The sequence below is a fragment of the Gastrolobium bilobum genome, unplaced genomic scaffold (genome assembly GCF_033153095.1).
Source record: "Gastrolobium bilobum isolate Gb01-03AN ecotype WA unplaced genomic scaffold, APGP_CSIRO_Gbil_v1 utg5188, whole genome shotgun sequence".
NCBI classification, from domain to species: Eukaryota; Viridiplantae; Streptophyta; class Magnoliopsida; order Fabales; family Fabaceae; genus Gastrolobium; species Gastrolobium bilobum.
The window spans coordinates 1,218,962-1,276,726 of record NW_026899969.1 but is presented as its reverse complement, the minus strand read 5'-3'; the positions used below and the strand labels follow the sequence as shown (position 1 = coordinate 1,276,726).

Genomic DNA, 57,765 nt, shown 5'->3' with positions numbered 1-57,765 from the left:
GTTTGTACAAGCACAATCATTTGATTGGTAATGGTACTTTATGTGATGGATTATATAAATTATGTCTTGATAATCTTTATGTTGAAACACTTATGACTCTGCATCATAATGTTGGTACTAAACGTACCTTAATTAATGAGTGTTCCGCTTACTTGTGGCACAAACGTTTGGGACATATTTCCAAAGAAAGGATGAAAAGATTGGTAAATAATGAAATCTTTCCGGATTTAGACTTTACTGATTTGAATGTTTGTGTGGATTGTATTAAAGAAAAACAAACAAAACACACAAAGAAAGGAGCCACAAAGAGCACTCAGCTTCTTGAAATTATACACACTGATGTATGTGGTCCGTTTGATGTTAATGCCTTCAATAAAAAAAAAAAATATTTTATCACTTTCATTGATGATTATTCACATTATGGTTATGTCTATTTGCTGCATGATAAGTCTCAAGCTGCAAATGCTTTGGAGATTTATATTAATGAAGTTGAAAGGTAATTAGACAGAAAGGTGAAGATTGTCAGGTCTGATAGGGGTGGTGAATATTATGGAAGGTATGATGACGTAATAGGACCTTACTAGATATGGTTAGGAGTATGTTAAGTAATTCTTCTTTACCCGTTTCATTGTGGACTTATGCTCTAAAAACTGCCATGTACCTATTGAATAGGGTTCCCAGTAAGTCAGTTCCAAAGACTCCTTTTGAACTTTGGACCGGAAGGAAACCTAGTATAAGACACCTGCATGTTTGGGGTTGTTAGGCAGAAACTAGATACTACAATCCGCAAGAAAAGAAACTGGATGCAAGGACAATCAGTGGTTATTTCATTGGTTATCTAGAAAAATCGAAAGGGTATAGATTTTACTGTCCTTATCATACTACAAGGATTATTGAATCTGGAAATGCAAGGTTCATTGAGAATGGTGAAGTTAGTGGGAGTGAAACACCACGTAAAGTGGATATTCATGAAGCAAGAGTACAAGTTCCATTACCTTGTAGCTCTAGTAAAGTTATTGTTCCTTATGCTATTGAACCAATCAATAATAATGAAGGACAAGTTAATGATCCCACTATTCATGAAAAAATCATTGTTGATGAACCGAATGAACCCATAGTAGAAGAACCACAACAAATAGCATTAAGAAGATCTCAAAGAGAAAGGAGACCTGCTATTTCTAATGATTATGTGGTATATCTACAAGAGTCTGAATTTGACATAGGTATTCAGGATGATCCAGTAACGTTTTCACAAGCCATGAATGGTGAAAATGGTGATAAGTGGTTAGATGCTATGAAAGATGAGTTGAAATCTATGGAACAGAACAAGGTCTGGGATCTTGTTGAGTTACCAGAAGGGTGCAAGAGAGTTGGTTGTAAATGGGTCTTTAAGACCAAACGTGACTCTCATGGTAACTTGGAACGTTACAAGGCCAGACTAGTTGCAAAGGGATTCACTCAGAAAGATGGCATTGACTATAAAGAAACTTTCTCACCAGTTTCAAAGAAGGATTCTTAAAGAATTATTATGGCATTGGTGGCTCATTATGATCTAGAGTTACACCAAATGGATGTGAAAACCTCCTTTTTAAATGGAAATTTAGATGAAGATGTGTACATGGACCAACCAATGGGGTTCATAGAAAAGGGTAAAGAGCACATGGTGTGCAAACTTAAGAAGTCAATATACAGACTTAAACAAGTTTCACGACAATGGTATCTTAAATTTAATGATACTGTTGTTTCCTTTGGATTTAAAGAAAACATCGTTGATCGATGTATATATCTGAAGATCAGTGGGAGCAAGTTCATCTTATTGGTTCTGTATGTTGATGATATTTTGCTTGCAACTAACGATCTTGGTCTTTTAACTGAGACTAAGAAGTTTCTCTCTAGTAACTTTGAAATGAAAGATATGGGTGAGGCAGCTTATGTGATAGGAATAGAAATATTCCGTGATAGATCACAAGGACTGTTAGGTTTGTCTCAGAAAGCATATATTAATAAAGTTCTAGAGAGATTCAGAATGGAAAACTGCTCATCGTCTCCAGTTCCAATTCAGAAAGGAGATAAGTTTAGTCTCTTACAATGTCCTAAAGTGAATTGGAACGAAAAGAAATGGAAGCAATTCCATATGCATCATTAGTTGGGAGCTTAATGTATGCTCAGACTTGTACGAGACCAGATATTAGCTTTGCAGTTGGGATGTTGGGTAGATACCAAAGTAATCCCGGTATGGATCATTGGAAAGCTGCAAAGAAAGTTCTGAGATATTTGCAAGGAACTAAAGGTCACATGCTTACTTATAGAAGGTCTAGCAACCTTGAAGTTATTGGATACACAGATTCGGATTTTGCAGGATGCGTAGACACAAGAAAGTCTACATGTGGTTACCTGTATTTTTTAGCTGAAGGAGCTATATCATGGAAAAGTGCAAAGCAGACTGTAATAGTTGCGTCCACTATGAAAGCTGAATTTGTGGCATGCTTTGAAGCCACGATTCAGGCTAAATGGCTACGGAACTTTATTTCAGGGCTTGGATTGGTCGACAATATTGCAAAGCCGCTGAAAATTTATTGTGATAATTCCGCAGCTGTCTTCTTTTCTAAAAACGACAAATATTCCAAAGGTGCTAAACATATGGAATTAAAGTACTTTGCCGTTAAAGAAGAGGTTCAGAAACAAAGAGTGTCTATAGAGCATATTAGCACCGATCTTATGATAGCTGATCCCTTGACGAAGGGATTACCGCCCAAGACATTTACTGGTCATGTACGTAGAATGGGCATTATGTCAGCTAATGAATGATAAAAATTATAGTTATGTACTAAAGTATTGACACTCTGAGCTCATTGATGAATATATGTTTCTGATATTGTCTTATTTTCAATTTATGAATGCATGCAAGTATATGTGATGATATTGAAAATAATTATGGTTCGTTATGAAGACATTATTGTTGGACATAATGTACACTTCCTATTAAAGTATCATGTTAGGAAGAAGAGTCAATATAGTAGTACATGGAAGGGACTATGTCGACTTGATAGCATACAACCGGCATGACTCATGTTGATTTTATTTCTAATAATGAATTATGATGACGTCAATGTATGGAACCTTTAGCCTAGTAAATGCGCATTAAAGTTAATGTTAATTAAATCATGAAGGGACACCTTATGACATGAGCCAAGTGGGAGAATGTAAAACTATTTGTGTCTCATGTGTGATGTGTGTCAATTGGTTTGATTAATAATAAAAGAGGCTTTAAGGTAATTGACGTTTTGCATTAATGATAATTGACGTTTTAACGTTTTGCATCATGGTAACGCTTCGCATTAATGATAATTGACGTTTTAACATTTTGCATTATGGTAACGTTTTACATTAATGGTAATTGACGTTTTGACGTTTCGCATTAATGGGAAGTTACAGGAAGTTATTTGAAACTCCGTAACTGGTGACATGGTTCAGTTATACACAGAGAAAAATGGTGAGTCTCCGAGATTTTTTTTTTTTATCTCTCAGAATTCTCTCCTTCATGGTCTGCCCATAAAAGTTGTATCAGATCCCTGTCATAGACGATACAAGGAAAGCAGATGGTAAAGACTCTGAGAAACAATCTTCCATAATCAAAGTTCTTCATCAGAGTTCTTCCGCACTAATGGAGAAAGGTACGCTCTTATGTGAAAATCATGAATTCTAAAGATCCTGTATCATGTTCTTGAATGATCATTGTTGAACATGTATTAATGAATTACTGATGAATAGCTTACATTGACATCTCCAATCACTAGGCACCAACCATCACTGTTATCAATCAATCACTATAACTTTCAATTGTCATTACCGTCGACATCACCACCACCCATTGTCACCTACCACCACCAATTCAATCAGTCACCCACCGTACCACCACCAAGTGTCACTAGCCACCGATCAACAATCAGTTTAAAATTTAATTTTTTAAAATTTATTTGGAGAGGATATAATTTTTAATATTTTTAAAAAATTGAAAGTTATTTATATATTTTATTTAAAATTATGACTTTGAAATTTTTTAATAATTATAAATAAGAAATAATATGTAAATAAGTAAAAAAAGTAGTTTAAAAACCAATTTTAAAAAATTATATAAAAATCTATTAAAGGGGTATTTTTATTTATTTATATCATATTATGACACTATATGGTTCACCTCAAACACCGAATAGCATAACATTATTATACCAGACTGCTTATTAGTGCACAGCAGATACAAAATATGATATGAACTTATCAGGGTCATATCTTATCATATTATTATCTAACCCTCCTATCCTATCATCTCTTATCTTATCCACCAAATGAGCCTCTTAACCGCTATATATACTTATTTTTAGCGAAAGAGACAACATTGGTGTCCATAAGAAATTAGGAGTATATTCGTGTAATTATATAAAAAAAATGTTTTTCAAGAGAATTTAGAGTTAGAAAGGGACAACTTGTTTTCCTTTTTTGTAGCTGAAGTTAACTAATTGATTGGCAAATATCTTAATATAGAAATTTAAAATAAATACGATTCAAAATAAAATGTTACTTTTGTATATAAACTATTGTTATATGCAGTAATATTATTTCGAATCTTTATGTGGTAAACTTATGAGAAAATAATCAAACTATTCTATAAAAAAAAATATAGCATGGTCATATTAATTTTTAAAAATTAAAAGCTATTATATAAATCCATGAAATATACATTTTACCAATCAAATTAATCCTTAAATTAATAGTACTAAAAATAATTTGATCCATGAAATGTATATTTTAATTATTTGTATAATAATTTTTTTTTAAAAATAATATAAGTGACTGTATATTTAGGGAAATAAATTCGAATTTTTCATCAAATTTATTAATATATTGTTGTTAGGAACTAGATCGGCTCAGGGGCCTTTGTGCGGAAGTCAATCAACAAGATCCTGATCTCGGATCTCGGCAATACCTCGGCCTGAACTTCACCAGGTCGGGCAGCGCAACGGAAAAACAAAACAAAAACAGGAGAGAGAGAAGAAGAAGAACACAACCAGATTTAACGTGAGAAAACTTTCTTCAATGAAGAACTAAAAATCCACGGGACCTAGTCCATATCAAAAATTCACTACGAAAATAATGGTTACAAAATAATCAGAATACACCAATGTGGTGGTTAACTCAACCTCTTCAACAATGGTGATAATCAAACTACCCTAAAGATGTTTCACTCAAACTCTCTCTAGATATCTCTCAAATGCAAAGTATAAAGCTTTGCTCAAACAATCAAATAATTTTTCTCTCAAATCTGTTCTCTCAATCTGACCTAGCCTCCACCCTCAACTAATGAGTATATAGAAGATGTGAGATATAGGGTTAGGGTTTTTAGGAAACCCCTTAATGGGCTTGGGCTTAGCATTGAAGGAGGAAAGCCCAACAAATCTCCCCCTCTGACTTCAATGCGTCGGCTTCAGCATCAACCCGGCTCCTTCACAGCAGTCTCTAAATTTCCTTGCTGGAACCAACTTTGTCATCATGTCGGACCAATTTTGGTCAGTGTGCACTTTGACGAGTTCGAGTTCTCCACCTTCCACCACATCTCGGATCCAGTGATACCTCACATCAATATGCTTAGTGCGGGAGTGATAGGTTGAATTCTTTGCAAGATGGATTGCACTTTGATTGTCACAACCCAGCTTGTACTTGTCTTGATCATGGCCGAGTTCCATGAGGAACTTCTTCATCCACAACATCTCTTTGCTTGCCTCAATAGCGGCAATGTACTCAGCCTCAGTTGTCGATAGTGCAACACATTTCTGAAGTCTTGATTGCCAATAGACAGCTCCTCCGGCAAATCTCATCAAATATACTGTAGTCGACTTCCTCGAGTCGACGTCTCCCCCTAAATCAGAATCCGAGTAACCTTGCAACTCGGCTTTGCCTTCTCCAAATCGGAGACATAAGTCGGTTGTACCTCGGAGGTACTTGAAGATCCACTTCACTGCTTCCCAGTTCTCTTTGCCGGGGTTTGAAAAATACCGGCTTACCATTCCAACAGCATACGCCAAGTCGGGTCTAGTGCAAACCATTGCATACATCAAGCGTCCGACAGCGGATTGGTACGAGACCTTCATCATCTCATCTTTATCTTCATCATATCTCGGACATTGCTTCTGGTTCAGCTTTATGTGTCCGGCAAGGGGGGAGCTCACTGTTTTGGCTTTGTCCATGCTGAATCTCTTCAGAATCTTCTCAATATATTTCTCTTGACTCAGCCACAGTAGTTTCTTCTGTCTATCTCGGATAATCTTGATTCTGAGTATCTGCTTTGCATGGCCGAGGTCCTTCATTGCGAAGGACGAGCTCAACGCCTTTTTCAGGGCGGCTATCCTCGATGTGTCTTTCCTTACAATAAGCATGTCGTCAACATATAACAACAATATCAGAAAATCTCCGGCCTCATACCTCTTCACAAATACGCAGTGTTCGGCTTCTGTCTTCTCAAACTTATGATCAGTCATGAATGATTCAAACTTCTTGTACCACTGCCGAGGTGCTTGCTTCAAGTCATAGAGACTCTTCTTTAACCGACATACCAAGTCTTCTTGGTCTGGAGCTTGGAATCCTTCAGGTTGCTCCATATATATTTCTTCTTCTAAATCACCGTGAAGAAATGCCGTCTTCACGTCCATTTGTTCTACCTCGAGGTCTATCGAAGCCGCCATGGCTAACATGGTTCAGACCGAGGTCATTTTCACCACAGGAGAAAAAATCTCCTTAAAATCTACTACTTTCTTCTGATTGCAGCCTTTCACTACAATCCGGGCTTTGTATCTCGGCTTTTGCCCGTTCTCTTCATTCTTAATCTTGTAGACCCATTTATTCTTCAAAGCTCGTCTTCCTTTAGGCAACTCAGTCAACTCATAAGTCTGATTCTCGTACAGAGACTTCATCTCGTCTTGCATTGCCTTTTCCCATTCTTCCTTCTCTGAGCTCATCACAGCCTCATCATAACTCTGAGGCTCACCGTCTTCAGCAACAACGGTGTATTCATCAGATGGGTATCTCGTAGAGGGTATTCTTTCTCGAGTTGGATATCTCGGTTGTTCTTCAGCTTGAGGATCCGGTTCATCATTCTCATCCCGGATCTCATCATCAACTCGGACCTCAATGTCTTGGTCATCTTCAGCTTGTTGCTGGTTATCATTTTCTTCATTTTCATGATTTTCTCCCCCTGCTTCAGCTCGGACAGGAGGATTGGGTTCTTCGCGTCTGACAGTAACCCGGACTTTGGGCTTCGAGAAGTCATGAATGTTTTCATGCTCATGAAAGATCATATCTGGACTTCTCACGATCTTCTTATTGATTGGATCCCAAAGTCGGAACCCGAACTCACAACTAGGCGAACCAAGATAGATGCATTTTTTTATCTTCGCATCAAATTTTGCCCTTTCATCTTTAGGGATATGCACGAAAGCTCGGCATCCAAACACTTTCAATTGATTATAGGCCGCTTTCCGACCTGTCCAGACTTCTTCTGGAATTTCTCCTTCAAGTGGCCGTGATGGTGAGAGGTTGATCAAGTCAACAGTTGTTTTGACGGCTTCTCCCTAAAATGATTTCGGTAACCCGGCATTGGATAACATGATTCGTACCTTCTCTTCAATAGTTCTGTTCATCCGCTCAGCCAGTTCATTCAGCTGAGGTGTCTTGGGGGGCGTCTTCTCAAGTCGGATCTTGGCCGCTCTGCAGTATGCATCAAATGGGCCGCAATACTCACTACCATTATCAGATCGGAACACCTTCAATTTCTTGCCAGTCTCCCTTTCAACCATTGCATGGAATTCTTTAAAGGATTAGAGTACCTGGTCTTTAGACTTCAACAAATATACCCACACTTTGCGGGAGTAGTCATCAATAAATGTAACAAAGTACTGAGCTCCTCCAAGGGATCTTTCCGACATGGAGCAGACATCAGTATGGACGAGTTCAAGAATATACCTACGTCGTCTAGGTTGATCCGGTCTCACAAAAGAAACCCGGTGCTACTTTCCAGCTAGGCAGTGCGTGCAACTCTCCAACGCTTAACCTTTCAACCCGGTCAGTAATCCTTTCTTGTTCAGGATCTGAAGCCCTTTCCCGCTCATGTGGCCGAGGCGCTTGTGCCATAGCTCCGAGCTAGGTTCATCTCGAACAGACTTGGCTTCTCCTCCATTGATCTTTCCTTGCATCACGTACAAGGAGCCTTCCTTCTTACCTCGGGCCACGACCAAGTTTCCCTTGGCCAGCTTCCGTCTAACACTACCGAAGTAGTTTACTAACCCGGCATCATCAAGTTTGCCTACTGAGATTAGGTTCAAACGCATGTCAGGAACATGCCTTACATCCTTCAACACAAGTCGGCATCCGACATCTGTGGTCAGGGTCACATCACTGACACCAACAATCTTGCTGGTCACTTGATTTCCCATCTTCACGACTCCAAAATCACCACCTCGGTAAGAGGAGAAAAAACCTTTGTGTGGAGTAACGTGGAAGGAGGCACTGGAGTCAACAATCCAAGCGCAGTCATCATAGGCAACATTCAAATAATTATCCTCACCAAGGAGGAATATCTCGGCATCCGGGTTAGCAGCCACCGCAGTGGTGCTCTTGTCTTCCCTCTTCTTGAGAATAATCTGATCCGGCTTCACAGAGCCGTTCTTCACGTCATTCTGTAAGGTCCAACAGTCTGGCTTCTTATGGCCTGTCTTTCCACAGTAAAAGCACTTCAACTCATATTTCGGCTTTGACCGACTTCTGGACTTTTCTCGTCTGTCACGACCTCTACCCCGACTTTTGCTTCTACCCCGAGAGTCAGATTTCCCTTTGTTTTCAGCAACGTTGGCCTCAGACGTGCTCGAAACACCTCGTTCTCTTCTCCTGACTTCTTCGCTCAGGAGGCTGTCTGTCACGACATCCATCTTCAACTTTCCTTCTGGAGCTGAATTACTCAAAGTCACCACTAGAGTATCCCAACTTCCTGGCAGCGAGCTCAACAGCAGCAAAGCCTGCATCTCATTATCAATTTTCATCTCAGCTTTTGACAGCTGATTCACAATACCTTTACAGGTGTTGAGGTGTTCAATCATGCTCATGTTGTCCTTGTATTCAAGCTTCACAAGTCGGCAAACCAGGTATGCTTTATTCCTGGGAGTCTTCTTCTGAATCATGGACTCTAATTTCGTCCACAACTCATACGCATTCGTGAACTCGAACACATGCTCAAAGAGGCTTTTATCAATATATTTCCTGATCGTGGCTACAACCTTCCAACTCAGGATCTCCCACTCCTTATCTGTCTTGCCTGCCGGTCTCTCATCAAGGGTAATAGGCTCACGTAGATCTTTGCAGTAGAGATGATCTTCCATCATCGGTCTCCAATAAGTGAAGTTGTCTACAGTCAACTTGAACATATCTCCATCATGAGTTATGCCACTGGTCTCCATCTCGTCTCCCTCAGAACCCGTCGAACTCGGGCTCTGATACCACTGTTGAGAAAAATCGGTTCCCTCAGATCGGCTCAGGGGCCTTTGTACGGAAGTCAATCAACAAGATCCTGATCCGGATCTCGGCAATACCTCGGCTTGAACTTCACCAGGTCGGGCAGCGCAGCGGAAAAACAAAACAAAAACAGGAGAGAGAGAGAAGAAGAACACAACCAGATTTAATGTGGGAAAACCTTCTTCAATGAAAAAGTAAAAACCCACGGGACCTAGCCCAGATCAAAAATCCACTATGAAAATCATGGTTACAAAATAATCAGAATACACCAATGTGGTGATTAACTCAACCTCTCCAACAATGGTGATAATCAAACTACCCTAGAGATGTTTCACTCAAACTCTCTCTAGAGATCTCTCAAATGCAAAGCATAAAGCTTTGCTCAAACAATCAAATAAATTTTCCCTCAAATCTGTTCTCTCAATCTGACCTAGCCTCCACCCTCAACTAATGAATATATAGAGGAAGTGAGATCTAGGGTTAGGTTTTTAGGAAATCCCTAAATGGGTTTGGACTTAGCATTGAAGGAGGAAAGCCCAACAATTGTTAGGTTTAGAGTTGGGGTACTTCAAGTTAGTAAAAGGAGTTGAACATCCCACCCTGCTATTATTATTAACCAACAAAAATGGAGTGGAATAAGTTTATTCACCTTTTAAGAATTAGTTGAAAAAATTTAATATATTTCTTTTGGTAGCAGGTAATGTTAAATAAACAAATGAAAAAAGTATACATAAGTTAAAAAAATATTTGTCCTCTAACATAAATCATTTAATAGGATTGCAATATTATTTATAACAATATTTTTTTTGGAATTTAGGAGAAAATATATATGGTGTTTTGAGAGTTTTACTTGTCGCTTCTTGTATTCTAATTTTTTAAAAATGTATTGTATTTTGTTCTTCAATCCAAAATGATGTCATTTATGTTATCAAAAAAAAAATGATGTCATTTTGAGTCTGTAGAAAATAATTTTATCTCGTGTAATAAGAAAAATATAAAACCTATTGATTAATTAACTCATATAAAATCTTGTTTAAATGCCTATTCAGTTTAAAATACGTATAGGGCTCGTTTGGTGGACATGATAGGATAAGGGTAGGATATGATATGAGGCTGATAAGGATATGATATGATATGGGGCTGATAAGCATATATCATGTCCTGTGTTTGATGAGCACATGATTAACAATTTGATAAGATTATGTAGAAGAAGAAAGAAGAAAGAAAGCTAAGCAGGTGGGGATGAGAGCATGTGTTCGAATCTCCCCGGTACAACCTTTGGGAGGGGTTTAAAGCCTTAATCCTGGACCCGCCCCGAATCGGATTAGTTGCAAAGCAATGAACCGATTGGAATATTCCAAAAAAAAAAAAGAAGAAAGAAAAAATAAAATATAATTCAATAAATACAAACAAAAGATAGGATAAGGGTATCCAATATTGATATCATATCATGTTGAATCCTAACCCAGCTCCCCCTATAGGATAAGAAATCATGTATTGAATAGGATAAAATGAGACAATATGATAAGCTAATCATATCCTATTGACCTACCAAACAAAAGATAAAAGTAAGATATGATAAGTTATCATATCTTATCTTCTTTATTATGTGCTCCCAACAAACTCATAGTGTAATATTTCAAATGTAACTTTTCTTTAAACTTGACAAATTATATAGTACGCAAGAAAGAAAATGAAAACAGAATTTTTTACAAGAACTTGAATTCGAGTCATAAATTAATTTAATTTTGATACATTATAAATATAAAAATCGTTCAACTATTTGTTGCTTTTAATCATTAAAATAAAATAAAATGTAAGATTTTTTTTATGACAAATCAACATATTCTTGAATAATAATAATATAACAAAATTTAATACTCAGATTGATTTCTTGTTAAGCTAAAATCAAAACTTGAAAACCAAATAATTTTATGAGCATTGAGGAGCAATTATATCCCCTGTTTGATGGGTGCATTGCATAGGCTTCCACTAATTGACAGAAGAATAAGGCCCCACAAATTATTTCTTTTCATTTCGTGCAATGATTTTTGGGTGTGATGATCCGCAAAACATGAAAAATAAACAAAAGCGGGATGCATCGTGCATGTGCTGTGTGGATTGTTTCACTGACACTTTTCTATCCCCGACTTTATTTTGTTTTTTATGTTGGGGTTTTGGACTTTTATTCCCTCTCCGTGTTTGTGGACACTCATGCTCCCCTGTACATTAGATATATTTTATCAATTCAATTCTCAATAATGTCATATTTAACCAATGAGAACCAAGAAGATGGATGATGTTTGCCCCCTTTTTATTTCTTATTTCAGAGCAGGCTTAGCACCAAGCTCCTATTCGCTCTTTGTGAGATATCATAATGATAGTGCAAATTCAGGGGTCCATTATTTTGTCCCTACTTCATTGGATGAAGCTCCGGACTCGAGATGCCAGACCACATAGCTCCACGCTTAATAAAATTGCCAATCCTAAGTGAGGGATTAAAAGATAAAGCTTAAAAGATAAAACAAGATCCAAGTGCCAATATCATCATGAATGATTTAGTTTATGCCTATAACGGTGACAATCATAAGCATACTCTTCATTCTCATTAAAATCATGGCACCATGTGTATGGCAACAGCCAATAGGGGTTGTGCAGCGAAACAATATAATTTGAAAAGCTAAGTCACTACAAGGCATTATGACGAGCCAGCAAGGTTGCCTCCTTTGTGTGAGACATTAAAAGACACTGAGCACCAAGGAGAAGGGATTACTGCACATCAGAGAAATGATAGATGCACAATAAAATTATGTCTCATTAATAGTAAAATAAATAAATAAGTAATTGGCCGAAGTGGATCTCTCGTGAGTGATTTTATATGATTGGTTTATGTGAAAGGTTTTTCAATTTTAATAGAAAAATCAACCGTGAAAAAAATAAAAGAAAAAAAAAATTGGAATATAAAATGGAAAAAAATAAACCATAGTTGATTTGTCTGACAATAGTCAATAACCTTTCACATGATCTAATTATGTAAAATCAAATATGTGAGGATCTATTCGCTCAATGTGATTTGGTAGTTGTGGTTAGAATTCTTGTGTAAAAGTAATAGGGTTTATTGTGTGTCATTCAAAATGATACAAGTTGTGTTCTTTTAGTGATTTATACAGAGTACGACCGGTCGTACTGTGTATAAAATACCTAAAATAATACAAGCTTGTGTCATTCAAAAGCATACTTTTTTTCTAAAATAATATTGTTATAAATAAGAAGTTGGTTGCAAGGGAATGTGAAGTGGTATGTAGGGAAAAAATCTCGTTTCGGAGAAAGAAGAAGGTTGTTAAACTTATTTTGGTTAGGTTTAGGCCAAGTCAAACCTATTCAACCCCAACGTTTAAGTACTTTTCCACCGAAAGTCAATATATGAAACAGAATAAGGCAGCAACTGGATTTCATAAATGGTAATTACTTCGAAAGACTCTCGTTTTGTCCATCCTCACGAAAAAATTTATTATGCTCCCGTCCCATCATTTATTCAGTAGTCTTTTACCATAAATAGAAATTTTTCTTTCAATTTTACCTCTTCCTTTTTAGTTTTTTTCCTCTCAATTCCTACTTTTTTTTTTCCATTTTTAGAGGAGACTACCGTACTCCCGCCTCACCAAATACTCTCTCCATCCTCACCCTAAAACAAAAGATGACCCACATCATGAGTAATCCTTACCGTGAACTTTATTTATCATAATATTTCGACTTCTTAAATGCGACTAGCTATTATTCTTTATTATTTTATTTTATTTGTCCATACCTCATAACAAATCCAGCCAAAAAGATTTATATCTACTGGCATATATATTAGAAAAAAAGTTTTGTTTCTACTTCATTGCTTCTCTTGCATTAAGTTTTCTTAAAAATATTGTTATTCATTCTTTCTTTCTCTTCTCCTTCTGATTTAGTTGTTCGGTCTCCTAACTCATGATTGAAGAACACCGACTCTTTCTGTCCTCATGTCAAAATCTAGTAGTCTGAGTAGGCATTTCAAATGATCACCTGAACAATTATCAGAACTTTTACAGTGATCATTACATTTAGAGCTTCATTTCGAACACCTTCTCTTAGATATGCAAACGATAGCGATGGTATTAAGAATGTTAATATTACCGATATAAAAAATTTATGTTCATATTCATGATTTTTGTGTAAGAGATTAATAGGTTGGGTAAAGTACTCATTTGACACCCTTTCAAAATGAAAGAAGAAGAAGAAGGAAGCACATGTTTGGTGAAATCAAATCTGCTTCAGGCAACACACCACTGCCACCCATCATATAATAAACCGATTACGAAATAACATACATAAATTGGAATAGCTCTATTTATGGGGTGTATTCATTGTTTGGCGTATTCATTTACTAAATATTGGATTACTCAGCCCTAAGAGTTGACTTCTATTTTTCTTGTTTGGTATTTAGGGCAAAAACTCTTCATAGATTGTGAAAATTGCAGCAACTAATATAATCATAACCGGAACAAATAAACAAAATAAGGGAATAGTGGGTAGACATGCCTGAAACGAGAGGCCTCCACCAAGTTCCAGAAGATTGGAAAAAACATCAAGGAACATTATCTAATAAGACTCTAAGCTGGCAATAAAGTCCCAGGAAGGTGACATTTCAGTGAAGCTGCCCGGAAGATGAATTGCTTACATCAAGATCTATAAATTAGGAGTAGGTTTCATGGTACTGGAGATGGATACAAAATATTTTGGCTAGGGGCCTGGGAGAGACTTCCACTAGGGCCGAAAGCTGTTCAAATGTCAAACATGGACCTACTCTCAGGGCCCAAATTTGGATCACTGGGGCATTCAGAAATCGTGATTCCAGTTTCACCAGGAATTTGATCATAAAACTTAGCACGACGAAACAAAATCATTGCCGTGTGTACATAGTTTCCCATATCTTCCCGCCCCTTCCCCCACCTAAAAATTATACCTCCCAAAACAAGCAACAAGTCAAGGTGGGTAAGCACAGGCCCAAAAGAAATGCGCTTCTGGGTTGGATTGAAATTAAAGACAGCAGAGTCCAAACCATAAAAACAAAACCTCGAGCATCAAGTCGCGTCACCATTAGCCAAGACGTTGCAACCCAGAATCCCCAATTATTGCCACGCACGAACCAAACCAAGCCTCATCAAGTCACGTTGCGGTTGCAACTGGGAAGTGCCTCGTCCCAAAAGCTAATCAATGAAGACGGAGAGTCCAAAGTCTATATAGACCTCGTACCACAATCTTATGTTTCCTAAGTGGGAGTACAAGTCCCAGAGTAGGTTAGTAACACTCAAGTCTCAGTGTCTCACCATTCAAGCCATTCATTAGACACGTACCAGCAAGGATCCACCTAGGGTATGACTCGCATGTTCTCCTTCGCTGTCTCTTGTGCGCTCCTCTCTCGTAACTCCCCCTCTTATTCTGCTTTTGTGGTGCATGTGTCTAAAGGAGAAAGTAACTACCCGAACCAAATCCCGAAAAAAACGTGTGCAACAGGAGAATGAACAGTAAACTATAAAAGTGACAACGACGTCAAAAGATGTGTTGTATTTTCAATTGAGTTGCAAATTTTAACTGCGGAGAGAAGAAAGAGAAAAAGAAATAGGGAAATTGTAAAGCAACCAATTCAACTTATGGTAAGTGAAGGCCATCATTGTGCAATAATTTTGTTGAATTGAAGTGTGGATATTGCACTAAAGGGTTTTGTTGGGTGTTCCGTGGACACATAACAATTCAACTAACACTTAAAAGTTTGTAATTGAAGGTGTATTTTATATTTCTGTAACACAAATGTGATTTCAACCACTTCTAGATTATACAGTGCATAAGAAATTTGCTGACTCTTTAGGTGAAAATGGGCTTTGCTGGGATGATGTCTGAATTTCAGATCTCTTCCCGTCAAGCAATGAAGCTGAGTAGGTTAGTGGTTACATACCATAGAAGAAACTGCTATTTGGCACGTTAGAGATGCAATGCATACAGCTGGAGCTGTTTATGTTCTTTACCCTGGCCTTGTTTTCACTCAAACACCAATGAGCATGTTGTCCTTTATGACAAGGGTTCTTTCTAACAGAGTTGCTTATAATACAAGAAGGCCAACACATTTATAGCTAACTTAACAAGCACAACCTTTACCGTTCACCATCAGAATCTATTATATTTTTGGTAGTTTGTAAAATATCGGAGTATTAACTCTACGGATTGATTTAAGATACAATATCAGGATCACATGACGTAAGGTACCAGATATACATTACCAACTAAAGGCAGTAATAAAGCACAACATCCAAATATTCATACATCTATATCAAGTTCAATCAAACTGCACAAGTTCATGGCACTTAACGGAGCTAGAGTGTAAGTATGACATTGCATTGTCTATGAATTTCAGTTTTCGAAATATATTTACAGAGCCATATAACACAAGATCTAAAGTCTAAACTCTTTTCTTACGGTCTAAATGTATATCAACCTTGGTAGAATGGTTCAAGTTGGAAATCGTCCAGTGGAAGGGCAATGAATGTCTGAAGTGAAGAAAAGTACCGCCAATATACCAAAAAACCAAATGCAGAAACAGGGAAACAACATTCTATTTTTAGCAGAAATCACTTGTGCAGACCGATCGAAGTCCTCTAGCAAGGTATTTATACAGTGATCTTCTATGACATACTCGGTTATTTCATCCATAAGCTTCCTATATTGAGAAGCATTGTGCGAGTTGAAAATCTCAGGTTGAGCATTTCTGAGAGAATTTGCAACAATCTCCGCCTCCATGGAAGTGAACATAGCTCTATCCAACTCATAGGCACCCAAACAATTAGTGGCATTAATTTCTACTTCCTTGGCGATCTTTTTGGACGGCATTATATCATATGAAAGCAGGGTTTTTAACGAAGATTCTTCCAACAACAAGGTCTGATAATCATTTGAATCAGTTGAGGCCTCCACTACACTTGTTATTTCTAATTTATTTTCTCGGAATCCAAACAGTACATATATTATACTAAATAGAGCTTGATTGCTAAGCAATTTGTACCAGAATCGTAGCATGAGGCGTATATTAACTATAAATAAGCAAATTAATAATCGAAGCACTGCTACTTAGCGGATCTAATAATTTTTTCGAATAAATAATTAAAGATAAATAGTACGTCGAAATTCTTGTAAGTTGTAACTTCAATTTGAAAAACGATCAATGTGATTATCTGAATAGTATAAAGAACTTGTAGACAGATGCACCGTGTCAAATTTGACTCAAAATTGAAACATGCAATTCAGATTCAAACTTACTGCAACGTCTTGATTGCGATCAGCATGTGATGATGCCTCACAGATTGGAGAGAAATCAACAGAATCTTCGGAAATGGATGTAAATGCTGAACTCAAGCGCTTGTTTCTGATCTGGCAGAAGATGAAAACAAAAAGGAACGTGAGAAATCAAACACAAAGAAAAGGAAGACGGACAAAAGTAAGGGTTTAGAATTATGCTGTACCTTTTTAAACTTCGGAACATACTTCAATCTGCAATTACGCTTCTCTGCAGGGGAAGAATAGAACTTTTGAGGCGTTTGGTATTCTTTCATTGGCGGGAATTGAGTAGTATTTTGCGTTCAATTTAAGATCTGGAAATGAGAGTTACGAGTTCGGACTAACCAGACCCGTGTATATATATACGACGGATTCTAATATAATTGAACCAAAGCGGTATTCACACGAAGAGAAGTTAGGATTTTATCTTTTCACAAAATCATAATTTTTGTTGGTCGTATATATATATATATATATATATATATATATATAGGCAGATCCTTTGACACCGGTGTCAAATTTGAAGTTTGACACCTCATCTGAGAGCCGTTAGATCAAAAAAGATCAACGACTCTAATTTGTAAGCATGTGACACCATTGATCTTTTTTGATCTAACGGCTCTCAGATGAGGTGTCAAACTTCAAATTTGACACCGGTATCAAAGGACCTGCCTCATATATATATATATATATATATATATATATATATATATATATATAGATAGATAGATAGGATCCTTTGACACCTCATCTGAGAGCTCTTAGATCAAAAAAGATCAATGGTATCAGATGCTTACAAAAAGTCGTTGATCTTTTTTGATCTAATGGCTCTCAGATGAGGTGTCAAATTTGAAATTTGTATATATATATATATATATATATATATATATATGAGTTTACATTTCTGCAGCTGCTGTAGGTGCATCAATCAAATACTTGCCATATATATACTTGAAAGCATTAAACGCAGGAATCATAATCATACAAAAGATGAAAGAATTAAATATGGAGAATCATAACCATACACATGTCGTTGTTGTACGTAAAGTGGCTGCAGAAAAGATTTTACCATATATATATATAGTATCCTTTGACGTCAGTGTCAAATTTGAAATTTGACATTTCATCTTAAAGTCGTTAGATAAAAAAAGATCTACGATTCTGATTTGTAAGAATGTGACATCATCGATCTTTTTTTATCTAACGACTACCATATGAGGTGTCAAATGATCCTACCTTATATATATATATATATATATATATATATATATAGGTAAGATCCTTTGACACCAGTGTCAAATTTGAGTTTTGACACCTCATCTAGGAGCCATTAGATTAAAAAAGATCAATGGTGTCACATGCTTACAAATAAGAGTCGTTGTTATTTTTTTATATAATGGCTCTCAGATGAGGTGTCAAAATTCAAATTTGACACCGGTATCAAAGGATCCTACGGGGAGGGTTCTTTTGACTTCAGAGTAAGACTAAAGTCTTAATCTCTATCTCGGCCGTTGATTGATGAAATCAACGGTATTCATTTATAGTGTAATTAATAATTAACTAATTAATATGATTTCCTAAAGTATAATGGTTGGATAGACGAAAATTAACAGCTAGGATGAGGAGTAAGACTTAAGTCTTACTCTATAGTCAAATGATCTCTCTCTCCATATATATTTCTTCCGTTGTAAAATATAAAATTGATCTATTACGCATACATAAAAATGTGTAAGATTCATATTTTTTCTCTCCTTATATGAGTTCATACACTTTTATGTGTATAAGAAATAAATTTACCTACCAAATAGTAGTAGCTCAGTTGGCGCATGAGAGTTAAACAGGTGGGGGTGATAGCATGTGTTCGAATCTCCCTAGTACCACATTTGGAAGGGGTTTAAAGCCTTAATCCTGAACCCGCCTCGAATCGAATTAGTTGCGAAGTAATGAACCGATTGAAATATTTTCAAAAATAAATAAATTTACCTCCTAAATACATTAAACTCGTATCAATCTATTTAGTGGTAGAGTTAAAAAAAAAAACCCAATTATTGTCAAAAGACTCAACCAGTGTCAATGTTATATTATTTTAAAAACCTAGCCAATGTAAAGCAGGTACCGTAATTTAAAAAGAAAATCTATATCATTTTTAAAAATCAACTGATACCAAGTGGCTCCGCCACTTAATCTATCATGAAATACCCATCTTATTCTGCTCTCACTTCATCACTTATGATAAAGACCCGAAGAACATGTGATTTTTTTTTTTTGGATAGAAACTGTAATTTTTCAACTCGTTGGCAACAACATCTAATTATAGTGTAAATGAGGATCTAGTCGTGCCAAAACATGATCAATATTTAATGCTTAGCTTTATCTTTTGGAAACAATGTGATGTTTATGTTTAGATATTTTATTTAAATAAGTGAAATACAAATTTTGATTTCGACTTATTTAAAAAAATGATGTTTAATTGTAACTTGTTTAGATATTTTATAACTTTGTTATTTTTTTCCCTGTCGAATATCTTATTAAAGTATTTTAAAGTTTATTAATTTAATATTTAATACATATTTTTTTTCTAAAAGATGAAATAAATATAAAAATAAAAAAGTGAAAGAATAATTGAACATGTAAAAGAATTACAATTTTCTGAATAATAAAATATATAAATCATTAGCATCAATAGCTCTCTTCTTATCTAAAATATCATTTTTTGGCATATATATACAAATTCAAATGAAATATTCACAAATTTTTAATGTCAAGCCTATAAAATTTGTACTTTGAATTATCTATATATTGTTTCTTAAATATAAAATTGAACTTATTTATTCAGATAAAAAAAAATTAATGAGTTGAACTTAAATAATGATATAAAATTTTAATTTTAAAAAAAATTAAATGTCGCAAATACAACTTGGAGAACCCAGATGTAATCCATAATAATGGGCTTCATTCATTTATCAACAAGAATCTCACCCTAACGGGCCCAGCCTGAAGAATGAGAGAGAACTGGGTTGGGCAAGCACGTGTCAGCCCAATAAGTGAGAGGATTGGCGCCAAAGTTTTCCCGCCAAATGAAGGGACCGTATAAAGGACGGTTTGATATACCTTCTGTCTCAGAGGAAAGAGAAAGAAGCAGAGAGTGAGAGAGATTAGAGTCAGAGAAGCATGGAATCAGGAAATCCCTCATCAACGCCAGATCCAGATCCTTCATCGCCGACATCTCCTTCTGCTAATTTCAACACAGACCAGCTTCCTCACACTCACACAAGCCGTGCCTCTGAAGACGACGAGGCTTCCGTTGATCCCGAGGTCATACGAGATGAACCTGAAGAAGAACAACCTAACGAAGAAGAAGAAGATGGAGAAGATCTTTATAATGATAACTTCATGGAGTCAGTCCTCTATTTTTTATTTTTCTCAGAAAAACCCTAATTCCTTTTCTTTTTTTGTTGGCTAATAACTTGTTGTTACCCGAATGAATGAACAGTGATTATCGGAGAATGGACGAGGCTGACCAGTTCGAATCAGTTGGGCTGGATGACACTTTGGAGGACGATAGGGATTTCGATCAGATCATGGAGGATCGAAGGGCTGCAGAGAATGAACTCGACGCACGTGAAGGTCGCATTTCTAATCGCAACAAGCTTCCTCAGCTTCTCCACGACCAGGGTAATCTTTTCTCTTTCCTTTCTTTCCATTTATTTTGTCCCTAATTCCTTTATTCTCGAGTAGTAGCTCGCACACAATGAATTCCTATTCGTCTTCAAATTTTCTAGGCAATTGAATTTGGTCCTGCCAAATCCACTGATCTTATTAATTAAATCTGGACCACTGTAAATTTTTTGCAAATCCATGAAAATTGTTTGTGTACTATACATCAAAGAATTCATTGCTCTTTAAAATACAATGTTATTCTGTTGGTGCTTTAAAATAAAACTATTGAATTGATATTGACACCGGGGAAATTGATTGCATTGCCTGTGATGGAATTATTCGATTTTTTTTAGTAGTGGATGGAATATAAGTCTACGTGAAGCATTGATTGATTGCCAGTAAGTATATGATGCATATGATCTACTTACTGCTGCACAAACTTTAAAGGAGCTTGAGAGAGAAAAATTCACTTGAATGTTTGTTACTATTGTTAGCAAAGTTTTTGACATGGAAAACAATTGGTGTTGATCTATGAACTTTCTGTTGCAGATACAGATGATGACAGCTACAGGCCTTCCAAAAGGGCTCGAGCCAGGCCTCCTATACCAAGCGATGATGATGTTGATGGGATGCCAAGTTCCCCTGGAAGGTCACAAGGAGGACACTCAAGAGAGGATGTTCCAATGACTGATCCAACTGAGGATGATCCAGATGATGTACTGTGTGCTTTGAATTTTTTTTCTTTTCTTTTAAAAAAGAAAATAAATTCTTAGCAGCTATTCATTTGATTTTATTTCACAATTAACATGTGTACATGGAATGTAGGATGGATATGATGACGAAGGTGAGTATGAGATGTACCGAGTTCAAGGGACACTTAGAGAGTGGGTTACAAGAGATGAAGTGCGCCGCTTCATAGCCAGGAAATTCAAGGATTTCTTACTGACATATGTTAATCCAAAAAATGAACCCGGCGACTTTGAATATGTGCGGCTGATAAACGAGATGGTGTCAGGTAATATATTTTTTAAACATGGCCTTCAATTCTTGAGAGTTGTGACAATGAACAGCATCAACTTAGTTATTGTGTCTGTTAATTGCAGCTAATAAGTGCAGTTTGGAGATAGATTACAAACAATTTATCTATGTCCATCCCAACATCGCCATTTGGCTGGCTGATGCACCTCAGTCCGTTTTAGAAGTAATGGAAGATGTTGCCAAAAACGTTGTCTTTCAGTTACATCCAAATTATAGAAATATACATCAGAAGATTTATGTTCGCACCACCAACTTACCAGTTTATGATCAGATTCGAAATATAAGGTGACATTAAAAACCAAACTGATGGATTAGTTCATTCTCCTCCCATTTCTTCCATTGGATAAAAAACTAAAAGTTGTTTTCTTTGGAGCAGGCAGATCCACTTGAATACAATGATCCGAATTGGGGGAGTAGTAACTAGGCGCTCCGGAGTTTTCCCCCAGTTACAACAAGTGAAGTATGACTGTAGCAAATGCGGGGCAATTTTGGGACCTTTTTTTCAGAGTTCATATTCAGAGGTGAGAGTTGGATCCTGTCCCGAGTGTCAATCAAAAGGGCCGTTCACTGTCAATATTGAGCAGGTACAGCTTTTCAAATCCTTGTGTTTTACTCCTCTATTTGGCTAAAGAAGTTAATAGTTAGGTTATTGAAATTAAAAACCTTTGGAATTTGGATACACAGATAGGGCTGATTATTGGCCTTCACTTTGCCGAGGCCAAATGACTCCGTAAGGCTAGTTCTATTGAGATGTTGTATTGTTGTTTTGATTCACAAATGATAATACTTTTTGGATCTTCTGTAACAAAATAATTTGACAACCAACATTGCTGAAAAGACAAATAAACTCATTTTCTCCTTCTCTGCTTGCTCTAGACAATTTACAGGAATTTTCAAAAGCTTTCTCTCCAAGAGAGCCCAGGAATAGTTCCTGCAGGTCGACTTCCAAGATACAAAGAAGTGATACTATTGAATGATTTGATTGACTGTGCTCGCCCCGGTGAAGAGATTGTACATCCTCTGCTTGGACTTGTTATTTTTTGGCCTTGGGTGATACAAATGACTTTCATATAAATATTCTGTTAAAATGTTTCAGGAGGTCACAGGTATTTATACTAATAACTTCGACTTATCCCTAAACACAAAGAATGGATTTCCAGTGTTTGCCACTGTTGTTGAGGCAAATTATGTTACGAAGAAGCAAGACCTCTTCTCTTCCTACAAACTTACCCAGGAAGACAAAGAAGAGATTCAAAACCTGGGCAAAGACCCCCGAATTGGAGAAAGGGTTTGTGTCCTAGAAATTTTTTTGGTATATTTATTTTTCCATTTAGTTATTTGTTGTGTAATGTTCGATAAATTGAATTTCAGATTATCAAGTCTATTGCTCCATCAATCTATGGTCATGAGGACATAAAAACTGCAATAGCTTTAGCTATGTTTGGAGGTCAAGAAAAAAATGTTAAAGGAAAGCATCGACTGCGTGGAGACATAAATGTTCTTCTTCTCGGTGATCCAGGAACAGCAAAATCTCAATTTCTTAAGTATAAACTTTACCAAAGTCTCAATTTTCCATTTTTGATAATGATCAAATAAATAATAAATTTTACCAAAATCTGCTGCAAGGTACGTTGAAAAAACGGGGCAGAGAGCTGTATACACTACCGGCAAAGGGGCTTCTGCTGTGGGTCTCACAGCTGCAGTTCACAAGGATCCAATAACAAGGGAGTGGACTCTTGAGGGGGGAGCCCTTGTTCTAGCTGATAAAGGAATTTGTCTTATTGATGAGTTTGACAAGATGAATGACCAGGATAGGTAAGAAAATAGATCTTGTAATCATTCTTGATTTCTTAGTTACAATTTGCGAGCCCGCACCCTCACCGGATGAAGAGAATAAGTTATCAGTTGTGTCTGACCATTAAGATATCTATATTTATATATATGGTATCAGGGTAAGTATCCATGAAGCCATGGAGCAGCAGAGCATAAGCATATCAAAAGCGGGAATCGTCACATCTCTTCAGGCACGCTGCTCCGTCATTGCTGCCGCAAATCCAATTGGAGGAAGGTATGCAAATATGAATGGTTGCATGTTTCTGTGGGCAAGTTATCACTGTTCATCAGTGTCACAGCTGAGACTTGAACTTCTCTGTCATACATATTGAATGATATTGGAACTACTACTGAGTACTTAAATTTAATTCTTTGTTGGATTTGTAGATACGATTCCTCGAAAACATTCTCTCAAAATGTTGAATTGACGGATCCTATTGTTTCTCGTTTTGACATCCTCTGCGTTGTGAAGGTTATGTTTAAATTCATAGCTTCTTCGATATAGTCTTCACTTATTCATATTTATTGAGAGGTTTCTTTGATTTTACAGGATGTGGTTGATCCGGTCACTGATGAAATGCTTGCAAAGTTTGTAGTTGACAGCCACTTCAAGTCACAACCCAAGGGCGCTAACAAAGATGATAAGTCCTTGAGCGAGTCCCAAGATGTTTATGCAACTGGCATGCCAGCTGATCCCGAGGTCCTTACTCAGATCCTGCTATTGCTAGTAATCTTTATTTAGGTGTACGTAGATTGTGGCTTCTATATCTCGTGATTTTTGGCTTATTTGCAGATACTTCCTCAAGATCTGCTGAAGAAGTACATTACATATGCCAAGTTGAATGTTTTTCCAAGGTTACATGAAGCCGATATGGATAAACTGACCCATGTATATGCTGAACTGCGGAGGGAATCTTCAGTAATGTCCTGTCTCTTCTCTCGCCTAAAAATTTTGTGATTATTGTTTGTATTTCGGCTTCACTAACATGCCGCTCTTATTCTCTTGTATAGCACGGACAAGGAGTCCCCATTGCCGTAAGACACATTGAATCAATGATAAGAATGTCTGAAGCCCATGCGAGAATGCATCTCAGACAGCATGTTACACAAGAGGATGTGGACATGGCAATTCGTGTTCTACTTGATTCATTCATTTCAACCCAAAAATTTGGGGTGCAGAAAGCTCTGCAAAAGGTATAGAAAGATATTCTAGGCCTAACACGGAGTTCTATTAAATCCAGATATTCCCTGGCATCTTATTTTACCTTTTTTTTGCATTCTTTTTTTTTTAAAAAAAAAGTGCCTACCGATTTGCAATAGTAAATATGTTTAGAATTTGTGAAATTTGTATAGACAAATGCCTTCGCCTAAACAATGAGCTCACTGTTGCAGAGCTTTAGAAAGTATATGACTTTCAAGAAGGACTATAATGAATTGGTACTATATCTTCTACGGGAGCTTGTAAAGAATGCTTTGCATTTCGAAGAAATTGTCGCTGGATCTGCTTCAGGGTTAACGCATGTTGATGTCAAATTAGAGGATCTCTACAATAAGGTAATGATATTTGTCCTTCTGTTTGTTTTCGAACTAAGATTGTAGTGGCTCAACTCTGTTTGTTTAACATTAAGCAGGCTCGAGAGCATGAAATTTATGATCTGAAACCCTTCTTCAGCAGCAGTCACTTTTCAAGGGCCAAATTTGTGTTGGATGAAAAGCGAGAAGTGATCAGACATCAACTTGCTAGATGAAAGTAGAATGCATCTAAGGATTTTGATCGGGTATTATTTTGGAAGGGCCTTTGAATGATCTCAGTTTTTTTTACCATGAATGTAGATGCATTAATTTAATCATAAATAATTTTGTATAATTTGACCGAAATGTCACGTAGTGCTTTTCAGTGGTTTGGGGCCGGTATGGTGCCTGTTGTTGGATTGAGGATTATCTCCATAGACCCCTCCCTTCAGTTCCGTTTAGATTGCTATCATTTCTCGCCAATGCCACATATTATAGCAGTTTAGAACTTGCAATATTTTCTAAGCCGGTATCATTGTCAGTTGTGTGTTACTAAAATCTAACATCTCTTTTGCCTGATGCAACAATATGTGCTTTCAGCCATTCATGTACAATGAAGCAACCTAGCTCCTGCATCTTGGTTAAAAACAAAATAGTTGGGATCTCTTTTTAGGTTGTGATGCACCAAATAGATAGCTCACTAGATTGAGATGCATACAACAGTTTGTAAAGCAAAGTATAATAGTTGACAGATCATCCAAATCTCAACTATCACTTAATTCTCGTAACTGACAATACACTGATGCTGTTTACCGTGATTGCTTTTCTGCCAATTTGGACTCAAGTTAATGGTAGGGGTTTTGTTAGGTTTTATTATGTTTATTTTTTAAATAAATAAATATTAAATAATCAAAAGTGTGTAACTAATGACATATGTTATTCTCTTTTAATTATGGGTCAAGTTTCTATTCTTTTAAAGAATACAAGTTCTATTTTTTTAGTTTTTAACATTGTGTGTAAGATATAGTTATAATATGAATTTTTTTTTTCACATCACAAGTGACTTAGAATCGGGCGGGCGGGCGGGGGGTTATATTATAATTATATCTTACCAGTAAGATATATTAAACATTAAAAGAATACAAGATTATTTCTATTAAAAGGACAATTTTTTCCCCTATAATTATATGGTCTGTAATTTTTATCAGTTTACAAAAGTGAAAACGTCAAAAACATCACATGGTTTAATCTTTTATCAATGAGTAGCCAAACTTTTTCTTTTCTTTATTTATCTGCTAGAAATAACAATGAGCAGCCGAAAGAGACGAGCATAACTAACTCTACTGCAATCTTTCTTCAGATCCGTTGTCGTTTGTTAAATCACGATTCTGAGTTTTTAGAATCTAAGCTACTTATAATTCGACCTTATTTAAAGTTAATTAAATTGAGTTTAAATTACACTGCACTTTTGAATTAGGTTTAATTAACGTTTTAAGTTAACTTAGCTTTATGATGGTAGTACTGAAAATGTAAAATACATAGTCTGTAAAACTATATAGGACCAGGATCTTCTTACACCGGTGTAAGAGTTATTACTCTTACACTCAATCTTAACCATTGATTTTTGCATATCTAACGGTTATAATTAATAATTATTTAATGAGAATAATATAATTAATTACAGTCGTTTGATGGACGGAAATCAACGGTTAAGATTGAGTGTAAGAGTTATTAATCTTACACTGGTATAAGTTGATCCTGTCTCATATATATATATATATATATATATATATATATATATATATATATATATATATATATATATAAAATGTTCGCTTTTTCTGCTGTAGATAAGTTATTTGCAGTAAGTTCAATACGACGTCGTTTTGTGGCAGAAATCATGTTGTTTTTGAAATTTAATTTATTTCAGCGTTATAGTAGTCTTTTTATTTATAATTTTTTAAGATTTCAATGCCAAAACGATTTCGTTTTGAGAATAAAAGCAGATAACTTATCTGCATTAACTCAGAAACATTTTTCTCTAAAAAAAACGTAGTTTGTAATTTTATTTTGAATTATTGTCATATCCAGTTTTCAGTATGACAGTAGTACTGAATTGGTCTAGTAATGATTCAATTAGACCCAAGAATTTCACCTATTTAAAAAATAATAGATTTAATTTTTGAGTCATGATTTCTAAAAAGGGTGTCAAATAAAATATCTTCACATAGTAATAAGAAAATCACACTTAAAAGTGGCAAAGTGAGCAGTTCGCCCTGTCTTGCTTTTGAAAATGGGCTAAAAACCTCGGCCCGACTAGTTTGGCGGGCGGGGCTAGTTGGTTCGCTGGCCCGAATATGTTTTACACTGACCATTTTTCGCCATCAATCAGTCAAAAATTAGCTCACATGCCTGCCCCGCTTTTGAAAGTGAATTGTAAAACTCAGTCCGTTCCGCTCCGTTCTACCTGCAGGTGGGTCGTTCCGCCGAGCCGAGCTCATCTTGCGGACTTTAGGCACACGTCACAGTTTTGATAAATTCTTGAATTTCTATATTTTAATTTAGTTTTTCTTTCCACGAAATGCTATATAAACAACTTTAAAGAATAGCTGATATGTATATATTCAATTAATTATAGATTTATGTAAAAAGCATTAATAAAATGAACAATTATATATATTTGTAATAAAGATTTCTAATTACTTAAAGAATAAAGTATTAAATACCTTTTAATGCTTATTTATTAACGACTATTTCTAGTTACCTTTTTATTTTATACATATTATTTTTTGTAATTACGATTTAGAAAGATGTACATAGATTTATAAGGAATATATAAATAACATTATTGTAATGAGATTAAATCCAAAATGTTGAAGCTTATTTCTGATACAAATTAGAGAAAAATATTTATTATTTTAAAATATATAATTTTCTGTACGTATTCTAAAATGAAACAAAATTATATATTTTAAAAAGAGAAACGTTTTTTGGCTACAAATTATTATTACTATTTACTAATTATCACTTGTGAGCTGTAGAAAGTTTTTAATTGGTGGGAAACAAAAAAGGACAATATATGCCAACTCCCCTTCTCTTGTTATTAGGCTTATAGCCAATAGTGGTTTGTATTGCAACCTTAATGATTATTGTCTCTATTCCAATCAAAAGAGCATCATTCATCGAAAGGTGTACTACAATTCACCTTTCACAACACACACACACACACATGCGGTGATAAGCAAAGCAAAGCAAATATTAGAACGTGATACCCAAAGGCTTGGTCTCTGCCAGCTAAAAACCTTCTTGTATTATAAACCACAGATACCGAATATGCCTCTCCGGCCTTCGCTAAAAAACAAAAAAAGATTGTTCCTCACTCCTTGATTACACAAATTATAAACCACCGAGACTTACATAATAATCCAACACCATTTTGGAATGGCTCACATTACATGATTTTGGGTTCATTATAATCAATTATTCAAACTTTTGCAAAATCTGAAACCCAATAAAAAAAAATATATATATATATATATATATATATATATATATATATATTTATGGAATAATAACCGGCAGTAATTTAATTAATTAGAGGCGGAATCATCAAGAGCTAATATGCGAAGCAATCCATCGAAGTTAACGCCGCCGTTTTGATCCCCGCCGCCGAATTTGATCATGGCGGTGATGTCTTCGTCGGTGGCGGCGAAACCAGCCCATGCCATGTAACTCTTCAAGTCCTGGTGGCTGAGCCTGCCGTCGCCGTCCTTGTCCATCACCCTGAACACATCCTCCATGGCCCCACACCCTAACGGTCTCCTCTCCGCGTTCCCGTTAACCACGCGCTCGAACTCCTCGTACTCCACGAAACCGTCCTTGTTGATGTCCGCCACCGTCATCATTGCCCCGATGACGTCATCTCCGCCAGTGACGCCGCCGTATACCCCGGCGTAGAAGGCGCGGAGGTCGTCGCGGCTTATTTTGCCGTCTCGGTCAGCGTCTAGAATGTCGAATGCCGGTCGGAAATCCGACGTGGCGGCGGAAGAAGAGGAAGAGGAGGAGGAGGAATGGGTGCGGAGGCTCCGGCCAGAAGGACACATAGTGCTTTTTTTTTTTTTGTGTGTTATGAAGGTTTAAGGAAAATGAGAAGTGAAATGAGATGGTTCATGGTTGTGTTTTTGGTTTTTATAAAAATAGAGTGGACGAATTCTCTCGTGTCCGAGAGTTTGGGGCCCCACACTTTTTGGAAAGGTTTGAAACTTTGAATCAGATTCAGCGTCACGAGGGCTTGGGCAGCAAGCTTCTCTGATTTTGGGACTTATAATACGCACGCGGTGACATCATTCGGATTTGATTCCATTTATGTGATGTGAAATGTTTCGATATTCGAATGTTCACCTCACCTCCCTACAATTCATGATTTATTTCATGTTTTGAAGAAAAAAAATCTATATTAGTACATTTTCGAGTGTAATAACAACTTACTTCAGGATTTTAAACTATATTAATCAACTTCTGAAGAGTAATTCATATATTGCAAAGATTAAACTTGTGATAAAAAAATACTTTATATAAGAGCATTCAATGTATTTTTTAATAAATTTAAAGAATTAAAATTATAAACTTTTTGAAAGTAATTTCAGTTCTCTAGTAAAAAAATATATATTTTTTTATCATTTTACGATAAAAAAATCTTTAAAAAATGTTTATTTGTAGTTTTTAAATTTTTTGAAACGTTGCATCATTTTTTAATTTTTTTGGTACTTAAAAACGCCGTACAATATCAATGGCTTGTAAGTTGACTTGACGGTTTGGACCGTTCCACGCGGCTGTATTTTCTAACACGTTATAATAGGTTTGAACTTTTCTCTTTTTTGTTTGTATATCAACATATCATCCCACTCGGTTCTTTTCTTCTAAATAAATAGATGTTCACCGAAATGTTAGCATTCTGTTCATTTTATTTTTTCTTTTTATCAATTTTTAATATTTCATTGATAACACCCCCCAACCAATATTTGTGCTCAAAGAAATCTCAGCATTCGATTAAATTTTATTTTAATTTTTCGGCAAAATAAGTTAATCAATTTTTGTTATTGGGCAAAAATAGAAAAGCTTGATGTCTTGAGAAAATAAAACATAAAACTGAAGAAAGAGGTTATATTTACAAATTTTTTATTTTTATAATCTATTACAACTAAATTTTAATTGTTAATTTTTGTTAATCTAACGATTATAATTTATTAAGTCATATTTATTAATTAATTATTAATTTTTAATAAATATAACTATCAGATTAACAGAAATTAATAGTTAAGATTTTGTTATAAAAAATTACAAGCGAGAGAGATTGTAAATATTTATCCGTATAAAATGATATAAAAAAGTAATGACCGATAGAAATTAAATAAACAAGAAAATATTTTTAAATATATTTCATTAAAACTTACTTGGACATTTTGAACATAATGATTAGAAACATTACATTAAGTATAGATTACTAAGAGGTGAAATTTTTAACTAAATAATAATTTTTAATTCATATTTATATGTCTGAAGTTACTTGATAAGATATAAATGTTATTTTAATTTGAGAATTTTGAAATGAGCTGCAAAAGATTTTTTTTTCCATAGTTTTATATATTGTAATAAGGAAAAATCATCTATCCTTTTAAAGGATATAATCTTGTAATAAAGTGTATATGTCCCATTGAACGTTATTTTTGATTAATTTTCATGTTATTCCAGACTAAAATCTATAACGAATAACTTTAAGGACACGCTCTCCACGTTATTTTGGACTTTAGGTACATTCTTTGGGAATTTTATGTCACAAGAGTATTGAGTTTCGGATTTGAGTAATCATAAAAGAAAACTCACTTCCTTAATGCGTGAACCCCCTTAGGTTTAACGCAAGTGAAAAAAATAAAATTGAACACTTAAATTTTTATAATAATTCAATCAAGATATCAAACTTTTAATGTTACCAATTAAGCATTTAGCTTAAAAATAATCAAACCTTTAATAATTTTTTTAAGCTAAAAATTATCTTGAAATTAATGTTAAAAATAAGACTTTAAAAAAAATTAAAAGTTATTTCATGATTATATGAAATTTTTAGCTTCAAATATTTTTTTAAAACTCAAATTAAAAACAAATTGTTTCATAAAGTTATTTATAATTTTTTCTGGGAATTTTCAACTTTTTGTTATTCATGATAATTTTTCTATAATAAAATTTTATCCAAAAATATATTTGATTAAATTTATTCTCTTAAGAAGAAAAGAAATTAAAAAAAGATACTCATCAAATACCCATTTTTTTCTTTCTAAAATCACCTGATTATTAGATAAAAAAAAAAAAAACTTGAGTTTGAGGTTTTTTCAGAAACCAACTACCGTTTAGGTGGTCAATGTCACCTCATGCGACATTTTTTTTTTTTATATTTTTTCATATTTCATATAAAAAAAGTACAGGCCAATCAAATTGCGCAAATTTTTTTTATCTAAAGAAACAATGAATTTTTTCATTATCCTTTTTATAAAATATTCATATTCCCCTCTAACTTATTTCATATACTAAATAATTAAAATTATAAATCAATATATAATTATTAATTATTTGGTAATGAAAATTTTGTATAAACCCATTAATTGATTATCGTTGATGTTTAAATGTGTATTCTTATAATCAAATAATGGGTAAAACTTGTGTGTAAATCAATAAAGGAAATGGATGATATGGTCATGTAGAAAGATCACAACCATACAAAGAGAAATCAACGGTTATGATTTCGTAACTACTTATTTTAACATTTTTTTCTTTTCTCCTTTATTATCATTGATCCACCTTTGTATGGTTATGATTACTCACATGACATGATCATGCGAATTTTCACACGAGAGGCTCAGATCCATAATAAACAATTAATAGATTTAATTTTGTTTTCTAAATTATCAATTAATTAATTATAAGAAACCCTTTTTGTTGTTGCAATTTTTTTAAGAAATAGTAAAAAGGAACAATTAAATGTTGGGTCTAAAAATTTGTAAGAATCCATAAATATTAAATATCTGTTTGGAGTTAAATTATAAAAGAATTATACGAATATTATTAAAATTATTAAATACCTTTTGTTTAAAAATCAATTAAATAAGTTAATGGATTTATGTAAAATTTTCATTAACGATTAATTATAAGTGTTAGTGATTTAGTATTGATTGATAATTATTAATATTATAATTAATAATTTTAATTATTTAATATTTGAAATGAGTTAATAATGAATATTTTATAGAAAGGTTAATGGAATATGTCACCTGAGTGCCACTTAGGGATGTGTAAAATAATCAAAAAATTGAACTGAATGATGAACCAAATCAAACTGCATTTAAAATAATCGATTTTTAAAAATCAGTTCATGAACCGAATTATTTTTTATCCGAACCAAATTGATTTTTTTTATTTTAATTTTTTAAATTTTTTTCTTTTCAGAATAGAACCGGTCAGAACTGTTTCTGAACCGAACTAATTCCGAATTGAACCAAATCGGTTTTGAATTGACCCGAACAATTTTCGAACAAAACTGTTTAAACTAATTTAGTTCGATTTTTCAAAAAAAATCGATTCAGCTGGACCATGGACACCCATAGTGCTACACTGCTACTTCCTGATTGACCATTTATATATAAAAAGATATTGAAAAAATTAATGTCGCATGGGGTGGGGTGATGTTATTGACCACCCCTCAACAATAAATATTTTTTGGCACTCACCAAACTGGAATTTTTTTGGTCTAACGAGCGTTTGGTACATGAGAATTTTTTTTTTGTCTGGGAATCTCAATTTTCAAAAATATAATTTTTACATTCAATTTACGATGATATCCAAAAATTTAAAATTTAGAAAAATTCAATTTTCCGAGAATCCTTAAAAATCTCTCGTACCAAACGACCCTAGATGATGGATCAAACAACTGTATTACTAGAACTTTGTAACACTACTAAATGGTGGTAATTTAATTAGCGTATGAGAGCTAAGTATGTGGGGGTGAGAGTATATGTTCGATACTTCCTAGTATCATATTTGAAAGGGATTTAAAGCCTTAATCTTATATCTGTCCCGACTCAGACTAGTTGCAAAGCAATAAACCGATATAAATATTTTTTTAAGAAAAAAAAACACTTTGTAACACTTTTTTTTTTTTTTTTGAAAGATAATGGAAATGAAAAAACACAGCAAAAAAGCCTAAGTACAGAACCTAGCCCAGCGAACACCTACAGTGTCGCTGTATAAACTTTGAAGACAGCCAGGAGGAGGGTCATCAAAGACTTGCACATCCCATGGAAAGCTATACGCATGTGAAGCTAAGAAATCAGCTACTTTGTTTCCTTCACGATGGACATGAGAAATCTGCACCTGCCAGCATCTTTGCAACATTCCTCTAATACGTTGCACCAAGTTCGACGAAGGGTGATCCTGATGACACCCATTAGATATAATCTGTTGGGCTGAGAGGGAATCTCCTTCCAGCCACACTTTTCTAAATCCTTTTTCCCAAGCTAAACGCAAACCTTCCAAACAAGTCCATAATTCTGCATGCAAAACAGTACCTAGCCCCAAATTCTTGCAAAAATCGATAATCCAAGCTCCGGACGGGTCACGAATAACACCACCACATCCTGATCTGTTCCCATTACCAGCTCTAGCTCCATCAACATTAAGTTTAACCCATCCTAACGGAGGACAAGACCAAGCTATCATCTTCTCTACACTGTTTCTCGGTTGAAGACCTGCTGCATGGAGAGTAATAGCTGTATGCTTGACACAATTGCTATACCCCAAGGCTGAGTGGGCAATTGTGTAAGCATTATTGATTTTTCCTTCAAAAACTCATCACTTTGCTATGCATAATTTCATGCTAAATATGACTGTCAATGTGGATGTATGTCATGGATTAATGACATTTATTACTCTCACCTAGACTGTGCTTCCTCAAAACGGGAAAGAAAAGAAAGTCCCCCGTTACAAAGTTTTCACATAAGACTCGTGTATGATAACTCACAAGCTAAGTGAGCTGTATCGTTTTGGGTGTTTGAGAATTGACATAGATTACTTTTGAAGAGACAAGTCTTTAAATTCATTTATATCAGTTTTTTCTACATTTTTTAAATTTTTTTTATCATATAATCGTTCTAGTTCTAAATTCAGACCCAATTCAATCAAATCTAAAACAGCTTAAATTAATAGCTTCTTAGTATTAATTATTGTTTTTGTTTATTTCAGAAGACAATAAATAAACTATGAAATATACCACACAATTAATAAAAATAATTTTAAGTGTCAAATATCTCATCTCATAAGTCATAACATAATTGGTACCGATAAAGGTCATTTTAAATTGGAAAAAAATCAAAAAATCCCTTATGGTATTGCTTTGAATCATTTACACCTGTTTTTTTTTTTTTACCACTTAATCTTCTGTAATTTTTTCTATCCATTCCCCTACTTAACATTGTTAGGCACTTAACATTGTTATGTACATCTTCATTCTGATCAAACGGTATTAGAGAGTAATAAATAGAATAACATATCTCTTTTGCCAAATATTATAATTTTAGGGTGAAAGCCCGTTTATAGATTCTGAACGTGGGACTTTGAGGTGGGCGACACCACAAGTCTTGTAGCCCAACATGGGATTCTATTTGAACTTTTAAATCTAATAGGCCGTTTGGTCTGAAACGAAATGGGCCGCCCAGTTTGAAGGTTCAAACTTCGTTGGATGAAAGGGTAAACTCGTAATAACAGGAATAATAGTCGATTATTTTAGTCTTTTCACGTAGAGTAAAACCCTAATTCAAATATTCCCATTATATAAATCAGAAGCATGCCATCGGTTCTCAAAGGATGGCGGAAGGGTGGGCTCTTTATCTCGACATCTTCGTTCCATTCCATCAACTACGAAGCCAGAGTTATGCATTTTTCTCCTTTCTTTTTTTGAGCATTTTCATTTGCCTCTTGAGATGCCTTTGATTCAAATGCCATGAATTAAGGGTAATTTTGTCATCGATGACAAACGAGGCATAGATTTTGTGCAGGCATGTTGAGTCACTTCGCCTTTGTTTTGGGCCCAGGCGCAGTGAATAATAGACTGCCAAATCACCTATTTTCAATTCTTAAAATATTTCGATTTTTGACGTAAATGTTTTTACCTCTCTTATCCCTGTTTTTGAGTTTCGATCTTGGTAAGAATTGTGGGATCCTATGATGGCATGAAATCTTTGAGACCTGATTGTCTAATTTGATGACAGCTATAAGCATAATCACTGAGGATCCTCTTCAACAAACCTTAGTTGTTCTTTTTTTAAAAAAAGATATTTGTTTTTTGTGTTGTAGTGTCTACAAGTGGGGAGAGAAAGAGAGAAACAAAATAGACTAGAATGATGAAATATGCACTGGGCTCTGAGCAGTTGAACATATGAGCTGCTTTTCTGATGCACAATGCTAGCCTAGAAAGCTATCTCTGACTGTTTCTTCTTTCTATTGAAACTGTTTGTGTTAAAAAATTAATGTCGAACAAGGAATGAGATCAATTAGGCGTTCTTAATCTCGAAATTATCTTTTTACTCATTACTGTTCTTTTTGACTTAAATAATTGCCAAATACGTGAATTTTGCTTTCAAAAAATATTATTCCGATACAAAATTTCTCTGAAGTGCGCATATTACTGTTCCCTTTTTCGAAAAATTACATAAAGACTCGCCTTTTAATATACATTAGTTTAATAACAAATTAAAATTGACCAAATACTAAATTATACAAAATTGACAACTTAAACAAAGATGAACAATCCTGCTTCCGCCGAATCATTCTAATACCTCTATTCCGATGCATTTGCAGAAGTGGATAAAAATCTTGAAAACATTCGTGTTTTTAACAAACTAGCTCGAGAGCGTTGAGTGAAGTCGGATAAATGGATCATATCATTAATTAACTAATATATTCAAATTATTCAGCAATACTAATTATTCAAGTAATGTTGACAACGGTCTCCAGTGTTCGGAGAAGTTTGGCTCAAGTGTTCGCATTTAATACAAAATTGGGATATTTTTATTTGAGTTTTTATTCATTTGTTCTATCCTTTTGGTCCAAACAGCAAACCAAGGATTTTGAGGTGTAGGACCTCGATAATAATGCAGAAGAAAGCTGCTATTAGCTGTATGAATTATGCTGTGCATGTCGAATATTGGCCAAAGGTTAGGGGAATAGGGGTGGCTCTCGGATCATCTTAGCATATGCCTTAATCCTGTGCAATATGCAATCATACAATACCTTCAAGTTTGGGAATTTGGGTATAGCTATCGTTTTAAGTCACACTGGTTAGATGTTGCCATGCAGATTGCAGTTAAGCAAGATCATTCACCATACATGTGTATAATGGGGGTACTGAATGATATTTATTAGTGGTGGAGGCAAGATTTGGCCTGTAAAGGTGGAGCATGTCTGCTAATCAACCAGCGGACTCCTTAGCTTTGACATTAGCTTTGACTGTACCCGTTGGAAATGGAGTGAAAATAGAGATGTGCAGGTCATGTTTTTCATTTATTAACAATCTTGACCGTTGATTTTATTTATACAAGTTAAATAGCCTCATCTTCCTCTCCCCACTAAATAACATGCACGAAGCATTCATCACTCTTTCTCAACTTCTCTCCACTACACATAATCACCCACTAAGCATTGTATCATGCGCATCACTAGTCACCTGCTAAACTACCAACTATGTGCACAACCTCCCAGTGCACTTAATCTATATATGACCCCCTATAGCTAATGGGAGATAATCTCATATGTGAGCTCTTCGGTATTCATAGATTCACAAGGCTTGCCACCATAACTACAACCTTCACACTTATGCTCAGGGATATCCTATCCACTAAGTAAGTGATTCACACAGCCACACACACACACCTTAATAGTGTTACCATTGAACTATTGGCTAGAGTTTCTATATTTACTCCGTAGATACAATCACTAAGTAGATCAATAATCAAGATTGATAGTAAAATATTCTTGCACCGGTGTAAAAATACCCTTCCCCACTTTAAATTTATCTTAAATGACATAAAATAAAGAAAAAACAGAAGAAAATTCATGTAAATACGTAATTTCATTTGTAATAATCTTTATGAATAATTTGACTTGACGTTTCTGTTAATCATTCATCTTTTAATTGCAATCTTCCAAGAGTCCGGATCAAGCCCACATCTACACGCATGACCTATGAAATATCCATCAATGAGCAGCAACAAAAGATGTTCAAGCATAGTTCCCTCAATGTCCCCCAAGCATTTGTTTAGTTTATCCATCCGTATCTTCAGCATTATAGTGTTTCAGTTTGCCTCAATGGCTGTCGCGAAGTCATATTCTCCCCCAATTCAGGTCTACCAATTAAATGTTACCTTCAAGCTAATGAGTTATGCATTGAATCTGCCATAATGCTACCTAAATGATCCTTTTACTGCATATATTCATCGCTCCTTTGCAAGGAAGTAAAAAGTGCACATATTACCACTCTATGAAAGTAAAAGTAAATATAAAACCTGAAGCCCCTGGCAGTACCTACCAAAATACATAATCTAATCAATCTTACTCTAGTTCTTTTCATTTGTCCTGCATTGATCGCTATGCATTCAAAATTGTCGTATATATCCGATATTCGTATGGCAGTGATAAACTCTGCATAGTGTAATAAGGTATAGTTGCTGTTTGTTCTTGGCTTCAAAATCTAGACTCAACGCACTGGAGATGAGAAGAAAATTACAACAAAGTACACAACGAATCCAGCAATAAGTATTCCTCCATAGATGTAAGTTTGGGAAGAGTGCACGGGGTACTTGTACTCAATTTTGCAGCATCTCATATTATCCTTCTCGGTGGCCAAAACATGGTCAACATATCTGCATTTCGCAAAATTGTAAATAATTACTACAACAGTACCATGGGGAAAAAAAGTAGTTTACTAGAATAGAAACCTTTCCCAGTTTGACAAAAAAATAAAAGAATCATTTTAAAATACAGGGTCACTTACTGTTGGGTGAACATGGTACTCTGCAGAATATCTGAGCTGTTCAAGAAAGCATCCTGTAACCGATGATCATATAATAATGAAGACATTTCAACAAGCTGTTCCTCGAGGCCCTGGTGAATGTATACATATTGCAAAACGTTAAATACTAAAAATGCCCAGAGTCAGGTGAAGAACTTCAATCAAGTATAGCTTACGTCCAGATATTTTTCCAAGCGATCAACTAATTCATGTGGGAAGGGTTCAGGCAAATTAGTAGTTTTCTTATAGAACTTCTCCAACCACAGTTCAGATTTTGACTTCTCCTTCTTTCCCTTCACTGGTTCACCAAGGGGGGTTTTCAGATACTCAGCTGCAAAAGCTTGAACAGTCTGCACAGAATTAACAGTGATCCAAAATCAGAGAATCAAGTTCTGGTATTTATATAACTCAAATCAAGCATGAATTACCTCTGATGTTTCACGAATTTTGCGAAGTACAGAATCTACTCGTGCATAAATGGAGTTCCTCTGTCAACGAACAAAAAGCTATTTAGAGAAATACCTCTTAGTAAATAATTCACTTTGGCATATTGAGAGGACATTTACCAAAGCAACATCACGGAGCATTTGACTGATGTGAGATGTATTAGAGAATGGTCCAAATGGATGACAACCAGCTGCCCAAAGCCAATTCACAACAGGTCTTTCATGTACATGAGAAGCCTTCTCATATGGTGCACTTAAACCACCGACAACTGAGGCAAGACCAGCCAATATATGCTGTTGCGCCTGAGATGGAAGAGCATGCCTTCTCTGAGTTTCTGAAACATAACTGTCAAACAAGACGATGAAGAGTGATGCAAATTTTTGCAAGAAAAAACTGATAAATAATGAGGAAACCCAAGGTTTGGATAAGCAGTAAAAGGGTTTGAGTCCATTAAATCAGGCCACAGACAATCAGCATGAAAAGAGACAAGTAATTGTGCTCTAAGAAATTAACTACATGGTTATTATTTAAGGAATTATATTACACTGCAACAGAAATATATCTTCACAGAGACAGACATGAACATATTTAAAAAAATAAAGTTGAAAATAATCAAAATGCATTAGCTTTTTTTTTTGTGTGTGTGTTGAGAGCTGGGAAGGTCTTAGGAATCTACGGAAGATAGAGCCGAGAGAAAGTTGGAAGAAAGGAAGAATGACTGTTATAGCAGAATCTTTACAGAAAAAAGAAGAGAGATCTCCTTCCAGGGTTTCCCATTTTACAACTGAGCCACTGTTCTGTTTCCAGTACTAACCAATCTGGATCCCTCCTTTCTAACTTCCCTCCAACTTACACTATGCCCCTGCTCCTAACAACTTCCAACTGTCTAACTATCTAGCTTATTCTATAACTATCCTAACTGAATTATCTAACCAATTCTGTAACTATGCTAACTGAATTATCTAAGTAATTCTGAAGCCATCCCTTCTGAGTCCTATGAGAAGGCATTTATCACTGTCACTATATTTAAATTGAGATGTGAAAACTCAACGAACAAAAAGGATAAGAGGTTTGCCAACATGCGGTGGCATAGGTGGCTAAGGAGTCGGCCCATACCCCAAAAGGGCGTGGGTTCGATTCCCTCTGGCCGCTTTGAGGCTCATGTTGGTGGGTAAACTGTAGAGCGGGCTTTCTTTCCGTTGTCCCTGGCGTAAATCCTCATTGAGGTTGAATAGGTCTGCCCTGGCCCTGGTGGGTTACATACCGGTGTCTCCCCTGCCAGAACTATTTTGTACTAAAAAAAAAGGATAAGAGGTTTTACATAGAAAGACTATAATAAGTACATATCTTCACGTCAAAATGACTATAATTAGCAATTACTCATAATAAACAAAGTTCAACCCTTTATTCCTTTCTATCATCTACACGTCAAAATGTCTATAATAATAAGTACATATCTTCAACTTCAAGTACTGGATATTCAAATATCATATTCATTCACCTTAAAGAAATCTTTTCAGTTTTATGCTCAAGTACGATTACAACATCATTGCTTGTCCACACCATACTTTCATCCTCCATCATAAGGTTTGGATCCACATCTGCCAATGATAGCACGAAGCTGCACAATAAAAAGTATTGCAGTTAGATGTTTAAATATTGAATTGGTTTTGGAACAAAATAATATCATCAACATCAATCAGTTTTTCTTCTTCTTGCAGCAATATAATGTATTTCTTTAAACCAAAAAAAAAAAAAACACCAAAAATGAATCTATGTTATCAACATCAACATCAACAACACCTTTATCCCAAATTAATTGGGGTCGGTGGTAGATGAACCCACATGAAAGATACAAAACGGTTGAAAAAAAGTAAAAAAGCAAAAAATAAATAAATAAATAAATAAAAATAAACAAATAAAATATATAAAATAAAATAAAATAAAATAAAAATATATGTATATATAAATAAATAAAAGTAAAAAAAAAAGGGACAAGAAGAAGTGGGGGAAATGAAGGGGAAAAGGACTAAAAAGGGACCATCTAGAACATAGGAATAACAGCGGGTCTAACCCTCCACCATACTTATAGCTTTTCTCCATTCCGTTCTAAGACATACTGTCCGCCAATCTATATCCCACTCCATTAAATCTTGTTTTACTACTTTCCCCCAAGTACGCTTCGGCCTACCTCTGCCTCTTTTTGTGTTTAGCTCTTGGTAACAAACTTCTGTTCTTACAGGAGCATCCATGGGTCTTCTCATCACGTGCCCAAATCACCTCAATCTATGTTCTCTCATCTTCTCGGCTACCGGTACTACTCCGACCTTTCGTCGAATATCTTCATTTCTTATCTTATCCATCCTTGTGTAACCACACATCCACCTTAACATCCTCATCTCTGCTACTCCCATCTTATGCTCATGTTGCCTATGTGCTGGCCAGCATTCCGCTCCATATAGCATTGCCGGTCTTATTGCCGTTTTATAGAATTTTCCTTTTAACTTCAGAGGGATTTTGCGGTCACACAAAAATGCAGATGCACTGCGCCATTTCATCCACCCTGCTCTGATTCTGTGATTTACATCCTCATCAATGTTATAATCACAAATATTTCAACCAAAGGATACCCTTCTTTGGCATAATATCTTTTCGAGCACAGTTAAGAGAAGTGCATTCATAAACTTTTTATCACAAAAGTCCAACTTCTAGAGTTTGTCAACTTTGGTCAATCTAAGTCCAACTGTTGAAATACAACTAAATAGATTATAGTGTGATGAGAGCAACATTTAGTCAATATAACATGTCCCCTTGCTTTGACAATGTTTTTTAAGCCAATTAAAAAATAATGGAGCTCTTTCAATCCCATCCTCGACAGTTTTCCCTTTTTCTTTTGGCCAGTCATTCTTGACTCTTTCAAGTTAAGTTATTCATCCATTCCCTATCATTTTGCAAAAGGCCACCAAATCTGTGAAAATAAGTTCAAAAAAACCATAGTATCTAACTGCCAATTTACCAATATTGTCTTTGTTTGCTATAAACTTCAAGGGTTCTAATTAACCAAATTAAGATAGCAGCTGGAAATAATAAATTGAGAAAGCTTTAACTTGTATTCGATAAACCTTTTGATAAATATAAAATACACAAGAACAAAGACACGCAGTGATGTTAGAGTTGTATTTTCAACATGCATCTAGGCAACTAAGGCAAGAGATAGTTTACGTACACAGGAATTACTCTTGTTCCATAAGTTGGTTGCAGATCCCCTTGTTTCTTTACTTTCTTCTTCCTTTTCTTGTAAAGTTTTGAGTCATATGAAGCCCAAAGAGGCTTATGCTTAAGAATAGAATCAGTTGATCCTTCAGATTCATCCATGAAATTCTGGCGGAGGAAATATTTACTTGAAAGAGATGGGTCAGCCACTTCAAGCAAACCAGCAGCAAGCACATCAGAAGTACGTTCCATCTCCTGTAAAATGCAGTTTCAAGTCCATATAGAAATAGTTAAGAAAGTAAAAACCACTCCCCATTAAACCCTAACCAGCAAGTGTAAGGGTGAGCACAATCCATGTACGCAACCTTACCCTAGCATATTTGCAGAGAGGATGTTTTCCAGATTCGAATCTGTGACCTCTCAGTCACAAAGAAACAACTTTGCCATTATTCCAGGCTCGCCCTCTTAGAAATAGTTAAGAAAGTAACAAATTAATCCACATTTAACATTTTAGATGCGGACATATTCAGCTATTTGGATAATGGTTTCTGCCTGTTCTTCAGAAGGTTATTTCGGCTAAAAAGTGACATGATGAGCATTCAATCTTGTCTATTTAACCAAATGGGCGGCAAAGCCATACTCATGATTGAAAACTTAAAAGTTTCTCAGCTAATTACCCCATGAAAAGGAAGAGACTACATTGCCCAATTAAAATTATATGAAAAAATAAAAATGGTAGATTACTAGAATTAAGAAACTAGACAGAACCCACTCTTTTTAGAAGAGCACCATCCAGATATGTCTTGGTATGAACATGGAAACGGCCATCATTCTTGGTTTCCTGCAGGGAATGTCCACGCTTAGCTTTTGAAACAGCAATTGCCAGCTTCTCATGGCGATGTAGTGAATGTGAACCCCCAATAACTACTACTTCTTGCCCATCATGAAGCAAACTTTTCACCTGAGAGGAAAGAACAAAATGTTACAGTTGCATGCTGTTCCTGCCAAATTGCACAAATTCTTAATTCCCAAGAACTCCACCAGACAATTTTAAACTCTGAGGCAACAGAAATTGGTAGTCTACTCCAAAGGAAATTACAAACCTCTGCCTCGATTTCTTCTATGTTAATACTGTAATTATGGCCCTTTTCCATAATGTTGTATCGATTGTGATTTTGCAAGACAATTATTGGTATAAGCAATCTTGAAGTAAGATCAACAGTTTCAAACCTGAACACATCAATAAAAACACAATGAAGTATTCAAGTGCTCTTATAACTTGCATTTAAATACTACACTGACAACCTAACTTAATAAAAGTATTTAAAATTCAGTGAAAGAATAAAATAAAGGGGCTTGAGGATTGCAAAATTTCGAGAGTGAAAATTAAGGATCAGATCATACCACAAGTTTCATAGTTTAGATAACTAGAACCCATCTTACAATGCTATGGGGGCATTGATCAGGATTCCACATACATATAGAATTCAAGCTGGGTGATCGAAATGGGAAAAGGATTCAGGTGTAATTTGTTAGCAAAGAGACTATAAACTCATGAAAATTCTATCAGGTAACTATAAGATAGGAAAGCCAACATGAGCAAAAAAGAAAAACAGCATGGTGAAGATAGGATGCTGGGATAGATGAGTGCACAAACAAGAAAAGCAAAAATTAGGAACGAATGCATCCCTGGGAGAAAGTTGGGATACCACAGATTGAAAAAAAAATGATGGAAACACACCTAAGGTAGTTTGGTCACGTGAGAAGACCAATTAAGGCTCCAGGGAAAAAAGTGGATCAAATGGAAGATAGTCCAATTAAAAGGGGTAGAGGAAGACCTAAGAAAACTTTAGGAGAAACTATTATAAAAGACCTTACTCTTAAGCATTTTACTTAAATTTTGTTTGTTATAGAGTCCAATGGATCTCTGTTGCTGACATCACCTTGTGGGATAAGGCTTAGTTGTTCTTATATGCATATATGACATCAAAAATACCTCACATCAGGTGCAATAACATATTCCACCGTGGTTGATACCAAAGAAGCAAGCTGTCCAAGAAAAATATCATTGCTGGCTTGGAAAGAAGTCATGCTCAAACTACTTGTATGCACCACATTTCGTAATCTTGGCAGGGTTCTAGAACTGACACTTCCCTCTTCAGCTTCAATCTTGCCATAAGTGCACGGACCAGCTGAAAGGTCAATCACCACAAATCTGAACAAACAAAAAGAAGTCAGGCTAGCATACATGGATGGGCTAACAATATTGTTTACAAAACATGCAATGGAACCAGTTTCTGCCAGTAAAGAACCTCGAAGATTTGATAACACTCTTTTTGAGAGTGGAAACCAAAGTTTAACTGAAAAATAAGTTCAGAACCAAACTGCTTTATACCTGCCAGAACCCAGCCAAACTTGAGTTGCTCCCCCACCATCGTAGCGATAACGATAAATGTAATCCCCTTCTTGTTTTTTCATATCTTCCTCAGTTAACTGAGGAATTTTTCCATACATCAAACTATCAAGATCAATTTCCTTATTTCTAGGATCTACTCTCACCTGCGGAATATTTTAAATCAGCCATAAAAAATAAGAACAAAATGCCACAATAGTTGTGGAATATGATACTGAACAATCAAGAAGAATGAAGAACCAGATCATTCAATCACTCATATTTCCTCCCTTACTAGTTAGTGAAAGCAAACTTATCAATTATATGTGTTATAAGCAGTCAACATAAAATTAACCTCAACTAAATATTTAGAATACAAAGAAAGGAATTATACATTTAGTAACTAAAGATATTGAATATTTGTTATACCTTATCAAAGTTTACAATAAATATTGCACTTGGAACTAGTCTATCCATCTCCGTGACAGAAGATCCCACACTATCCATGCCAAATATGTAGGAATACAGCTTTTCAAATACTGGCTCCACAGCCTTTGCTTCAACTTCAAACACAGGTACCTCCCTTCCAAATTCAGTCTGAAAGTTGTAAATAAACTTTAGAACCATCTCCAAAGAGTGAAGGCTATAGGTATTAATTACCTATAACCAAACAAAACAGCAGAAAATGCAATGAAAAAAAAAGACAGTTACCTCTCTTGCCTTTCCTGCAGGAACCATTGCCTCTTTCAGTGCTTTCTCAAGTGCTATCAGTTCAGGCTGTCCAGCCTTTGGTGAGAATTAAATTTAAATTGTTAGAATATTTCAGATAAGGGATATCAGCTTGGGAACTTCATTTTAATTTGAAAGCAATTCAATTAACAATGAATGGAATAGAACAAACAGAAAACGTGGCTTACAGGAAATGCATTATAGACCAAGTGATGCTCAATATCAAGTAGTTCCCCAGTCTCCATACAAGATGGTCTGTGAGATGGAAAGCTGATTTTGAGAAATTGTTCCAATCGATGAGCATCGAGAGTGTATCTATAACCTCCATCACCATTCAAACCAATCAGAACCACATTCACTTCAAGCGGAACTTGAAATGGAACCTGAATGGAGCACAGAATCAGAGACAAGCATTCACACATCAATTGAAATTTTTGTGTGATGTGGAAATTGTTGGAAGGAAAAAATGACTGACCTCGGCTCGAGAATGAAGCATGCGGCGAACATCGGATCGGACGGTATCTCTGACGTCGTGGAAGGCTCCGTGGTGCCATTGAGAGTGACCGGTTTCTCTCTTGAAGGCTTGCGGTGCCGACTCGGACTGAGTCAAGAGAAGACTCAGCAAGGCTAGGGCGAGGACGAGTATGAATGAAAATGAATGAGGTGCCATACCCATACCTCGCTCAGATTAATTCATATAGTAATTGTTATTATTATTATTATTATTATTATCAATGAATAGGAATGTAGATGCTAACGAATTAATCAGCCATGGCTGAAGCTGATACACCACACAACGCTGCTCACTGTGTACTTAGGTCGTCGTTGAGTTGAGAGAAGAACCACACGAGGTAGTCTTCCAAGGTCATCAGCGTTTTCCCACAATGCCCCCAATAACTATTGTGATGTGATGACTATACTGATGTAACCCAAATTTTTTGACAACCCGAATCCGATCACTACCGGCGACCCACGATATTTATATAAAACGTATTAATTTAAATATTTTGTATAAAAAAAACAGATTTTATCTAAAATAAATTATGTCAATATAAAAATATTATTATGTTGTAAAGAAGTATCCATTTAAGTCAAAAAAATGCTATAATTTATCACTAATATTTTGTAAAAAAAATACAAGTTTTAAAATAGGGTTTGATGTTTGTCCTTTTAAAGAATATAAGTTATGTCATTTTAAAAGAGAGATAGATAAAAGAAATGAAAATGAGAGATAGACAGAAGAAATGAAAATCATGGGAGAGAAAGTGAGTGATTTTTTTTAATTTAAATTTTAAGTAAAAAAATATTATTTTGTGTCTATCTCTCTCTTAAAATGACATAATTTTATATCATTTAAAATAATAAATATTTTTTCCTTTAAAAAAATTATATAGCGTCGGGTTGGGTTAAATTAACTTAAAATGTGACTTGAACCAAATAAAATATATATTTATTTTATTTTTCAAAACTCAAACCTTGCTCAATTAATTTTAAGTTAAGTCAGTTCATTGAGCTAAACTAAGTATTAATCATCCTTAATAGAGATACATATAAAACGTAGATTTTTTGTTAATTTTCTTTTTAATTGCCTAACTTTAATTTACTTTATTTCCTTTCAATTTATTATTATTTCTTTTGCTATATAGACATGTCAAAACGAATCAAAGGTTAACTATAAGATAGCCAGAATTAACTCGCTAAAACTAATTTTTTTTTTGGTAAGCTAAACTAAATCTAACCCATCACTAGATAAATTAAAAAATAAAATATAAAAGCCTTAACCCAGGTAAATCTACTCTCCACCCTCATATCATACAAAAGAGATTAAAACCGGAATTAAGACAATGAGTTACATGATATTAAAGGTGTTCATCAACCAATCCAAACCGATTCAAACTGCGATGACCGAATCGAAAAATCGAGAACCGAATAAACTGAAAAACCGAATAAAAACCGCAAATTTTAATTAGATTGGATCAGTTTTCGGATTGGTAGATGAAAATCGATCCAATCCAAACCGATCCAATATATTAATTTTTCTCTACCTACTTGAGTCTTACTTCAATCATAGCCCAAAAATTTATAAACCTAAGACCCATTAACTAAAGCCAAGAAAGCTTCATATCTTATAGTCCAAAAAAAAACTATATTATTTGATGCTTTTGTATTTAAAAAAATATATTACAAAGCCAATATACACAAAAGATGTTATTTGCACAATAATCATGAAATAAATTTTAGGATTTTCAAAAAACCGAAAATCGATCCAATCCAAACTGAAAAAAATTGGATAGGATCGGATCGGATTTGAAAAAAAATCCAAACCGGATCGATGATTACATGATCAAACCGAAGGGATTGGATCGGATGATTTTTGGTTCCAAAACTGATCCAATCCAGACCGCGAACACCACTACATGTTATAGCCCAACCCAATATTTTTCGTAAGTTAATTTATAGTAATCCCCTTCAACTATAGGCTAATTAAAAAAAAGACAATTCAACATTGATTGACTCGACTTCCCACACTCACTGATACTTCTTCCAAGGAGAAATTTTGAAGTAAGTTTGATAGAAAAAGTTAAAAAAAAGTTGTTTGGTTGACCGAAATATTACTGGAAAAATTTATTTAAATTTGTAAAGTCTATGTTTGGTTGAATGTAAATAATGATGGGAAAATAGGTTAAATTGACGAAAATACCCCCATTATAAATTTTTTGTGGAAGTGAAGTCACTCACTTTAAGAGTCAATTTGGTCCATAACTTTTCTCCTATTTTTCACTTCTCCATCAATCCCAAAATACCATATCTCTGTTATCAAAGAAAAAAAAAAATACCATATATCAATGGGGTGTTTGGTAGGTAATTTTTAAGGAGATAGATGGGTAAATAAAGATGGGATATGGAAAAAGCCGTGTTTGGTACAGAAGTTTGGTAAAAATAGCAGGGTATTGTGTTTCCCCATGAAAAGCCAAAATCACTGTAAAATGGTCTCCTGGGCACCGTTTTGGAAGACCCCCATCGACGTGGTATACGAAAAAAGCTAGGGAAGTGAGATTTTTTGCGGCAACCTTGTTACACAAATACCCTTGTGCAATCACCTCTCTCCTCTAATACCCGTGGTCAGTATTAGCTTCCAGGAACGAGACAAATCAAATGTGCATTGTGCTCTTCTCTCATAAACATCTCCATGGGTCATGCATGTGGTCGTAGAGCAAGCTACCTCACAGTGTTGGTGTAGCTGAAGGAAGTCACGAGCAGTGGTGTCACGAGCAGCAAAAATGACTCCTGGTGACTTTAGATTCTTCACAGTTCATCTGTGAGGCCTGCTTTCTCACCCATGAATGAACCCAACAAGTCATTGTAATCTTGCTTCATCTTTGTTATGGACCTGACAAAGGCTCGTATTCTAGAAGGACCAATAAAGGACAGCACCAAAGGAAGGGAATCTCCTATTGATGACAATCCTATCCAGACAGCTAAGCAGTTGGACTTGGGCCCCCAATATTCCTAAAAGGCCCAGAATTACAATCCTTCAGGTAACCCATCTATAAATACAGGGTTAAACCAATAAGGTACGGACACTCTCTCAACCCTATCTCTTAGCTTGTCACTGTGCACACACCCCACGCCTTGATCATATCGATTATTATTGTGCACGGTGATCAGCCTACCCTCAAGGGTATCTCATTCATAGATACTTGAGAGAGGGCACCTAGATCTTACATAAAATATACCAGCCACCGGTTGGACATCTCTGTCTTTCAGACAGAACATTGGCGCCGTCTGTGGGGAACGAACCCACGACCACGTGGTGAAAGCGCAACAACCGCCGCCACATCCAAATCCTAATACGATGAGCGCAAAGTACAAAAATAAGACTCATCAACTGTTCGAGGCCGATCACAGTTCGTAATTGTTTCAACAAACATGATGAAGCCGAGATGGTGCTGAGATCGGAGTTATGACCACTACCGTTGTCGGGATCATGGTCGAGATCGAGATCAAGACTGAGAACATAGCCGAGATCGGGGCTAATGAAGCAAAGAACAAAAGCTAAGTCTCATTCCTATTAAAATTCTAAATTTACGTGAATGAGGAAAAAAAGGATCCATCTTTTTAATCTTATTTGATAAAAGGATCCACCTTTTAATATTTTACCTGGATATTGGAAGAAAAGGATCATTCTTTTTAATATTATTTGAGAAAATGGTCCACCTTTTTAATATTTTATATCAATATCTGAGAAAAGGATCCAATTTTTAATATTATTTAAGAAAAGGATCCACCTTTGCAAAACATGATTCTGATAAGGAAATATAACTTCTATCTTAATATTTGATTGATTTTATCAATCTTATAAGCGTGAGGCATCAGCCTGTTTCCAAATCGCTAATTGATTTTAATTGGAAAGCATGCTTTTTGCAAGGAAGTCAGAATCATTCGGTGCACATAAACAAAATAATATCCTTATTATTATTTTTTAAAAGCCCCATGGCTATAAGTATGAATTACAATATGATATATGATTGAAAGACCATAATCTAGTACACAGAAACTTTTTATCCGAGGTGCAAATGTTATTCGGTTTATATATGGTAGAAAATAAAAAGGGGTTATGGACCTGATTGAATTCATGATAGATGAGTTCAAAAACGGATAATATTTGTTCGGTTGAATTAATTATTTATTGCATGAGTTACTAAATTAATTGTTGATTGCTAAAATGTTAGTAATTACAATAATGTCTTATTTAATACTATTAAAATTATTAATTGATTATAAAATCAATTAATGATTTTAATACATCCTTCAAATTTTGGTGGTCGGGATCCAAAACGTTTATCTACATGACTACTGAAGGAAAAAGCAATTCATTAAATTGTCATAAAAATGAATTCAATTTGCATTTCATTGAATTATATCTGTGTGACCACCAGCAAAATGACATCAATGTACCGTGTCATTCATCGTAAAAGTGTGGAAATATTTTGATTTTTCCAAACAATATTTATTGGCTTAAGGGGCAAAAAAATTCAATTATTGCATTTTAATTAAATAATTACATATTTATTGTAGTTTCGGGAATAATTACGAATTTATTGCACACTGTGACGCTCAAAATGGGCGTCACATGTGACGCCCCAGTGAGGCGTCTCACCCTAAGGGGAAGACGCCCCAATGGGGCGTCTTTCATCTGTTGTTGACACGTGTCATACTTTTTTTCAAAAAAATAATAATTTAATCATAAAACTTCTGAAGGCCATAACTTTTGACTCGGGTATCCAAATCAGGTAATTCTTTTTTTGATTCCACATAACTTTTCGAGATTTACGCAATGACATCTCATTTGACATATTTTATTTATCACAAACACAATTTTATTTCTCATTTGACTAGGATCTGAATAGAATCATATCGGCATTTGAATTATAGAATGACATTACTATTTGCATTTATGTTTAGAATTGAATCATCAGGTTATTATTTAAATTTAAGTTTAGATTTGAATCATATCGTTGGTATTTGTATTTTGTAATTTTGTATAGCTGCCTTATTCATTTCTATACAACTATTCATTTGTATTCATGGTGTTTTTGTATAGCTGCCTTAAATTAGAATTAAAAATACACCATGACTTTCGCCACAAAACGACGTCATTTCAGTGAACATTAGACAAAGTTGTCTAAAGTAACTTTAGAAAAAAACGAACCATTTGTTTATTTTCTTAATTTTTTGTCATTTATGCAATTCGAATCACAATTTGAATTATAGAATGACTAAGATCTAACTAGAATCATATCTACATTTGAATTATAGGATGACTAGAATCTGACTAGGATCATATCGACATTTGAATTATAGGATGATGTTACTATTTGTATTTAAGTTTAGATTTGAATCATGACGTTATTATTTGTAATTTATATATTGCGTTATTCATTTTATTCTAAAGTTCATGTTATTATTTGTAAGAAAATGAATAACGCAATATATAAATTACAAATAATAACGTCATGATTCAAATCTAAACTTAAATGCAAATAGTAACATCATCCTATAATTCAAATGCCGATATGATCCTAGTCAGATTCTAGTAATCCTATAATTCAAATGTAGATATGATTCTAGTTAGATCTTAGTCATTCTATAATTCAAATTGTGATTCGAATTGCATAAATGACAAAAAAAATTAAGAAAATAAACAAATGGTTCGTTTTTTTCTAAAGTTACTTTAGACAACTTTGTCTAATGTTCACTGAAATGACGTCGTTTTGTGGCGAAAGTCATGTTGTATTTTTAATTCTAATTTAAGGCAGCTATACAAAAACACCATGAATACAAATGAATAGTTGTATAGAAATGAATAAGGCAGCTATACAAAATTACAAAATACAAATACGAACGTTATGATTCAAATCGAAACTTAAATTTAAATAATAACCTGATGATTCAAATCTAAACATAAATGCAAATAGTAATGTCATTCTATAATTCAAATGCCGATATGATTCTATTCAGATCCTAGTCAAATGAGAAATAAAATTGTGTTTGTGATAAATAAAATATGTCAAATGAGATGTCATTGCGTAGATCTCGAAAAGTTATGTGGAATTAAAAAAAGAATTACCTGATTTGAATACCCGAGTCAAAAGTTATGACTTTCAGAAATTTTATGATTAAATTATTATTTTTTTGGAAAAAAGTATGACACGTGTCAACACCAGATGAAAGACGCCCCATTGGGGCGTCTTCCCCTTAGGGTGAGATGCCTCACTGGGGCGTCACAGTGTGCAATAAATTCGTAATTATTCTCAAAATTGCAATAAATGCGTAATTATTTAATTAAAATACATTAAATTAATTTTTTTGCCTGGCTTAAGGAATTTACAACCTTTGATTATTCTTTTCGTGTCTATTATTAAAATAATAAACTATTTGGGAATTATCTTGAATAGGTATCTGATTCACATGGGTATACAAAACCAAGAATTTGTAATATTCCCTTATATTTTGGAGGATGCATTATTAAATCCCATATATACTTTTTGTGGATGACTCAGTAGCGTCCGACACTTTTGCTAAGATTCAAATACAAAGCAAAATATATTTTTGAGAATATATGAACAAAGGAATTTGCTTTTACTCATGATACACAAAGACGAACATTTATTTGGATGCTAATCAATGTTTCCAAGTTAATGAAAGAAGGTGCAAGGGACTTTGAGGCCGACGTATAACATCTTGCACCTGCAGCTTGTCTTCATCATCCTAGAATTTTGCAGGTGAAATAGATGACCCTTAGGAACCACGGCGTCGACTAACCAAAGAGGTTTCAAAATAAGGAAGTGGAACCCATGGCTGATGTTTCGATAAAATAATTTAACTTGAGATTGCAGATCATCTTATTTTTTTCATGAAAGTTTCATGGATGAGGATTCGATAGTAGCTTGAAAAAATATTCTTGTAAGAATTGGCCAGAGGGTGCTCACATGGCTCTTATTTTTTCCAATCTCCAAATTTGAAGTCCGCACCGGAATTATGGCTATTATTTTTATATTAAAAATTCCATCGATGCAAGTAAGAATTTCAAATCTGAGATATGATTTGACTTTTATTTGTGGAGAAACTTTTCGTTTATTGCAAAAGAAAGCATAAACATCCCTTTGAAAGAAAATATCTGACATCATCCTTGGATATGTACAATATCTATATGCAGTGTATATTTTGCTGAATTAATTTATTTGGATTAATGATATTTTTGTGAAGAATGGGTGTTTACGAAGGAACCCAATACCAACGAAGAGATGCCAGTAAATTGGTGTTTGACAGAGACCACACATGTTGAGCCCAATAGCCTAGGCCAATAAATTCGTTTTGTCAATTGACAAATAAAGGGCTCTTTTTAAAAGAGAGTGACAAGACTTTGGGGGCATAGCAAATGATGTTTAAATTCTTTTGCAATTTAATGATTTATATCGATAAGGATGATGTTCGGCCATTGCATCACAATATATTTTTATATGCGTAGTGTCAACCTCTTGGCCATGGGTTTGTTGCTGATCACAACTATTTTGTTGATTATTATATTACTATTTCCCATAACTTGTCTGCAATTATTCTTTGTATATGAGTACAAAGCTAGCCAAGGATTTGATCCGCGGTGCCATAGACACAGATCTGAAACCAAGCTCAGATAAAAACAGTCACTGCGAAACTAAAAGGTGCGAGCTCTTCTTTCCAACTCGGTCATAAAGGATCTCGGCCACAAGTGAATTACAAGTGAATTTTCAATATAACATATACATATACAAATCACATGCTTGGGGCCAACGAAAACACGATTGAGCTATGCGAAGTCAACATGGTTTAATTTGCAGATAAAAAGCATTGTGGGCATGACATCCCCATCTCTTTTGTCGATCAGTCACCATGGATGCATGATCGAGGATCTATAAATGTAGTAAGTCGGTCCCACTCAAATTTGAATATATCAATATCGGTCCTACTCAACTTTGAGGTACATACTATAAAACAACTCTTTAACGTATTATGCAATAACTCGGCTTCATTGTTTTTATTCATCCTTTTATTGCTAAGCAAGTTGCTATAGAAAATTACATTATAAATGGCAGAAACTATTAGAGAATGGAAGCTTTTTCTCAGGCATATTTATCATCGTTACTTGATCTCCAATTCGGCTAACTATTACAGAATGGTGGTGTCAAAGTCGAATTTGGAGATTGCACCATCGGGATATTACATATGGTGCATGCAGGTACACTTTGGTGAGAAGTCGGAGGTGTAGAAACACGCTTCCGGTATACGCTTCTCGGTTTCGACAACAAAACTCCATTAGGGACATTAGGGAAGCCACCCAACAAGCTGTCAAAATATTGACAGCAACCTCCATTAGGGAAGCATGTTCACAGCCAATGCATCCACCGTACCCAAAACATTGCATGGGGAAGCTCCATGCTAGTTCATGAAGCCACCGGGAGAAGATAAGAAAAAGCAAGAAATGCAGAGTTGTTCATTATGTATGCTATGGCCATCATTTGTGATAGACTAATGACGGAATAGTGAACGATCTACCAGGAAACACAAATCATAAGGAGATAAATTCTCTTGTTTTAACTTTAATTGTCAAGATATTATACCTGCACAATCTACTCAAGTAGATAATATTATTGTTGGTAACCACTAACAATTTTCCCAAACAAAAGATGGGTATTTGATATGCAGAATACAGAGGAGTTGGGTTGAAATTCAAACCGGCTCCAATAAGCATCTCGACAAATATTCAACAATAAATATCTCAGCCAAGTCATTACCAAAGCTGGGATCAGACTTCAATAAATATGGCAGTTCGGCATCAAGACCAGAGCCGGGATCAGATTTCAATAGGCAAGAATAACATGCTGGAACCATGCCAATGAGCTTAAATTAAAATGACTCGAGCTCGTTTATCTTACTCCCACTGCAGGAACCGTCCCTTATTGCAAGCAGAGTGGTTATAAAATAACAGGGAAATATTCTGTTCTTTACTTTTATATCCCGGAAATTATTATCATGATTTTATATGACTTCCTACTGGACCAAATTCTTATACGATGCTTATATGCAAAATATATAATTTTAAAAAGATGGTCAACAATGCATTATATGTCGGCAAAGCAGGTCGGCAGATAATTTAAATATTATTATGAAAAAAAAGAGCATCAGGTTTCACCATGAGGCTACGTTCCCTATGTTCACAGAAGATCAAGGAAACGGGGGAGCATGGAGCTTTATGATGGTGCTCAATCAGATCATATAGCATAAAATATGGTCAAATATAATTTGCTAATTGAATTGATTGCTGATTGCAGCTGAAAAATTGTTGATTGATGATCGAACCAAAATTATTGCTAATTATCTTCTTTATACTGTGATGTGAGGAATAATTAAACAGGTGGTGTGTAGATCCCTTCTAAAAAGGAAGGAGATCCAGATCCATTCAAATAAGGAAGAAAATCCACCTGGATGAATACAAGACTTGGGCAAAAGAAGCCAAGCTAAAAGAAGAGCCGATGCAAGAGAAGTCGGGCTCGAGAAAAAAGGCAAATATTGCCGGCCTAAACTTAAAATCAAAATGTTGACATTTCACTTTTGTAGATTATGAAGAAAGAGTCATAATGAAGACCGGCCCACCGGAATATAAATGGTTTATTTATAAAAATGAAGACGGGTTTGGAGAAATGTGGTCCTAGAAAGAGAATCACCTCAATCCGCGAAAAATGAAGACGAGTTTGGAGGGATGGGATCCTAGAGAAAGGGTCGCACCTCAATCCGGGATAAAGACCCAAAATAAAGCAAATTCGGGAGTCCGAACCCGTCTTGCCAAAACGGAAGGACTAAGTGTTTTGGCCACGGAAAATAAATTCGGGGTATTTGAACCTAACCCGCCAAGACGGCAGGGTCGAGAGTTCTAGCCTCGCAAGGGAATCCGGGGTATTTGAACCCGTCCAGCCCAAAGGGCAGGATAGAGTGTTCTAGCCCCGTAAGGGAATCCGACGGAATTGAACATGTCCTACCCAAAGGGTAGGATTGAGTGTTCTAGCCGCGGAAACAGACACGAGGTATTTGAACCCGTCCAGCCCAAAGGGCAGGATAGAGTGTTCTAGCCCCGTAAGAAAATCTGTCGGATTTGAACCCGTCCTACCCAAAGGGTAGGATTGAGTTTTCTAGCCACAGAAACAGACACGAGGTATTTGAACCCGTCTCGCCCACAGGGCGAGATTGAGAGTTCTAGCCTCGCAACAATGCAGGGGTATTTGAACCCATCTCGCCCACAGGGCGAGATTGAGAGTTCTAGCCTCGCAACAATGTAGGCGTATTTGAACCCGTCTCGCCCACAGAACGAGATTGAGAGTTCTAGCCTCGCAATAATGTAGGGGTATTTGAACCCGTCTTGCCCAAGGGCAAGATTGCGAGTTCTAGTCCGGCCCAAAACGTCGAGGTATTTGAACCCGTCTTGCCAAAACGAGCAAGATTGCGAGTTTTAGCCTTTAGCCCGGCCAACAACGTCGAGGTATTTGAACCCTCTTGCCTACGGGTAAGGTTGCGAGTTCTAGCCGAGGTAAATAATCTTGGAAAATAGGGGAACGCCCTTAGATTCTCAAGTTCTTGCGAAGAAATCAAAATTATTGCTATGAAAGCAACACATCCAACTTTTGACAAGAAATCAGACTTGCGAAATAAAATGAAGAGATCACTGTTATTACATCCCGGCAGCCTGGACAACCAAACTATCGGGCTGGGGGGCAACTGTTATGGACCTAACAAAGGCCCGTATTCTAGAAGGACCAATAAAGGACAGCACCAAAGGAAGGGAATCTCCTATTGATGACAATCCTATCCAGACAGCTAAGCAGTTGGACTTGGGGCCCCAATATTCCTAAGAGGCCCAGAATTACACTCCTTCAGGTAACCCATCTATAAATACAGGGTTAAACCAATAAGGTACGGACACTCTCTAAACCCTCTCTCTTAGCTTGTCACTGTGCACACACCCCACGCCTTGATCATATCGATTATTATTGTGCACGGTGATCAGCCTACCCTTAAGGGTATCTCATTCATAAATACTTGAGAGAGGGCACCTAGATCCTACATAAAATATATCAGCCACCAGTTGGACATCTCTGTCTTTCAGACAGAACAATCTTCCTCCTTGATGAGATGATTAGTCTCAAGATCTGAGAAAGCTCTTTCCTTGCCTTCATAGCCATGTGGAACAGTGTCCCTGTTTGGTTGATGGGCATTCAGTTGTACCCTTTCTCAAGTGTGTAATAGCATCGTTTCAGATCCTCTCTATAAAGAAAATTGCTTTCCCAAAAATTTAAAGCAGAGCAACATTGAACGTGAACTGCAAAATTACAACAACAATCTTCTAGGGGTATTTTTGATATTTTGTCATATTTCCCCATCAATCTTTTACTTTCAACCAAACATAGTCCCAGTAAATTGTAGAAAAAATTTCTGATAATATTTTGGTCTACCAAACAATATTTTTAAAATTTCTCCACTTATTTTAATTTACAACTATTTATCCACTAATTACATTTACCTGTTTAAAAAATATTTTCCCTGTACCAAACACCCCCAAATGGTTTTTTGGAATAGTAAAAACCAACACAAAAAGAGTCTTCTATGCTTCCTAATCTCCTAGGGGGCGTTTGGTACCCGGGATTTTGAGGGATTCCCGAAAAACTGAATTTTTTTAAATTTTAAATTTTCAGATATTATCGTAAACTGAATGTAAAAATCATATTTTTGAAAATCGAGATTTCCGGATAAATAAAAATTCCCCCTAGTATTTTATTTTGCAAACTTGTACCAAATATGGTATTTTTTTTTTTTTTTTGGAGTTACCCAACCCTAATTACCTCTTTGAGGCGAGTTGGCTCCCTCCGGTATCCCCACAAGCTTCGACTCTTTGAGTCGGCTATGAGACTAATCCGGAGTGCGGGGGTCAGTGATGGCTAAAGGTTCAGCCCCCTCCCCAAGAATGCATTCAGCGAAATATGGTATTTCTCAATACCCACTTTCACTTTCCCATACCAAACACATCCTGATTGTAGCACTCCTAATGATTAGGACTTGATTTAGATTTTATTGCATAATATTTCGATCTTAATCCAATGACATATAGATATATTGTTCATGTCCTATATGTTTAGAATGAGTGTAGTACTTCGAAAATATGCAAAATGTAAGAACCTCTCGCCTGCAAGGGTTTTTGGATGCATGAGGGGTTAATTTTTACTACTTTGTATTTGTTTGGTAAGTTTAGGATTTTTGGTTTTAGTTTGACAATAATGCATTTATATTACTCTATACATTGATGTTTTAAACCATATAATTTTTTTTTTAAATT

At 35.3% G+C, this 57,765-nt stretch overlaps 3 protein-coding genes and 2 non-coding genes across 5 annotated transcripts; 3 read left to right on the top strand and 2 right to left on the bottom strand.

Moving 5' to 3' along the window:
• The first annotated feature begins 20,079 nt into the window (after window positions 1–20,079).
• LOC133294545 (DNA replication licensing factor MCM2) lies at window positions 20,080–25,289 on the top strand. The gene is made up of 17 exons (XM_061493233.1): window positions 20,080–20,306; window positions 20,402–20,583; window positions 21,118–21,284; window positions 21,394–21,583; window positions 21,672–21,891; window positions 21,983–22,190; window positions 22,483–22,617; window positions 22,703–22,894; window positions 22,978–23,150; window positions 23,233–23,421; window positions 23,558–23,674; window positions 23,827–23,911; window positions 23,990–24,139; window positions 24,233–24,358; window positions 24,451–24,633; window positions 24,832–24,993; window positions 25,071–25,289. The coding sequence occupies exons 1-17, from the start codon at window positions 20,080–20,082 to the stop codon at window positions 25,185–25,187; spliced, it is 2,823 nt and encodes a 940-aa protein (XP_061349217.1). The 3' UTR covers window positions 25,188–25,289.
• Window positions 25,290–28,212: 2,923 nt separating this feature from the next.
• LOC133294542 (calcium-binding protein CP1) lies at window positions 28,213–29,147 on the bottom strand. Its single transcript, XM_061493230.1, has one exon. It carries the CDS (start codon window positions 29,052–29,054, stop codon window positions 28,542–28,544), a length of 513 nt encoding a protein of 170 aa, XP_061349214.1. The 5' UTR covers window positions 29,055–29,147; the 3' UTR covers window positions 28,213–28,541.
• Window positions 29,148–35,213: 6,066 nt separating this feature from the next.
• On the top strand, window positions 35,214–35,287 carry LOC133294570 (small nucleolar RNA R66). The gene has a single exon (XR_009749227.1). It is a non-coding gene; the product is annotated as a small nucleolar RNA R66 (small nucleolar RNA).
• A 102-nt stretch (window positions 35,288–35,389) lies between these two features.
• LOC133294573 (small nucleolar RNA snoR118) lies at window positions 35,390–35,483 on the top strand. The gene has a single exon (XR_009749230.1). It is a non-coding gene; the product is annotated as a small nucleolar RNA snoR118 (small nucleolar RNA).
• Window positions 35,484–37,521: 2,038 nt separating this feature from the next.
• LOC133294473 (uncharacterized) lies at window positions 37,522–45,721 on the bottom strand. The gene is made up of 15 exons (XM_061493152.1): window positions 45,319–45,721; window positions 45,032–45,226; window positions 44,826–44,900; window positions 44,544–44,711; window positions 44,118–44,281; window positions 43,719–43,937; window positions 42,826–42,952; window positions 42,495–42,683; window positions 41,736–41,977; window positions 40,011–40,130; window positions 38,629–38,854; window positions 38,491–38,550; window positions 38,239–38,412; window positions 38,045–38,154; window positions 37,522–37,913 (listed from the first exon to the last, which is right to left on the bottom strand). Exons 1-15 carry the CDS (start codon window positions 45,517–45,519, stop codon window positions 37,748–37,750), a joined length of 2,436 nt encoding a protein of 811 aa, XP_061349136.1. The 5' UTR covers window positions 45,520–45,721; the 3' UTR covers window positions 37,522–37,747.
• Window positions 45,722–57,765: the final 12,044 nt, after the last annotated feature.

Bases quoted from the DNA above. Each gene is read 5' to 3' on its own strand.
- LOC133294542 (XM_061493230.1), bottom strand. From the start codon at position 29,054: ATGTGTCCTTCTGGCCGGAGCCTCCGCACCCATTCCTCCTCCTCCTCT.
- LOC133294545 (XM_061493233.1), top strand. From the start codon at position 20,080: ATGGAATCAGGAAATCCCTCATCAACGCCAGATCCAGATCCTTCATCG. The intron at 23,675-23,826 runs GTATGCAAATAT...TTGGATTTGTAG, and splicing joins GCAAATCCAATTGGAGGAAG to ATACGATTCCTCGAAAACAT. The intron at 24,994-25,070 runs GTAATGATATTT...AACATTAAGCAG, and splicing joins TAGAGGATCTCTACAATAAG to GCTCGAGAGCATGAAATTTA.
- LOC133294473 (XM_061493152.1), bottom strand. From the start codon at position 45,519: ATGGGTATGGCACCTCATTCATTTTCATTCATACTCGTCCTCGCCCTA. The intron at 44,712-44,825 runs GTAACTGTCTTT...TACAACTTTCAG, and splicing joins CTGCAGGAAAGGCAAGAGAG to ACTGAATTTGGAAGGGAGGT. The intron at 41,978-42,494 runs GTGGGTTCTGTC...TGCATTTTACAG, and splicing joins ATGGTGCTCTTCTAAAAAGA to GAGATGGAACGTACTTCTGA.